The following is a 61,063-nucleotide window of genomic DNA, read 5'->3' as shown; positions in this document are numbered from 1 at the left end:
GCGCTGCGAGCTTGTAGATCTGCTATTTTTGAAAACTCAAAACATTTGTGCAATATTTCAAATCCTTCTAAGGTTTTTTGAAAAACCTATGTTTCCATGTCAGTGGTGCTCAAACTGTTTCACGTGAAGGACCCCCAAAATGATATATATTTGGCCACGGACCACCATCTCAAAATATTTAGTTCCAGGGACCCGCCAGAAGAAATTTTTGAGTTACAAATGTTCGCTTAAAAAAATACATATATTCAAAGATTGGTACACATTTTCACAACTTTTCAAAAATAGTAGATCTACAAGCTCGCAGCGCGGCACTCGGTGTTCATTTGTGACGCCCCTGACTTGCTACTTTTGAATTTGAATCCTGAACAGAAACAGTTCTGGGCAATAATAATTATGAGGTTTCCACGCGACAGAGGCGGTAGAATATCAGAGAGCTGCAAACACCTTGGGGACTGACTGGCCCTCGAGATAATGGCACGGGTCACGTGCACGGGTCACACACGCACAAACACTCTAAATGCATGCTCAATGAGTCTGTTTAGTTAGTGCAGTGTACTACTGCATGTCTGCTGCACTGTAAAAAAGGTATAAAACTATCACCTGCCAAAATTTTGTATAGAAGATTGCTGTTAATTGCATCATTAAAATGACTTTTGTTTTAAGCCATTAAGAAAGCATCTGTCATTTAAGATTTTTGTGTTGGCTATTCAAAAATAGCAGATGTACAAGCTCACAGCGCTTTGATATTTTTTTATATTTTGATGCCAATACTTTTGTCTAATTTCTGACTACCAGAATTCAACTTGCAATGGTAAAAGTGAGTATTTCTACATTGCAGTATTGATACCTTTTACTCAAAGTAAAGTTCCACCACTGGCTAAAACCACGTTAATGGCATTTTTGCTCTGGGTTAGACACTAAAACAGTGGTTCTCAACATGTGGGTCGGGACCCCCAGGGGGGTCCCCAGATGATTATGTTATTATATGATGATTATGATTATGTGCAACATTCTTTTCTCACTCAACAGTGAAGCAGTAACAGTAGTATAGAGAGTATCGGCACATTTCTAAAGTGACAATTTAAGGACTTTTATACCTCTAAAATGACAAATTAACCAACATTGGCCAAATTAGAGGCAGAAATTGTGAGTTGCGAGGCGTTGTGAGCATGTAGATCGTCTATTTTCACAATAGAAGTGTGTTATACAAAATGTAATGCCTCAAATCTTAGTGCTAGTCAGGGTGGGGGGGTCCCCAGTTAAAATATGATTATTTGGGGGGCCGCGGCCTGAAAAGGTTGAGAACCACTGCCCTAAAAGACCAAAACAACAAGAGACACCAAAAACAAAGAAACTCCCAAGTCACGTCCGTGTAAAATGGTGCAGATAGGTTTTATTGTGAACCAACACTCTTTTTGTGTGAGCAAACGTGTCCTTTTTTAACACAACCAATGCTTTTGTCTTCTTTGGACCGACAGACAAGATAATGTAACATGGCAGTAAATAAAATACAAAAAGAAAACGACAGAAAAACGTTGAACGCTCCCTCCGGGGATGGTGGAGGAAGGACACTGTGGTGGACTCAGTAGTATGTTTCTTGTTCCACCCAACCTAGAAGAAGACGAGAAGAGGAGACAGGATTAGGGGGACGGTTCGCTTCGAGACATGAATGTCCGTTTCCATTATTAGGACCAGGGACGTGCAGATAATTCTAGAGAGGCAGGGGCTGAAAGGGCCTTTGGTGGAAATATTGAACATTTTCGGTGCGTTATACCACACTGAACTAAGCATTATCAATTCAATACAAGAGATGTGGCGCAACGACATGGATTTCTACACAGAAAGGGCAATTCTTTCAACATAAACTGCTGTGTTCAAGTTCAAGAGAGTTTGGACAAGGCAATTCTCTTGAATGCTGCCTTCAGGTAGGCCTATATGGCATGTAAAGAGGGCATTTGCATTTCTTTCTTTCACCATAGTAAAAACTACATTCATGGTCTGGAGAGGGCACTTTTTACAGACGGATAAAGGGGCAGGGGCTCAAGCCCCCATTTGATGTCTATGTGAGCACGTGCCTGATTAGGACAGATTGAAAATAGCTTTCTACTTTCTACTGCATCCCTATTCTGAGGGGAAACTTTTGCCAAAAATTGCAGATCTACAACCCACTTTGAGAAACCCTGTGCTTCTGCAAATTGCAAAAATAAAAAGTAAGGCAATAAAATGCTCTATGATGCCTCTGTGAGATTACGTTTCTAGATGCAGACCATGTGGACTCAATCCTATTTTATTAATTATTTTTAGAGGTGGAGACGTTTTCTCTTGCTTTTGGCGCGCTTGACGATAATGTTAATAGTTGTGGCAGTTGTGACACGTCATGTCAACCGCCGAAAAATAGCTCTGTATAAGATCTACTGTCGACACGACGGCCTAGAAACGGGAGCAGTTGGCGGCTGAATGCCTTGCTAAGTTGCTCCAGGGCGCTTTGGCGGTGGGTAATGAGGGGACGGGCGAGTGGATCACAAACGTAAAAGGGCAGGGCTTCGACTCTCTGACCCCATCTGGCATACGGTGAGCATCGTTCGACATGAACGGACAACACGATGTTCACTGATCTGTGCTGCAAGACGCAGATGCGTCATGCACACACACACATACACACACAGAGCTGCTTCCGTGCCAACGTGCGTCCTGGTTGCGCACAGCTCAGTGGGTCATGGATGGCAACGGCCCAGCAGCCTCTGTCAGGCGTGCCAGCGATCACAGAAAGGTGAGCATACACACATACTGTACATGCACACAGTCAACCCCCACACAGACAATCTCCTATCTGCAAATGCCATGATTTTTGGATTTCACTTGAAATGAGGACAACAGGATATGCTGCACATGGTCAGTCTGTCTGGAAGATCGTTCTGCCCCTCATTTTGTAAAAAAAAAAAAAGAATCCTGTGACTAGAGCATTTGACAGGATTGCAAAAGTGGCAAAATGTTGAAGCTCAAAACCTCCTATCTGCTGATTGCTAATGATTGGTGTCAGGTGGTGAATCTTTTACCAAACCAAGAGGATGAGTTGATAAAAGATGTTAATGGTATAATACTTGTAACAGACCTGTAGAATGTCTTGATCTCAAAAGGAGCATAATTAAGTGCTGTAAAACGTGTTATTTAACAAAAAAATAGACAAAGTGTTTCTAGGTAAAAGCCTCCTATGTGTATGTTGTAGACTGCAGATAAGAGGTTTCTTTCCTAGAAATAGTAGAAATAGTAGATACAAGGTTTTGGTGTTGAACACACATTTTTCTTTTTCATTTCAAGTGAATTTATCAGATAGGAGGTTTTGCATTTTGGCCATTGATAATACTCACACCACACTCACTAGAGGCGTGCGCGGTTGACATGAATACAATAAAGTGGTCTTTCTTACCGCCTGGGTTGCGTCTGAGGATGTATCTTCTGGCTTCATCATAAAGGAAGATGAGGAGGGAGTAAGGGAAGGCGCAGAACCACCAACAGGGTCTGAGATGGAGGGATGAAGGGGTAGATGGATACATAGACAGAGAGAGAGAGAGAGAGAGAGAGACTCGGTTACAACACTATCCAATCGTGAAGATGCCATTTCCACATAAGGCACACAATCTGCCTCGTGGCGGTCAATCCGATGGTGGTTACATGCTTATTTAGCAGCTACACAGTAACCCAACACACACACACACACACTCACACACACCAATCAGTGTGTCACGCTAATCACTTCTTCCCGTGACAAAGCATTCTCCGAAAAAAATCTCATGCTAATCCCGATCATCTTTTTTTTTTAAGACAAAGGAGCGGAACGGGGCGAAAACACAACCCTGTTTTAATTAACTACCCTGGAGGGGGAGGAGGTAATTACAGAACTACAAAGCACCTTGCGTTCAGCAAGTTTGGAGCATGGCAACGAACGTGGCAGGGAAAAAGAGCATCATTACTGCTGCTTAGGGATGGGACGATAGGAGATATTATTGTTTATCGCGACAAAAAAACACTCACGATAATCGTATCGTCGAGATTTCTTATATCGTGATATCATCCTCCGTCATGCACTGGGATCAATTCACCTTTTATTTGCCGAGCTGCATATCCGGTACCACTTAAACCCTCTATAATTGGTAAAAGGTAGTTGTAATATAAGTAATTCATTCTTTTTTCCCACTCTATCAAATGTCTTTGCCAAAAAATAGCCGATCTACAAGCTCACAACGCGTCACGTTGCAACGCGTTGTGAGCTTGTAGATCTGCTATTTTTTGGCAAATGTCCCGCCCCAGGATAAAGGATTTTGATTATCGCGATATCGTAAATCGCGATTTCTTTTGTCACAATAATCGTGATATGACATATTCCCATCGTCCCATCCCCACTGCTGCTGCTGCCGGCCTGCCGCTACAGTGAAAATGAACCCAAACTTTCTGCCCGAAAACCCGAAAGCGCCCCTACTGCGGAAACCAGGACTTAAATAGACTATTCTTCTTCTAAAAGGTTCTGAGTGCAATTGCGTGTACTGCAACCGTGTGTTCAATGGAGAGGCTGTGTCATTCATGTGTGTTTCCAGCTTGCATATGAACAAACAGTCAACACGTCTCAACAGCCAGTAACAGTAAACTGCACAAGGCAGGCGTGTAAATAATGCATGCAATTTAAATAGCGCTTTGCTCTGGAGATGCTCAAAGTCGCATACGCCTCTCCAGTCCAGGTTTACACTCTAAATTCTAAATACCTTTAATCTGGGTAGTTCATCATCTGGAGATAACAATATTTGAATAGCCGGCGTAGACCAGTGGTGTGTTCTAGACCTTTTTTTGAGGGCAATCTCTGATCCGCGGTTATTCCTGTGGCCAGGGCATACGCCAGTGCATAATGCCTATCAGATATGCTACTTTGAAAGGTTCACGAGGGCATAAAAAAAAAAAAAAAGTCTTCACAGCATACTGCGTATACCCGCGTGACAGGTAGAACACAGCACTGCCGTAGACCCATTTCCAATTACCTTAAATGCTCCCTCGTTAACGTGAGGCGTTTAATCCCCAAATTCAGTTTTTTTTTGCTCTCCATTCGTGAAGCTTTCATTCACCCACAGCACGTTGCTTCCAGACAGGAATTTGTGAAATGTGTGTGCTGTACTCACTTTAGGGGGTACATTCTGAGGGCGACGTCCATGCCAGGGCAGTAGGACAGGAAAGCGGCCAGGGCTGTTTCCTCAAACAGTCCAAAGATGAGGATGCGATTCCTGGGCGAAGCAAGAAACGGTACAGTTAACAACATTGATAACGTCCAAAAGGTGGAGATTTCTATGTTTCTGTCAGCGGTGCTCAAACCTTTTCATGTGAAGGACCCCCAAAATGATATGTATTTGGCCACGGACCCCCCCCATCTCAAAATATTTAGTTCCAGGGACCCCCCCAGAAGCAAAATTTGAGTTACAAATGTTCGCTTAAAAAATACATATACATAGATTTGCACACATTTTCATGACTTTTCAAAAATAGCAGATCTACAAGCTCGCAGCGCGGCACGCTGTGAGCTTGTATATCTGCTATTTTTCAATAGCTAAAGTATAAAATAATGAAGGCCCCTCCACCTTGGGCCCTAGTAACTCAGTCCCACTTTCCCCCCCCTTGTGACGCCCCTGCCTGTGGCGGTGTGTGTGTGTGTGTGTGTGTGTGTGTGTGTGTGTGTGTGTGTGTGTGTGTGTGTGTGTGTGTGTGTGTGTGTGTGTGTGTGTGTGTGTGCGTGCGTGTACGTACTTCATTCCCTGCTGCAGGATGGAGTTCCTCCTGGTCTTGCAGATGATCAGATCGGCCCACTGCACCACCACGATGCTGGCGAAGAACGCCGTGTGACACGTGAACTCTACGATCTTTCTGCGCTCGTACGTCTGGTGGTCGGAGCAGAAAGGAGAACAAGAGTTAGAGAGCCATAGGAGTCGTGTTCGAGTCGCGAAGCGAACCGGCGATGTTCAGCTTTAGAGCGTCGCTTCGTATGCTCAAAGGGCTTCAGTGTTAGCCGAGGTTTATTCGCTATCAGAGTTATTACACAATCGCCTGATCGCAATTTTTTGAGATAATCGCAGTTATTTAGCATAGTTCTATTCATCTGTATGAATTCCACTGTTGGAAAATATCCATACATTAAAAAATAAATGGAATGGAAAATGGAAAATAGTTGATCTACAACTCATAAGCCATAATGTAATACATTATTTATTTCGATTATTGTTATCGGCCATTTATTTCTGCATTTAAGATATTTGTCACATCTGCCCTACGCAGTGTTAAGATTACGAAATCTAATTTTTATTTCCATTTCAAGTTCAATGCTAAAAACAGCAGTTATTTGCGTGGACCGTTAATCGGCGAGTAGAATGTCCTGGTCGTTACGACAGGCCTATAGCAGCACATGCTGTAGCATTGCGTTTAGACTAGTTACTGACCCACTGCTGTCCATAGCTGTCTTCCAGGTCGTTGAGGGACTTGTCGTCCCAGTACACTCTGATGCCCAGCAGGTCCATGGGCAAGAAGCCATTTTCCGCCAGGATCACAAAGTATGTGAAGAAGCCTGCTGTGGCCTGCATCATACCTGTGGGGGAGGGAGAGAGAGAGAGAGAGAGAGAGAGAGAGAGAGAGAGAGAGAGAGAGAGAGAGAGAGAGAGAGAGAGAGAGGACAGAGAGAAAGAGAGATTTGTTTTTATTGAGGTTGTTTCATGGATTGACATCTAGACCTACTGCACATACAGTATGAAACAGAGCTGCCACCTTTAAATGCATTTTGAGAAAAAATAATGCTGCTATTTGTTCCAAAAGCTTTATACCCTCCCTGTATATGTACCAGTATATATAAACAATTTCACAATGCGGCATAGCTCTGTTTACACAATGCTGTACCCAGCTCCAACTGTTTTTATTTTATTTGTGACACTTGCTTTGACAATGTAAACGTATGTTTTCTCATGCCAATAAAGCTCCTTTGAATTGAATTGAATCTACAAAATGCCTTCTAAAATCGTTAATTCTCACTTTCGAGATTTTTCAAAAAACGACATACTCTCCTAAATTAATCGATTGATCAAAAAAAGTAATAAATAGAATAATCTGCAAGAAAACAATCATCAGTTGAGGCCCTAGTGTGGACTCACTGACGCTATGTCTTACCGATCTGTCCGTAAGCTATGCTGATGAGCCTTTCATTGACCAGTTTGTCTGTTTTGGGGTTTCTGGGCTGTCTCTTCATGATGTCGCTCTCGGCTTCTTCATAAGCCAGGGAGATGGCAGGGACCTGGGCAAGGAAGGACACGGTAACAGTTAATGCAAAAAGGATTGGCAAAACACACATTTTGGCTGCGTCATATGGTAGGAAGAAAGAACTAAACGACAAATGGTTTTTGGACAGAAGACAGTCATGGAGAAGCACTCAGAACCGTGCTATATTGGGTAAACAAAACCAACATAAATGTTCTGTTCCTGTGTGAAGCCAAGCTTTTTTACAATGTGGCTCGGTAGGAGGCTAGCCGTCTATAAAGGGTCCGACCAAAACTATCCACACAATTACAGGGGTTAAAGCCAAAAAATAAATCCCAAGACTGAAATTTGTTTTCAGACCATGCCCCAATATGTGATTTTTGAAACAAGGCGCGCACAGCGCACACCAATATTTGCGGTGTTTCCCTGAAGTTCTGAACTGGCTTCACTGAATGTGTGTGTGTGCCAATCCATGCTTCATTTAATAGAAGTATCTTCTGTTGTTCAGTTGTATATCTATTGCTAGTCTGGCCAATTCAAATCGTCACTGTCGGGCAGAAACCTTGTATCTCCCAAGTTTCAAATGTGTACTTTTTTCACCAAGTAAAGCCCTGCTTCATCATACAAGGCCGTCACACAAAAGTAGTGAAAACAGCCGATCTACAAGCACACAACGCCTCGCGGTGCGAGGCGGTGTGTGCTTGTAGATCTGCTATTTTCACTAGTTTGGTTCATTTTTTTTAATGATAAATACAAAACGAACGGTCTTGGACATACAAGGTTTCCACCCGACAACGACGAAATGCTCATATCTTGAAATTATAACCGCTTTTTAGTATGAAGATCACTTGACTAGCGTTTTGACGACTTTGTCATTCACACCGCAGCCATCGCTACACCTCCTCCTTATTTCTTTCTTTCTTTCTTTCTTTCTTTTTTTGTGGATCTGCACTGATTTCAGAAATCTTCAAGACTGAAATCAGTCCCCAGGACTGAGAACTTTAAAGGACTAACATTCCTCCATCCGCCCTAAAAGTCTCACCATGTCAGTTCCCAGGTCGATACAGAGGATGGTGACGGTTCCCAGGGGCAGGGGGATGTTGGCGATGATGAAGAAGAGGAAGGGTGAGATCTCGGGGATGTTACTGGTCAGGGTGTAGGCGATGGACTTCTTCAAGTTGTCGAAGATCAGGCGACCTGGCGAAAGGGAAGGAACTTTTAGTGTCTGGAGGCTATAGTGAATAAAAAAAAAAAACACTGCTCAACTGCCAGTAGGTTCAGGTGAAGTGCTGGAGCCAAAAACGAAGCAAGATGAGGCACACTCAAAACTGTGCAAAATCAAGTACTTTATTTTCAGTTTAGGCAAAGTGCAAGCTTTCGGTCATATACCTTCTTCAGCATTACATCAAATTCCGTCACAGACCTGCCTAAAGAAGGTCTATGACCGAAAGCTTGCACTTTGCCTATATTTTGCACAGTTTTGAGTGTGCAGAGTCCCCTTTTTTCATCAGTGTCTGGAGGCTAAAACATATTGCAACATGTTCAGGGCTGTCGTTTCATTTGGCGTTCGTGACCGTCGGATCTCAGAACTCACCCTCTTCCACTCCAGTGACGATGGAAGCAAAGTTGTCGTCCAGCAGGATCATGTCGGCCGCCTGCTTGGAGACGTCAGAGCCGGCGATGCCCATGGCGATACCGATGTCAGCCTTCTTCAGGGCAGGAGAGTCGTTCACGCCGTCACCTGTCACGGCCACGATGGCTCCCTATCAAGAAGAGAGAGCTACATTTCAGACCTTACGCAACTGACCCAAGGGCGAGGGAGTGCTCTTTCTGCATTAGCTATGTAAGTTGTAAACTTGTAACCGGTTCTACATAAGTATTAGTGAAATAGAACAGTGGTTCTCAACCTGTGGGTCGGGGTCCCCAAATTATTTTGGGGGGTCCCCAGATGATGAACTTGGGTCCCCAGATGATGAACTGACTGTGCAATGTTCTTTTCTCACTCAACAGTAAACACACCAACATAAAGTTTAAGTGTATATGCACATTTCTAAAGAGACAATTTAAGGACTACCTGTATTTAATACCTCTAAAATGACAAATTAAACATTGGCCAAATTGTCAAATATTAGAGGCAGAAATTGTGCGCGAGGCGTTGTGAGCATGTAGATCGGCTATTTTCACAATAGAACCGTGTTATACAAAATGTAATGGCTCAACTCAGTGTGGGGGGGTCCCCAGTTAAAACATGATTATTTTGGGGGTCACGGCCTGAAAAGGTTGAGAACTACTGAAATAGAAAGACGTGTATAATAGTAACGGTTACCTGTCTCTGGCAGCCCTCCACGATGATGAGCTTCTGCTGAGGGGAGGTCCTGGCGAACACGATCTCCGTGTGGTACTTGAGGATGTCGTCCAGCACGTCCGGCGTCATGTCCTTCAGCTCTCCTCCGTGGACCACGCAGGCCTTGGCGTCTCTGGAGGTGGAAAACAATTAAAAACGCCGTCAGTACGTGCCGCCTCTACGCCGTCGTTCACTTTACGGAACGGAACGGCGAGCGATGCGAGGAGGGAGGAGGGGCCACGCAAAGGAAAGAACCAGGAGGTCAAGACTAGGGCTGTCGCAATTATTAAATAATCGTCTGATCGCAATTATTTGACATAATCGCGATTATTTGACATAATCGCGATTATTTGACATAATCGTCATAATCGTTTCCATGTTGAAAAAATGTCATATATATTTTTTTAAAGTAAAACATAGTGGAAATAGCAGATCTACAAGCTCACAACGTGTCGCATTGCGACCGTTGTGAGCTTATATATCGGCCATTTCCACTATCAATGTTCTTTTTTAAGTATAAAGTTGTCAAATATGTCAGTAATTTATTTGTATTCATGGGTTGCATTTGTAGTCCTACACCAGCCATTTTGAGGACCAACACAGGTGTTTTGATTAACGTAGAACATTGGTTCTATGCCAATCAGACAAATTGAACACATGTGTTGGTCCTCAATATGGCCGGTTTAGGACTACAAAATACAAGTGCAACTTCGAAGCCTATAAAGCCAAACAGAAATGTAATTGTCAACGACCAAAACACAATTAAATCGTTAATCGCAATTATTTGAGTGACAATTAATCGCCATGTAAAAAATGTCCTAATCGTGACAGTCCTAGTCGAGACATGAAACGGAAAGGGAGGACAACATATGGGCCGCGGTATCCCGTGGAGTTGGAAAACACTGTTATTGGCAACAAAAAGGCTGGGTTTGGCTGGATTTTGTTCAACGCACGACAGACAGACAAGAGACAGAGCTACGTCTGCAGTCTAAGAAACAAACAAACAAACAGACAGACGAGGAAACGGCTAGGATCAGGAAACACAGAGCAGCACAGAGTTGGATTGATGTGTGGTGCTGTGGACTTTAGATGGCAAAAGCCTCTCTGGCTCAGCAGATTGCAGTCAGACCTTACTTAGGCCCAGCCCCATGTTGCCAACGCGCCAATTCAATTTGGCATCCGTTAGGCAGTAATTAATTGGCTCCCGGACGCAACAGGCCAGTACTCTGAACAAAACAAATTTCAGAAGCAGTTTGGGAGGCATCGATTTAGGTGACCTGAAACGGGTCAATTACCGATCAAATTCCATTAAAACCGGGAAAGCGTCTGTCATTTTCGCATTTTAGCTTTGGCTATTCAAAAACAGCAGATCCATAGTAACATCTGCTATTTTTGATCATGTCTGGAAAAATATTTAAAGAGGTGGTGCCATAGTGTTGTTCTTTTTCTGGTTGTCATGTGTCTATGAGGTTGACAGTACTTCATTAGACCCCCTGGTGTGGTTGTTATGAGCAATTATGATCCCTTTGTATTTTTGGATTTCTTCCTGGAGGCTGACACCTTGTGGGTCAAAAGTGCTGATCCAAAAACAATGATTAAATGACATCATATGATCATCCCCTCTCCATTTACCATTCACCCAACACTGTGGGTGTGGCTAACTTCAGCTGGGTTACCACCCACCATGACAACCAAGCACATTTAATGAACTGGTGGGTGTGGCTACATAAAAATCTACTTTTAACTCTTTTTGTAGCCTACACTCTTTTGGAAAAAAATCCTCCTCCAAGTATAATCATAATACCTGATAATCATGTTTTAGGGGGGAAATAAATCATGGCACTGCATCTTTAAAGTGTGAGAACTACTGATTTAAAAGGCATTTGAAGTACCTGCCTCAGGTCTTAACTCTCTCCCAGCCATTTACAATAGGCTTGTGCGCCTATACTGCCAGGAATTTTATTAATTTCCAAGTTAGCTTTAATCTAACCCAACAGGGATCATATTGTTGTTGAATGTAGTACTAGTACTATCCACTAGAGTGTGCCCAACGATAATCTCCTAGAGTCTGGACTAGCGAGTGGACAGCAGTAGACCCATAATGGCGGCGCCCATTGGCGGCCATTATGTCTCCCGGTCCGCCGAACGGGAGCTATAAAACACGATCCGAACGTCGTGCACACGCCATTTACACTCGTTTTTGCTCTTGAGTGACCAATCTGTCAGTCCAGCCATTTTTTTCCGAATGAAAATCGGTCTAGATATGGTAAAGTTTGATAAGAAAAACGTCAACATTCAATGCTGTAAAAAGGCCCATTCTATGTTATGGCCGAACGACTTCCGGGTTACGTCATCGATGATGTCACTTCCTTCGAATATGTAACTTTAGACTAAAATTAAGCTAGAAAGGTCATTTATAGCTCAAAAAATGTCAAAAAAATACCAAAATGATCAGAAAATGATCCCCAAGGCGACGTTAGGCGATCTGGCTGCCTCACCCTCCTCAAAATGGCGATGGAAGGCGATTTGGCTGTGAACTAGTAATAATGGGGTTTTTAAGGCTGAAAGATTTCTGGTTTTAAATGAATGAATGAATGAATGAATGAGCTGACATACCTTGGGTTGACCTCTGACAGTGGGACGTTCAGGCGCGCGGCGATGTCCTCAACGGTCTCGTTGCCTTCAGAGATGATGCCGACGCCCTTGGCGATGGCCTTGGCTGTGATTGGATGATCACCTGTCACCATGATGACCTGAGGGGGCGGAGACACAAACAGAACAGACCTCAGCCGAGCTGCAAAGTGGAAAGTCTTAAAGGTTTCGAAGGATAACGAAACATACGTTTTTTTTCAGAAAAAAGCACCATCAACGTCTCAAGGATGAGCGTCAGAAAGTGGACAAAGCAGGTAAAAGAGGTATTGGGTTACGGTCTACGTTACCTTGATTCCGGCGCTCCTGCATTTGCCCACGGCGTCGGGCACGGCGGCACGGGGAGGGTCGATCATGGACATGAGACCCACGAAGCACAGGTTCTCGGTGGGGAAGTTCACTTCCTCGGTGTCGAACGCAAAGCCCTCTGGGAACTGGTCGTCAGGCAGCTGGAGATGGCAGAAACCTGGAAGGGGACGGAAATGAGAAAAATATTTTAAAAGATCTAAAAAGAGGAATAAAAAGGGATACGGCATTCTAAGGCTAGAGCACCACCAATCTGGGAAACCCATCATCAAAGAAAGGGACGCCCACTCGGTCTGTCTCTCTTCCTTTTGCGTAGCCATCATTGACTCTGTCCTGAGAGATTGGAGCACCACTGACATAGAAACATAAGTTTTTCAAAAAAAAAACTTAGTAGGATTTGAAATATTCACGACTTTTCAAAAATAGCAGATCTACAAGTGCCGCGCTGCGAGCTTGTATATCTGCTATTTTTCCAAAGGTTAAAGCACAAAATGTGAGTGAATCCTTGTACCCAGGGCCCAGAGTTTGGTGTGTGATCTTACCCAGCACTCTCTCTCCCAGTCCTCCCAGTTCCACGTAGGCGTTCTGGAAGGCGTCCTTCAGCTCGTCGTCCAGGGCCTGCTCCTTGCCCTGGACCAGGATGGTGGAGCATCGGTCCAGGATCCTCTCCGGGGCGCCCTTCATCACCAGCAGGTGCTTGGTCTCGCCGGGGGTGACGTTCTTGTGTACGGAGAGCTGGAGCAAACCCGAGAAAAGAAATTGAGAAACAAAACGAAGACGAACACGGGTCTGATAAGTGAGGGCGGCACTTCCCTGTGCAATAACGTCAACTGTCGGGCAGAAACATGTCCACAAAACGTTTTCAGGAAAATAGTGAAAATAGTAGATCTACAAGCTCACAATCAGTGTAATATTTTCAGCAATTTTTGATTTAGTCTTAGTCTTTGAATAACACACCATTTAGTCTTAGTCCTGTCTTAGTCTTCTGAAATTGTTTTAGTCTAGTCTAGTATTAGTCGACTAGATATCAAAACATTTTAGTCTTAGTCTTTTAGTCTTCGTCTTAGTCTTTTGGGCTAAACGCACATAACTCTGAACAAGTCATTGTCTTCGACTGCCTGTTACTTGGTCAAAATAAACCATACATAAAAGATGTATTTGGCTTTAATTTCATTGCAGTTATATACCAGACAGTGTTCATTTTCACAGCCATTAGTCTTAGACTTAGATTTAGTCTTTTGAATAACACAAATAATAGTCTTAGTCTTCTGAAATTGTTTTAGTCTGGTCTAGTCTTATCGACAAAATATCAAAATCCTGTAGTCTTTTAGTCTTAGTCGACAAAATTAACACGGCTCACAATGTGTCGTGACACAATGTGCAGGGCGTTTCCAACCATACAGAACATCGGTGGTTCCGGGTAGATGGTTGTTACCTGGTACTTGTTGGTGGAGTTGAAGGGGATCTCGGAGATCTTGTTGTACTTCTCCCTCATCTCCTTGACCGATCCGCAGCACAGCTCGATGCACTTCAGCAGGGCAGACTCCGAGGCGTCTCCGGCCACGTCCCTCTGTCGGACGAAACGTCACGTGGTCAATGAAAAATTATAACATTGACAACATAGATAGTCTTTTCATACTCTTTTCCACAAATAACCATTCCACATACATGTGCTGTACATTACCACATGTATCTAAACCTCTGTGAGTTTTAGTTGCGAACATAATCCAGAAGATGAGTATGCTACCAGCCGTCTGTTAGCCCAGTGGTTTTCAAAGTGGACTCCAGGTTCCTTTATAGGGGTCTAAATTGACCCATACAAGTCTGTAACTCTGACAGTGTCCCAATGGAACCAAATGAACCCTAACGGGTCCATTTGGTTCCATTGGTACACTGCCAGAGTTATGGGTAAACCTTGAAAATGTTAGCCCGTTTGCTAACTGGAAAGGAACCATTATGGGATTTGTTGTGACCACCAGTCACCACAAGGTGTCGCCAAACTACCACCGTTGCCCACTTGTTGCTGTACCTTGCTGGCTCACCTGCCAGCAAGGAGCCTCCACCGGGAGTTCCTACTACAGCAGCACATCCGTCCTACTCCTCGCGTTTAACAACCCGCTGACAGACTCCACCCCCAGCCCATAGGAGTACACAGAGCGACAAAAACCTCCCCGCCATTGGCTTCCCTCTCCCCAACATTGGCCAATTGTGTTTGTCTAAATGCTTGGCCAAGCCGGATGCACAACGCTAGATTCGAACCCCTAAGACTCTGTGACGGTGGGCATGTATTTACCAAATGCGCCCCCCAGGCCGAAGCATTTCTGATATGTTGCGAAACCTAATCTGGAGCCACCAGGGTGTGCCCTAGAGGAAATTAGATGAATTCATTAACTGAGTGCAAAACTATTGTAATGAGGCGTTGTCTATCATCTGTGAAGACTGTAGTTGTCCACCAGGGGACTAAAACGCAGCTCAACTATATGTACAACTACAGGTTGCATTATAGATCAGTAAATAGGCTGATTGTAGACCAGTAATAGATTGTTTGTAGACCAGTATAGCCGTGAGAAACACCTATTTTGCCATCATTCTCTCTGCTTTGCTAGCCTCGCTAATTGCCTGGCTTTTCCTTTTCTAAAGCATATGGGTCTTTAAACCCCTGGGGCTCAGGCCATATTACTTTACTAATAGACTTTTGACTTATAGAGTGCTTTTGCCAGGGCTGTCTGGAGAGTGGCGCGGACATTTTGTGTGATTCAAGTCATTTGATCGTGCCAAAAATGATGTGATCAAAACTAAATTGTATCTGCACAATGAATCAACACCGGCCTTAAATGCAGCATGCTACTTTCCCCCAAATAATAGAAGTGAATCGAATTGTGCATTAAAAAGAGCAACAGCAGGAACTTGATCCATGGCTTAGTATAGGAAGCAGAACATCGTTTGCTTACTGCATTGCTTTGACAACAGTAAATAGAATTATGATTTCATATCAGTGGGTCCTTAACGGAGTTGACGTGACCCAAAGTCAACTCTGATCAAACAGGGGGTTGGGGATGGAAAAAAACGAAACACCAATGCTTTCTCCCCCGACAGGTTTACGGTGATTGATTATCTTTTTTTTTCTTCTCCTTTTCTTTTCCGCCGTTCAATTATTCAACATCCCTTTGTTCCGCTGTCAATGGGTGAACCAGAGCAAGCCCAACGACAGCTGAGGTTGTTTTGTTGCGTTTGTAGATTAGCCTTTCTACCCCTGAATGAACGGGCGGGTCATCGCGATCGCATGTTAAGAAGACCAAGACTGCCGGCAGCGGCGAGCTCACCTTGAGGATGGGCACGTTGGACTGCTCCGCCAGGAAGACGGCGCGGTTGCACAGGCCGGCGATCCTGGCCAGGGCTCCCCAGGTGGCCGAGCTCCTGTCGAAGGAGGTGCCGCTCTGGTTCTCGGTGGTGTCGGCCTCGTGGATCTGGTTGTCGAACCACATGTGGGCCACGGTCATCCTGTTCTGGGTCAGCGTGCCCGTCTTGTCGGAGCAGATGGTGGAGGTGGAGCCCAGGGTCTCCACGGCCTCCAGGTTCTTCACCAGGCAGTTCTTCTTGGCCATGCGCTTGGCGGTCAGCGTCAGACACACCTGGAGGTGGGAACAGAACGTTGGTTATCAGTGACCTTTAGCGGCATAATGAAGCAATAAGCCACATAGACATTTCACTAATAATTCACTACAAGGTCTGCAAGAAAGTTCCCAGCTATTTTGCCAACAACAAAGGTGTTTGGTGCACTGTGGAACACTGCGGAAAGAAATAATGCACATGGGTTTGATATAAACTGATTCAAGGTGTGGATTATAGTCTCATATACCACAGCAATTAAAGTGAAACCAGCCAATCAGAATCAAGGAATGAAACTAGACGTTTTAGAATTGAGGGTTTGGTGTTATTGACGTTGCAGATCCTGAGGTTTTCGTCTATTTTTCAGACACACACAAGGCTGTTTTATTCACACAAGGCTGTGTTTTATTCCATGTTTTGGTTCTCTTGATCAACGGCTTGTGACGTTTACCTTGAGCTTATCCATGGAATATTAGTACAAGCACAGGATTTAGAATATGACTAGTACAGCTTCTAATAGGGAGTGAGTCAAACTGCATTCATAGAGAACCTTTAGAGAACTACAACTAAAGGCCAAACTGCACCAATTCTGCAACTAGTCACAACTCCTTGCAACTGCCATTGGGGATGTTGGTTGCAAGGAGCTGCATGTTGCAAGCAGTTGCATTAGTGTGGTTTGGCCTTAAGAGTTTGCAAATAGAGGCCGACTAGACATTTCGAGGCATTGCTTAACCCGGTGGTTCCCAAACCTTTTAGCCCATGCCCCAAAAGAGAAATCAGATGTTTGCCCAAGACCCAAATTAGTGAATGTTTGTAATGTTTTTGGAAAATGTTTTAAAATAATGTTGGAAAATAAAGAATTAAGGGACCCATGAAAAGGTGTCCGCAATCCACAAATGGGTCCCGCGCCAGCGTTTGGGAAACAGTGGCTTAACACATCCAACATCCAAGATTCAGACACTTCTTCCGTTAAATCTACAAGGTGTCATGAGCATGTAGATCTGCTATTTTCACAATAGAACCAACTTTTAGTGCTCGTCAGAGTGGGGGGGTCCCAAGTTAAAATATGATTATTTTGGGGGTCGCGGCCTGAAAAGGTTGAGAACCACTGCATTAGCTAAAACAAGGACATAAAGAAACAGATAAATCTTGTTCCTTGAAGGATAGCGCTGGCGAGACGCCGGACGACATATCGGTGGGCAGGGACTCACGGTGACGGTGGCCAGCAGACCCTCTGGCACGTTGGCGACGATGATTCCGATGAGGAAGATGACGGCCTCCAGCCAGCCATACCCCAGGATGAGCGACAGCACGAAGAAGGACACGCCCAGGAAGACGGCCACGCCCGTGATGATATGGATGAAGTGCTCGATCTCCTTGGCGATGGGCGTCTTGCCGCCCTCCAGGCTGGACGCCAGCGTGGCGATACGGCCCATGACCGTGCGGTCGCCGGTGCTGATGACGATGCCTCTGGCGGTACCTATTAGGGGAGCCAAAGAAGACACGTTTTAGTTCCGCCCGTAGGTCTTAAAAGTAGTGTTGATTTTGTTTGACTAAAACTATGACAAAAAATGTTTGTTTTATAGCTTTTTTTCACTGAGGAAAACTAAATAGAAACGTAATAAAAACTAAGCTATGATGACTAAAACTATGACTATATACCGTATATATTGACAATTTTGTCAACAGATAAAACTAGACTAAAATGTCATGGTAGGGACTCGTGGAGAAGAGATCCAGTAGAGCTAAAAGACAAGTCATTTTATGTTTGGTTGCAATCGCGTCGCAGCGCGACACGTTGTGAGCTTGTAGATCAGCTATTTTCAGAGCGCAACCAAGTGTAGAATCAGCCATTACGCCACCATCAAGGCCTGCCAAAATACATTTTTGTCGACAAAATCAACTGTACATTTAGTCGACTAAAACTAGACTAAAAAACTAAAACATTTCAGATGACTAAAATATGACAAAAACTAAATAGCATTTTATTCAAAAGACTATGCCTAAAACTAAATCGAAAATGTGCTGCCAAAATTAACACTACTTAAAAGTTAAAGGCTGATGAAATGGAGGCAACTAATCGGGATCAGGGATCACACTGCGGTTGAGAACAATGATTTCACAGGTGTTATGTCCTGTTTTATGACTCGCAACAAAAGTCAAAGGTGCTTAGAAATGATAAGGATAAAAAAAATCAGGAAGGAATACAAACATATAAATCCCAGGGTGAATGAATGACAGGCTATTTAAAGATATATACTGTATATTATGCGATGTCATTGTTTCCATTCGCAACACACCTATTTTAAACACAATGGCGTAAGCGACGTCTTACTCTTTCTAAAACTCTGACCTCTGACTAAGGGTCTGACTAATTCTTTTTGGGTCACCTTGGAACTGATAAACTAAAAATGTAATGAACACAAAACTTGTGTTGGGGGGGGGGGGGGGGGGGGGGGGCTGTCCCAGAAAATATTCTTAATTGAATCACATCTTATGTAATACAAACAAAACAACAATGCACTACTTGTGTGGTCATTTGCAATGTTTGGCCAACCGCTGATGTCTATCTAAGTCCTGGGTACGTTTAGCTGCGTTAAAGCAGTGGCTCTCAACCTGTGGGTCGGGACCACAAATTATTGTGGGGGGTCCCCAGATGATGAACTTAATGTGCAACATTGTTTTCCCTCTCAACAGTGAACAAACCAACATAATGTTTAAGAGTATAGAGGGTATCTGCACATTTCTAAAGTGACAATTTAAGGACTTTTTTAATATTTCTAAAATGACAAATTAAACATTGGCCAAATTGTCAAATATTGGAGGCAGAAATTGTGAAAATAGTGCCTCGCAACGCGAGGTGTTGTAAGCATATAGATCTGCTATTTTCACCATAGAACCATAGCCAAAATGGAATGCCTCAACTCGGCTTGCTTCCTGAAAAGGTTGAGAACCATGGTGTTACAGCATGGTGTTACAGCATGGTTTGGCAGCGTGACAGCATTGTAAGCTTGTGATAATAATACACGTCCCAGTCTCGCCTTTCCTCAATGACAGGGTCCTTTACCTTCAACGCAGTTAGTGGAGAAGAAGGCGATGTTCCTGGTCTCCAGAGGGTTGTCGTTGGAGAAGTCGGGGGAACGGGTCTGGGGCTCGGACTCTCCTGTCAGGGAGGAGTTGTCCACCTGAAAGAGAAGAAATTAATTAACTAAACAAGATGTTTCCTCCTTTTACTCCTGAGATGGAAACAGACAAAAATAGTATGTACGTCATAGGGCAGTGGTTCTAAAACTTTGAAATTTGATGGTCTCCCCTTAACTTTGACAGGGTATAAATGGAACCAAATGGGCCTGTTAGGGTCCATTTGGTTCCATTTGTGCACTTTCAAAGTTGCAGACTTGTAAGGGTCAATTTAGACCCCCATAAAGGAACCTAGAGAGTCCCTGAAATCCACTTTGAGAACCACTGTCATAGGGAATAAACGGCATGAAGTGGTAAATGATAAATAGAGGCATTCTCCTCAAAATTGACCAATATTGTTGAGTCAATGCGTGTTATGCATGACAAATCCGGTTGGTTGTGAAGTAATCAAACAGAAATAGAAAGAGATCTACATTTGGATAAAACAGCTTTATGACCTAACAAGGGTGTGTGCTGTATGTTTGGACTAAAGGCTTGCTTTAACAAATTATAACACTCCGCTTCAACGAAGCTCAGGAGATGTTTTAGCATTCGGGTCAATTCGTTTCTAAATAATTTGCTTCAGCGGGTGCCTATCTCCACCCCACAAAGACAAACAGTTTAACAGTCTGTATGATATGAGATGATCTATGAGGTCCGAACCTTGCAGCCGTGGGCGGAGACGATACGCAAATCAGCGGGGATTCGGTCTCCACCCTTCACCTCCACCAGATCTCCGGCCACCACTTCTTCTGCGTTGATCTGCTTCTTCTCGCCGTCGCGCACCACCAGGGCTTGCTACAAAGACCAAAGACACACATTCACATTTGAAAAAAGGGCGATTTAAGACTGTTCTCATTGTCATTTTGTACAATGACATTAACATGTCAAGAGGCCTCAGGCTCAGGGACCCTAGGTTCTTGTCTCATGCTATGTTGGCCAGTAGCAGGCTAACAGAAGGCAATGTCACTGTAATTGGTGGTCCTCTATGCTAAACTGTAGTCCCAGGTGCCCAAAGGCGGCATACATGGAACGTTTCATGTACCGGTTCATTTCCCCATATCTTTTGTTTGATTGGCTCGGCAGTAAAATTTGTTGGTTTCAAGGTTCAAATCTTCTACTGAACATGGTGAAAATTTTACCGAACAGGAAAAAGGAATGCCACGTTCTTGGAAACCTAGGACAAGAGGTAGGTTGGACTGGTGGAACGAACAAGTAATTGAAAAAGAAGACACTCCTTTTCTAATTATTCTGTCACTGCAGAAGATGGTCCTGGAATCAAAGCCCATGGAGGAACTCACCTGTGGCACCAGGTTCTTGAAGGAGTCCATGATCTTAGAGCTCTTGGCCTCTTGGTAATAGGAGAAACATCCAGTGATGATGACCACAGCAGACAGCACAACGCCCAGGTACAACTGCATGTACACGAGAGGAGGAGACTTGATCAGATTTACAGGCTATAGCAACTACTAAGTCAATGTCAAAAGTAATGAGAAGAAATACAAAAAAGAAAACGTCATGTAGAATGACCGCTTCTCCCTTACGTTATCGTTGGCCGGCTCATCTTCGGACGCCGCCTGGATTCCGTAAGCCAGGAAGCAGAGGATCGCGCCGATCCACAGGAGTGTGGAGAAACCACCAAATAGCTGTCAAGAAACAAAAAAGAGGGTCACTTAAGAACAGCGATTGACTGCATAGAATTGAATGTTATTATACTGTAGTTAATATGAACTAAATTAAAAATTAGGTGTGGGGGGAAAAAGATCAGAAAAAAAATCAGTTTTGGTCAACTTAAGGAAAAACTCAATGAATTGAAATAAAAACGAATAAAGAACAGGGGAAAAAATCAATAACTGACTAACGCGGACACAGCTGGCAGGCCCGCCTCTCGGCCTGAACGCATCACAACAGGACATTGAAATGCAAACGAGCCTCTCTAGATGAAAAACACCCCCCCACACACACACAACAGCTGACCTCAACTCTAAAAGCATCCAGTAGGCAGTGGGTGGGTGCACCTCTGCCTTCCACATTTTAGCCCCTTTTCCACTGACATGGTCCAACACCACACCACTCCACACCGCCCACTTGTGCCAGGTTTTCCACTACAAGGACCTGGGTAGAGTGGTGTGAAAGTGGTACTAAACGTGGCACTAAAACGTGTCCAATCTAGAGTAGGTCTGAGCTAGCTGAACAGGGCCAAACACGTCATAATGACTGATCACTCTCTGACTTTTCATTTAGACCACCAGGATATAGTTGTAATACATGATAATAGATTATATTGTCTTATAACCACTATTATAATCTATTATAGTGTTATTATAGTTATCATTGTAATACATTAATACTTTATAGTGTGTTATAATCACAGTTATACTCCATTATAGTGTATTATAATTTGGATAGTTGTAATACAAATGTATATTGTATTATAATCACAGTTAAAAGGGTCAATGTGTTTCTTATCAATAGGGGTACTTTTGTGTAATGGAAAATGTAGATATTTGTATGTGGTGTGGTGTAGTATTGTGTAGTGTGGTGCTAAAGCTGCAGTTGAAAAGGGTCTTTTGAATATTCAAAACATAAACAAAACACCGGGACCAAAATGAAGGGCACTCCGTCCATACATTCCCGTTCCCACCATAGTACCGTTTCGTTTTCTCAAGAGCGGTGACTTTTTTTCGTGTCATTTTTTCTTTATTACCTGCCGACAGAACTTGACCCACTCGGGAGTGGTGGGGGGAGGGGTGAGGGCGTTGGGGCCGTCGCGGGCCAGGATCTCCTTGGCTCTGGAGGACGAGAGACCCTGGAGAGAGGCAGAGAGAGAGAGAGAGAGAGGGAGAGAGAGGGAGAGGGAGAGAGAGGGAGAGAGAGTTAGGGTGTCATGCAGATAACATAACCGCGGCACAAAGTGGACAAACAAGTGGAGTGGTAGATAGCAGCAGTAGGGCTGTCAACGTTCAAAATGTTAACGGCTAATTGTCAATAATCATGTTTTTTGGCATTGAACATACGATTAAAAACGCAATTTCAGTTCGTCCTTTTTGGCTTCATAATCGTATGTACGGGTCAGATATTGCATAAATATCCTAATAAATTACTGACATAATTTTATACTTTCCATAAATTGGAAAAACAGCAGAAATAGCTTACAACGTGTCACAAAGTGACACGTTGTAAGCTATTTCTGCTATTTTTCTGCAATTTTTTAGATAGCAGATCTACAAGCTTACCACCTATAAGCTTGTAGATCTGCTATTTCAGTAGCAGCACAATGGAGTCATTCAAGAGTCATTGTAAATTAAGTATTTCCTTTCTCCCCTAATTCAAAACTGCCTCCTTGTCCCCCCCCCCCATAAAACCAGTGGAACTTGTCAGATAGGTCCGGAGAAGTAACCCCACACTCCCTGGCTAGTCTAGCCGGTGAGAAACCCGACGACAGACAAGAGTACTTTGTTCTTTGTTGTGTTATCAGGAATAGATTCCCTCGTCTCTCTCTCTCTTTTAGACAAGGACCTCTGCGGTTCATGGGATTATGGCAGTGGTGTAAAGTAACTAAGTACATTTACTTAAGGGCTGTACTTAAGTACACTTTTGAAGCATTTGTACTTTACTTGAGTATTTCCATTTTCCAATACTTTTACTTCTGCTCCACTACATCTCGGATCCAAATATTTTATAATAAATATTGTACTTTTGCTCAACTGCATTTATTTGAAAACTTTAGTTACAAGTAACTTTGCAGATATAACATTATAATATTATGAAGTAAACCATACATTAACCACTTTAGCCATATTTTATACCGTGGCTATTTGAAAATAGCCGATCTACAAGCTCACAACGCGTCGCATCGCGATGCGTTGTGAGCTTTTAGATCTGCTATTTTCAAACACTTTGCACTTTTACTTTTGGTACTTTAAGTACATTTTGATGCCAATATGTTTGTACTTTTACTCAAGTACATTTTGAATTCTGGACTTTTACTTGTAAGGGTGCCCTCAGACCAAAATACCTATGAGAGTGGAATCCGCGTTCCGCTAATGCATTTCAATGAGAAGGGAGCGTTTTTTGCAGAAATCCTCTACTGGCAAAAAAAACGCTCCATTCTCATTGAAATGCATTGGCGGATTCCACATAGGTATTTTGGTGTGAGGGCACCCTAACATCGCAGTATTGATACTTTTACTCAATGCGAGTACCGTTTCCACCACTGGATTACGGCCGGAGTGGGGAGAGAGAGAGAGCGAGACGGTAACAACAACACCTCGACTCGCAGGGGAAGGAAATTTTCACTAAGCTTTCAAATTACAGCTTCCGTAGGCTGCTCCTGTGTAATTAGAGAGTACAACAACAACGTGTAACCTATGCTTAATTACGCGCTGCCGTGCCGGTAATACGAAAACAACACACACGCTCTGTATATACTGCAAAAGCTGCTCGTTCCGCTGGGCATTCGTTAGTTTAACTTGCAGAGTCAAAATGAAAAGCAACCGTTAAAGCTTTTTCCTCTTCTACCCTGGGATTTGAACACAGTGCTGACTTTTTTACCATTGAGCCAAGAGAGCTGGCCTTGACCATCAGGTCAAAACTCGTGTCAGATCCCGTGTCTAGGTGATACTCGATCATACTTATATGGCGTCAAACAAAGCCATCAAAAGCAGCAGATCCACAAGCTCAAAGCGTGGCACAAAGCGACAAGTCTTTGAGCTTGTAGATCTGCTACTTTCACTATACTTTTCGAATTTGAATGCTGAAAAGTAACAGTTTTGGTTTTTTTTTGGGACATATGATGTTTCCGCCCAACGGAGAAGATCATAATAACAAAATGCCACACTGGATGCACCCCTGTATCTATAAACCACAGTTCTATCAGCACACAAAATCCTCTTCAACTCCCCATTCCTGGCAAGATACTGATACCCGGTGTTAACTCAACAGATACTCTTTTTACACAATAAGGGAGATACCGGTAAATGAAAATGTTTTAGTTGAATAATTCCGGAACGGTCCGTCCCTCCCACTCTCTCTTATCAATCAATCGTACTAAATGTTCCCAGTCGAGGTCACGGCAGAACCAAGATTAAAATAGCGCTCAAGAAAATGCTTTAGAGTTAATGTAACCCCCGGAATAGTGTACAGGATTGGAACCAAATTGGTTCCAATCCTGTACACTAAGAGTTAGTTACACCTTTGTGTAACATTAGCTTAAAATCTGAAGTTTTTCAGAAAACTGAGGATTTAAGAAGGTGTTTTTTAGAATCGGCCTCATCAGGTCTAAATGGGTTTTAACGTAACCCCCTGAATGGTTTGCAGTTGGGGACCAAATGGACCCATTCGTTGCACACCATTCAGGGGGTTGGCTAAATAAACGCTGTGACTTTTGCTGCGTGCGGGAGGGATTAAGGGCGTGGTGAATGTGGAGTGTAAAGCGAAACGTCTCGGTGGCTGGGAGCCAGTTTTTAGTTAGAACACAACTCTGTTGGTCAATAATAAGCACACTGTTCCTATGTGAATGGAGCCCTTGTTAACCGGGAGGGCCAAATCCAGAGCGATCCCATTTCAGTCCATCCGACACTCAGGTACAGCAAAGCGCCACTGAGGGCTACCATTGTGTAGTGTGTGTGTGTGTGTGTGTGTGTGTGTGTGTGTGTGTGTGTGTGTGTGTGTGTGTGTGTGTGTGTGTGTGCAAGGGATGGGACGATATGAACATTTCATATCACGATTATTGTGACAATCAAAATCCATTATCCTGGGGCGGAACATATGCCAAAAAATAGCAGATCTACAAGCTCACAACTCTGCGACGCGTTGTGAGCTTGTAGATCGGCTATTTTTTGGCAAAGACATTTGATAGAGAGTGAAAAAAAGACTGTATCAAGTACGTATATTATAAGTACCTTTTACCAATAGAGGGTTTAAGTGGTACTGGATATGCAGCTCGGCAAATAAAAGGTGAATTGATCCCAGGGCATGACGGAGGACGATATCACGATAAATCTCCACGATACGATTACCGTGAGTGTTTTTTTATCGCGATAGACGATAATATCGCTTATCGTCCCATCCCTGGTGTGTGCGTGCGTGTCCTTGGATCGAGGCTTTCCACCCCGCTATCTGTTGCTAATTCAACTCGCACTGGTCGCCGTTAACAATAACAGTTCCCAAGGACCGTGCGCGGGGAGATTACTTTTGCGAAATGCCAGGAATGCAGTCGAGGGGGGAATGCAATGTTCTTTGCCGCTTTGCTTTGCTAGGTTAGGGAGAAACTAACTTCCCCACCACACATTCACTAACTTACTTAGAACATTGAGCCCTTTTCCTAATCTAGCTGACCCTAACACATGCACACACACACACACGCGCACACACACACACACACACACACACACACACACACACACGTCAGTCTGACCTCCCTATCTTTATTGTCACTAGCCCATCGCTGCGTGAGGTTTTATTGACTCTTGTGAGGAAACCGACACACAAGTGGACACACACACACACACACACACACACACACACACACACTCTGAAAGCCCCTTACTCACCCTGTTGAGGTCGGTTCCAAACTTCCTGTGGAGTTCATCTAAGGTCAACTTGTGATCATCCTGTGGACAAAGAGAGAGAGCGAGGAGAGAAGAATTTTTTAAATAATTGTGATACATTTGAAAACTAACAGACAATCTAAGAAACGTCATAAATAATATGAAAAGATTATAATCATTAAGAAGTTGTGGAAATAACGGATCGACAAGCTCGCAACGTGGCGCGAAAGCGACGCGTTGCGAGCTTGTAGAGCTGCTATTTTCACTACTTTGGGGTACCGGAACCTAGAACTTCACAATTATTACACAATCGTCTAATCACAAGTATTTATTTATTGCGGAAATAGCAGATCTACAAGCTCACAACGCGTCGCATCGCGATGCGTTGTGAGCTTGTAGATCAGCCATTACCACTATCAATGTTCTTTTTTAAGTATAAAGTTGTCAAATATGTCAGCAATTTCTTTGTATATTTAGGTTATGTGTCATATCTGCCATGTGCAACTTCAAAGCCTACAAGCCAAACAGAACTGTAATTGTCAACGACAAAAACACAATTAAATTGTTAATCGCAATTATTTGAGTGACAATTAATCGTCATGTAAAATGTCATAATCGTGACAGCCCTACAAGGGACTTAAAAACACGTTGTACAGTCACTCCCTCCCTCCCTCCATAGTACGGGGGGGACGTTGTGATTTTGAGATGAGTCAAAGCAGATCTTTTTGAAAAGTCCCTGCCAAGCGATGCGTGGTGTAAACAGCCATCCCCCAGGCACTCGGCTTGCCAGTGAATATGCTACTGCTGCATTAGTGGTTTCATATTGTGTATACTTTACCTGACAAAAGAGCAAGCTGAGGAAGATGACTATAACAAAACAAAACCCAACCTCTTTTTCCCCAGTGTGCAGGCGAAGGATTGTTTCTATTTAGTTTATCGTAGTGTCACTGTAAACACTCATTTGCCAATGCTGACAAAATGTGATCATTTTTCCCGTGAAGAGAAATTATAGTTTGTAATTATTTTGATCCTTTGGTTTTTGGTTCCTCGTCTTTGTAGCGGGCAATAATGCAACAATAAATACAATAAATAATAACGAAACCATGATAATAATAATAAATTAGACGCAGCAGCAATAGTGCCGTCTATGCGTGAGCGAACCCAAGACATTAATTATCGTGTTTTGTTTTTCATTGCTCAATGACAGTGACAGTAAATATTCCGGACTCCTCTAAACTTTTTCCGTTCACTGTGCTTCGTCGCACATCACCCCAGACGGGTCTGCACTGGCTCTCAGGGCTAACACTCGCCGCTTTCCCAGCATGCTCTCTGGATTGTACGCACACACAGTTACACTGATATAAGCCACACGGCCGTCCCGGACGCTCACTGAGTTATCGTGATGTTTGGTATTTAGTTTCACGTCCGAAATAAAAAGGATAAAAGTTATGTCTCTCGGTGAACATAAACATAATCTTTTTTCCCTTTAAAGTAATGTCAAAAGCTGGAAAGGAGCCTGGCCCGTGGGGAGGAGGAGAAAGAAATAATTGCTAGTTTCCGCCTTTCTAGCCTCAAAGCAACTTAAATCCCTGGTGATAATTTATCCAGTTGTGACTCGGGGAATGTAGAAATGTAACCATATGGACCCTGCCGGGTCCATTTGGTTACATTTCTACATTCCCCGGGTCACAAACGGCGTCTATATATATATCGGCACTAACAGTTTCCTCTTAGACTTTGATCTACTTTGACGAGTCGCCGATTGTACTACCCCGCACACCTTCGCAGCGGCCGTTCTCCCTCTGGTCTTGGCTGGACTTTGACGGCGCAATAATCATTAACGCGTCAGCTAACAGAGGACTCTGTCACTCCGTTACCACTGTCTGAGAGATTAGCATTGTTCAGATATGAATGAACCCTTACATTCCATAAAAACACGTTAAAAAATGTGTTCACGTCCACCTCTCAAAATACGGAGGATGAATTTTGGACTTTGGACCATTGAAGCTAGTCAGCAGCAGTACTCAAAAAAAGGTCAATTGGGAGTTTGGAAATTGGGTTTCCTTTTTTTTTCACACGCAGATTTGAATGTAGTTGCCATGGCGCAATCATTTCCTTTGTAGGGGCCGGTTTAGACTTTGAGTTTTAGTGACGTTGTATGGGGAGCAATAATCATTAATATGTCAACGGGAGGTGAGTTTATGACTTAATAGACAAGCCACACACGAGATCACCGCCTCACTCTCCATGACTCTGTGGAGGACACTGGGGAAAAGTGAATGTCACACCTCTCGGTTTCTCTCTCAGCTTGACTTTACCTTTGGTTTGACTTTACCAATTAATAGGTGAAAATCCGTCAACATTTTTTAAATGGATCTTCAAAAGACAGCAAATGCAGCCAATCTATAAACTCACGGCATGTCACATCACAAGTACTTTGTGAGTTTGTAGATTTTTACTATTTCTGAAAGGACTGTGTGTTGAATTAGAATAAGCCATGTCAAAGATAATGCATGGTACAATGAAAAAACATATTAATGGCAAATATAATCTATCAAGTAATTTCCCAGTTGGAAAATAAAATACCTTTCTAGGGATATACAAGACACTGGCATACTACAGCCTGGCTCAATGACATTTGAAGGGCACTTTCCAGCATACATTAACACAGGGATTCTCACTCAATTTAGAAAAACTTCTTTGTCAATCCTGTAAAATCCTCAATATGATCCATTTAACTCTGTAGTGTGTGTGTATAAAATGGACCTTGCAAGGGTCCAATTGGTTGGTCCCCAGACCCCAAGGTTGAGAAACAGTGCATTATCATTCCAACATTCCATATCGTCACTGTCATACAGAAACCTTGTATCTCCAAGTTTCAAATTTGCACGTTTGTAACCTAAAGTAAAGCCCTGCTTCATCACACAAGACTGTCGCACAAAACTAGTGAAAATAGGAGATCTACAAGCACACAACGCCTCGCGGCGCGAGGCGTTGTGTGCTTGTAGAACGGCTATTTTCACTCATTCTTAAAATGCTAAAACAAATGTTTTTTGGACATACAAGGTTTCCACCCAACAACAACGATATATTACTGTGTTTATGATACATGGGGATGTCAGAGCAGAGTGCATAGGACTGGCCCTGAATGGAGAAGTCAAATATGAGACGTCCAACGACCTTGCCAAGGGCACTGGTTTTAAATCTACGGACATTCCCACGGGAGCACAATGACATGTTTAGAACTTTAACAACAGCTATAATAAAGATAGTTCAGGGTCGCTTGAAGGACAAATGATATAGAAGCCTTTCTTCCCTCATAATAAAAATATAGAAATTAGTGGTTAATGTAACTAGTAACTATAGTTTTCAAATAAATGTAGTGGAGTAAAAGTACAATATTTGGATCCGAGATCAAGTGGAGTAAAAGTATTGAATATTTTAATTAAGTATAGTACTTTTACGCCACTGCATTCGAGGCCACAGCAAAGTAAACTAATCAGAACATCAACTTGTTACATTAGACGCGGTTGATAGGCCTGTATAAACCATTGAAACAGGTTCATGTTTCAACAAGTTTCTTTTTTTCTTTTATTAGCGCCTTGACTTTTCCTGAACTTTGCATGCCTCGGAGCTTCAGTCGCACTCAACGACCTTGGCAGTGACCTTGCCTGATGACTGCCTGCATGCGGGAGAGAGACGACAGGGCGTCTGACCTTGCTCTGCTAATTAAACCGTGCGGCGGATCATTCAGCGGACTAAAGTCGTTATCAAACTTTCAGCCTGCCCCCGCACACACGCTGTGCCATGGCGTTGGAATGCTCGATCTGGATGAACGTGTACTCTAACATGGCTATTATGGCATCACGGAAAATTACGAGTTTCTTAATAACACCGTGGTTGTGAGGTCGTGCGCCGGGGCCGGCCGCACGACACTGCACTGCACTGCAAGTGGTGATCTTTTTAAGAAACACCGGCTAGACGCTATAGTATTTTTTTTTCTTCTTAATCCTAACCCCTGACAATAACATTGTAATTACCACAAGTGTGCGCTCGTGGGAAATCGCAAAACAAAATCCACAAGCAGGCAGAGGGAGGAGCATGAAAAAAAACCTTCACAGACGTATAGGCCTACATTCTAGAATAACGTTGTCAATGTCACCTAAAAATACAACTCTTGAGTGCAAAAACTGACATCTCGGGTCTATTTTTAACCTTCACAACAGGAGTACAGTTAACACTTGAAGCTTAGCCACCTTGCCGCGACAGCTGAGCAACACATTGTCAAAAGGAGAGTAAGGCTTTCAGGGGTGTCGCACCAAATTCTGGGCCCTGGGTACAAGGATTCACTCACATTTTGTGCTTTAACTATTGAAAAATAGCAGATCTACAAGCTCACAGCGTGGCACCGAGTGCCACACTGCGAGCTTGTAGATCTGTAGATTTTTTTTTAATCGTGAAAATGTTTGCGGAGTAATAATATTTCAAATCCTTCTAAGGTTTTTGAAAAATCCTATGTTTCTATGTCAGTGGTGCTCAAAAATATTTTCATGTGAAGGACCCCCAAAATGATATGTATTTGGCCATAGACCCCTATCTTAAAATATTTAGTTCCAGGGACCCAACAGAAGCAAAATTCGAGTTACAAATGTTCGCTTACAAAGTACAAAATAGCAGATCTACAACCTCGCGCACCTCGGTGCCGCGCTGTGAGCTTGTAGATCTGCTATTTTTCAATAGCTGAAGACAGGCCCCTCCACCTTGGGCCCTAGTAACTCAGTCCCACTTCCCCTCCCCCCTTGTGACACCCCTGAGTAAAGCTTTGTAGGGGCAGGCAGATCTCAACAGCTGTCCGAGACCATTCGAATCAATCAAGCGCCAGCGAGGGGAATGGACCCACCCCCTTAATTAGTTTGGCCTTTTCTTTAACCACCCCTGTGACTGAGTGACCTCTCTCTTTTAAGTGACTCGAAGTAAACGCAGTTAGCGGTCCTCACGGCTCCATTTATCTCAGGGAAAGCGCTCAGATGGAATGGGACGTTTTTTAGTTTGGTTTGCATCTGTTACACCGTTGGGGTCCGGGGACCCCCAGGGGTCCTTGAGGGAGTTCCAGAGGGGGCTCCCCAGCTAAATGATAGTTAGGAACCAAGTCGACCCTTATGGGTATGTAACTCAGAGAGTGTTAGGGTCCATTTTAACACTCTCAGAGTTAAATTAACATTGTTTTCAACAATATTAATGAGGGTTCCCAGAGATGGAAATGCCATTAAATGGGGGTCCGTATAGCCTAATGCATGTCAAACTGGGGGTCCTTGAAATTAGAGTCGTTCACAATCCCTGCTAGAGCCTTTCTCTTATGGGGGTCCCTGGTATATATTTTCAAATGGGGGGACTCCACAGACTTCAATGCATGGGTCCTTGACATGAAAAAAGTTTGAGAATGTTACATTCTCTGCGTTGTGCTGTGAAGGAGCTTGACCACGTCTCACAAGAGGCAAGCGGTAGAGCAGTGTTTCTCAAAGTGGATTCCAGGGACTCTGTGGGTTCCTTTATGGGGGTCTAAATTGACCCATACAAGTCTGTAACTTCTGACAGTGTACAAATGGACATTTGTACACTGTCAGAGTTAAGGGGGAGAACTTGAAACTAGAAAGTTTGAGAAACACTGTGGTAAGAGTTATACCGGCTCGGGGGAGGGGGAGGAGGGGCCTGGTGTGTGTGTATGTGTGTGTTTGTGTGTGTGTTCGTTCTAGGCACACGGCTAGCACTCACCAGGTCCACCTCTTTCTTCAAGTCGTCCATGTTCATCTTCTTCGCCTCCTTCTTCTGCTTCTTGGTCTGCTTCTTGCCATCCTCCGAGGTGGCCGCCAGCTTGTACTCATCTTTACCCCTCTGTGGAAGAAGAAAAAGAGACAAGGGAAAGGATAAGTAAATGTTTTGAACACTCAAACAGCTCTGTGGCTTTGCAGCAGCGGCAGCAGCACTTCCTTGTTAAATGCGGCGCGTTTGCCAGCCAGCCACACATTTTTTTTTCCTTCTCTTTTTTTTTCAAACACAGCACTTGTGTCAACTCCTGTTACGAAAGTACTTTCAGGATTATCAGGATTTTCGAGTCCTTTAGTTCGTGCCCCCCCCACCCCCTCTCCCCGGCCCCCCCTCCCTCCCCCCTCCCCCTTCCACCTCAGTCCCCGTTTCAAAATCCCCTCTCATAATATCCTGAAAACACGAAAACAGTCACACACACTCACACACGCTCTCGCACGGACAAGCGGGTCAACCGTTGTGTTTTCGTTGATAAAGAAGTTTTTCGAAATAAGGCAAACAAGGGAGATTATAGGTTTTAAGGAAAAGTTTGCCTGTGTGTGAGGGCAACCCCCACCCACACACACACACACACACACACACACACACACACACACACACACACACACACACACACACACACACACACACACACACACACACACACACACACACACACACACACACACACACACAGGAGAGAGTGTCACGCTGAACCAATAACTCATGACGCGAACCGACCGTGAACTCAACAGCTTGTTACAGGAAACACATGAAGGAAACAAGAGTGAAGGAGCATGTGAACACATTAGAACGGAACGAAAGGAAATATGAATCTAACACAGAAAAAGACCGAAACAAAAGAAAAACCCCATAATCTTGGAAACCCACAAACAGCCAGAAAAGGTTAGGGAGGAGGAAATTCCATTCCTTCCCAAGGTTATGGATGTTGTCTTTTGGGTTCAGTTTTAAAATAGAACCCAGAGAAACCAATTTGCGCCGAGTCAAGAAAACAAGGTCAACGAAAGTTAACTAAAACAAACAACTAAAGAAGGTACTTACTCCGAGCCCCATGGTTGCAGTCGCACCAACGCAGGTCTGGGGGAAGAGACGCACAAATCCAAAATATGCTTTTTATGAACCTTTCACTCCGCCTCTCTCTCTCTCTCTCTCCTCTCCTCTCACTCTCTCTCCCTCGTGTGTGTGTGTGAGAGTGTGTGTTGTTCCTTCCTTCCTCCCCAGGAGAAGAGCTTGAGCAGACGGTGGCTGTGACATTTGCATGCCTTTATACCCCGCGACGATGACACTGTACCTGGAGCCAAGGTGGGTGGAGCAAATAGGCGGCGGTGGGGGGGAGAAGTGTGGGGGAGGTGTGGGGGAGGTGTGGGAGGAATACAGGACAGGTGAGTGGTTGGGTTGGGTTGGGGGTGGGGGGGGGTATGGGGGGAGGGGTAGGGGTGGTGGGGGGGGCGGGGGAGGGGCCACGGTGGGTGGAGGAAAGGGGAGGAGTTGTGAGAGAGAGAGAGAGAGGAAACATTATTGAATAGAATTTTGAGAGAGAGAGAGACTTTCAGGGGAGGGGCAAGGCCGCCAGGATGGTCGAGCCCCCTCCCATCTCTCTCTCTCTCTCTCTCTCTGAATTCGAAGGAGCCTTATTGGCATGAGAGAATATACGTTTGCATTGCCAAAAGCGAGTGTGAAAAACGAAAAAGCGCGAAAAAAACAATTTATGAAAGAGACGGTCAAAGTATGTGATTTTGGACGTTACGGCATTGAGTTAAACCGGTGTTTCTCAAACTTTTACATGTCAAGGTCTCCCCTTAACTCTGACAGTGTACAAATGGAACCAAATGGACCCGTTAGGGTTCATTTGGTTCCATTTGTACACTGTCAGAGTTACAGACTTGTATGGGTCAAGTTAGACCCCGCTAAAGGAACCCACAGAGTCCCTGGAATCCACTTTGAGAAACACTGAGTTAAACAGAACATTGCGTCACATTGCGACATAATAAACGTTATTTATTGTACAGGAAAACTCTCTCTCTCTCACGCTCTCTTTCTCTTCCTGGCCTATTCCCTCTATCTACTCTCACAAGACAGTTATTGTCATTTTATATCTCCTTTGTGTTTCCTGTTCGTGTAAGTCTTTATCGTTCTGTAATCCGCTTTGCTTCAAATAGTCTTTTTATTGATTTGGTTTTGTTGCTGCTAAAAATCGTAGTGACCTTCCACTCCCTCTCCCTCAATTTTCAATTCAATTCAAATGAGCTTTATTGGCATGGGAAAACATACACTTACATTACCAAAGCAAAAGAAAATAATCAAAACAAAACTATTTATGTACAAATACATATAAATGGGAATCATTATGGATCCGTGTTATAACTTAGAGGGAAGACGAAACAATAACAAATGTTGCATTTCTTTCAGAGATAGTCAAGATACATCCATATAGGAAAGGTTAGCTAGGTATAAACTTATAGCAGTATTTCAATGTTTTCCATTCAAGATAGCAGCGATCTCTCCCATTCATTCGGTGTCTTTGCAGTGGACCGGTTAACCTTCACCTGCTGACAGGTAGGTCACCGTCATGCCCGCGGACACGCCCATCCCTTGTCCCACTGTGTGTGTGTGTGTGTGTGTGTCTGTGTGTGTGTGTGTGTGTGTGTGTCCGTCCGTGTGTGACCGCATGCGTAGTTTACACTCCAAACACAAGAATGGAAAATGACATGATAGTGGAATGGTGAATGGAGACTCTCTCTCTCTCTCACACACACACACACACACACACACACACACACACACACACACACACACACACACACACACACACACACACACACACACACACACACACACACACACAGAGTGAGTGAGTCAGGGAACGCATTATTACTTTTACCCTTATTTTATGCTTTAACTATAAATAAAATGCAGATCTACAAGCTCACAGCGTGGCACCGAGTGCTTGTAGATCTGCTATCTTTGAAAAATTTAGAACATTTGTGCAAAGTCTTTGAACATTCTATTAATGACCCGATTCTATTAATGTTCTTCAAAATCCTTCTTCTAAATCAGTGGTTCTCAAACTTTTACTCGCGTACCAGGTAAACATACTTAGTTACTGGAAAATGACATGATAGTGGAACGGTGAATGGACACAGAGAGAGAGAGAGAGAGAGAGAGAGAGAGAGAGAGAGAGAGAGAGAGAGAGTCAGGGAGGTGAAACTGGGCTCAGGGAGGACTACAGTGGAGTGAGAGACATTATTTTAATGAGACATTTCCATAACAAAGACAGAAGAGACAGAGAGGAGCAGCAGGCTCAACATGAAGCCAGCTGTTGCTGCTTCTGCTGCTGGAGAGAGACACACACACACACACACACACACACACACACACACACACACACACACACACACACACACACACACACACACACACACACACACACACACACACACACACACACACACACACACACACACACACACACACACACACACAGACCTAACAGATAACAGAGATATGGCAACGCTGGTGTGTTACTCACCAGGGACGTGCAGAGAATGTTAGAGAGGCAGGGTTTGACACTTCTAAAAGGGCCTTTTGATGAAAATATTGAAAATAGCATTGAGCTTGCGAGGTCTGCTATTTTCGATGCTTGATTTCTACACAGAGAGGGTAATTCTTTCAAGTTCAGGAGAGTTTGGACAAGGCAATTCTCTTGAATGCTGCCTTCACGTATGGCATGGAAAGAGGGGCATTTGCATTTCTTTCGCCATAGTAAAAACTGCATTCATGGTCTGGAGAGGGCACTTTTTTCAGATGGACAAAAGGGCAGGGGCTCAAGCCCCCTTTGATGTCTATGTGTGCACGTGCCTGTTGCTCACACTCATGTGGAATGCATCTCTCTCTCTCTCTCTCTCTCTCTCTCTCTCTCTCTCTCTCTCTCTCTCTCTCTCTTACCTTGTCAGTTGCAGTTTTGTCTACGGTTGGACCACGTGAAAGGCTGGAATGCAGTGGTGGTGGAAAAAAAGAAGTACTCAATTAATTTCTTTTACTTCGGTAAAAGTATCGATACTACGGTGTAGAAATACTCTGTTTAAAAGTCTGGGAATTCAAAATTGACTTGAGTAAAAGTACAAAAGCATCTGTATCAAAATGTACTTAAAGTACCACCAAGTAGAAAGTATTCATTGTGCGGAAGGTTTTCAACTATATAAAATGCATGTGTAAAAAAAAAAAAAAAAAATATATTTTGAAAATAGTAGATATACAAGGTCACAATGTGTCGCATTACGATGTACAACAGCTGTGTTCAACAGCTTGTAGATCGGCTATTTTCGAATGGCCGAAATGTACATGGGGGTAATAATCAAAATCTACAAAGTAACTAGTCACTAAAGTTTTCAATTAATTGTAGTGGAGTAAAATAATAGTATTTGCCTCTGAGATGGAGTGGCATTGAAGTAAACGTGTTGTAAATTGGAAATACCCCAGTATAAAGTTAAAACACCTCAAAACTGTACTTCAGTGCAGTGCTCGTGTAAATCTACTTAAGTTATGTTACACCGCTGCTGGAATGCCTTCACTCCTAACGGTTGGATGATTATGCCTGTTGTTATGAGTTATTATGTACATAGTAGTTTGGGGGCGGGTCTGTCGTGCACACTGAGCTGTAGAGGTCAAGGGGTGCAGAGAAGGGGGGGGGACGGGGACGTGCTGGGCCCCTGATTCAGCCCGGGAAAAAGAGTTGGAGAGGCCCTCATTGCGCGCTGTAGAGAGAGATCTCTCTCCATAGCGCTGCTGCTACTCAAAGATTTGCTATTTCAGATCACGACAAGTGACAAGCCAGTGGGCCAATTACATGAGTTATATTTCGTCGTTGTCGGGTGGAAACCTTGTATGTCCAAAACCATTTTTTAAATGATTTAAACTAGTGAAAACAGCCGATCTACAAGCACACAACGCCTTGCGGTGCGAGGCGTTGTGTGCTTGTAAATCTGCTGTTTTCACTACTTTTGTGCAAACAGTTTAATTTTTACTTTTGTTTTCCTAATGTTTTCCTAATGGCCGGCCTGGACCGGCCGGGAATGAACCGGCCGTTCGGGAGTCGTCCCGCTTTTCCCAATGGCCAGCACGTCCCTGGAGGGGGGGCATAGACATAGTTATGATGAGAGGCAAAGGTTAACGTTAACAATACTATGTGCTGCAAACACATGAATGAATGAATGAATGAATGAATGAATGAATGAATAAATGAATGAATGAACAGGCACGTGCACATGAGAATCGCCTTGTCCAAACTCTCCTGAACTTGAATGCAGCATCTTATGTTGAAAGAATTGCCCTCTCTTTGTAGAAATCCATGCCGTTACGCCACGTCTCCAGTCAGAATTGGTCAGAATTTGGTCAGAATTTATTGAGAGGATTGCCCCTTGAGATGCAGCATCTCATTTTAGAGGAGGTCCTAAACACATACAGTAACATTACATTCAGTACAAAAACACATGACTAGACACACAAAAACACTACATACAGTACAAAAACATATGACTAGGACATTACATACAATGCAAACACACAACACGTGCAGTACAGTTAGCTTGCTCACCATCTCCAACCCCTACCACAACCCCAACTCGTTTAAGCAAAAATGCGAGAATGAAATACTTTGGCTTAAGTAAAAGAAAATAATAATAAGGGTAATAATAATACTAATAATAGTAGTAATAACAATAATAGCAGTAGTTAATGAATTGAAAGTACAGATACAATCAATATTAGAAGCATGAACAGGTTGTTTCAAGGTGTGAGTACAAGGAAGTCCTGAAGCGGCCAAAATATGTAACAGATCTGATTGAAAGAGGGAGATTGTTCCAGTCAGATGGAGCTTTGTAGTGGAATGCCCTGCGTCCAGATACAGTGGTTATGTTTGGGGGGACAGTGAAATAGGGATGTTGTGAGTTCCTGAGTGGATATGGTGATGTGTATGGTTCCAGGGATTGTTTCAAATAAGATGGACAGTTGAAATGTACACATTTAAAAAGGAATAGGTACCAGTGAAGTTGCCTTCTTGCCTTAGGCTGCAGCCAATCAAGTGAACTATACAGATTGCAGTGGTGTGTTCTATACGGGCATCTTAGTACAAATCTACATAAGGAGTTATAGAGAACATTGAGAGGCTTGAGATTGGTGTCAGTGGCTGTTAGATAAACAATGTCAGCATAATCTACAATGGGAAGTAGTACTTGTGATGTAAGCAATTTACCCCGAGTGAGAGGACATTATGCTCTGATAATGTCCTGTGTTAGGGGGTGATCGGACGAGGCGAAGCCGAGTCCGATAACCCCCTAACACAGGACATTATCAGAGCATAATGTCCGACCCCGAGTGGTAAATAGCTTTTCTACCACTTTTTTCCGTATACATGAAAGAAAACACATAGTTGTAACTTGCAAGGATCTTAAGTTACAATCATTATTGCCTATAAAACTTCCACCATAACAACAAATAGTGCCACAAACAACATCTTCTACTCACCACCAGATGGCGCCAACTCCATGCTGAGACAGATGTCTAGCTTACGCGACCGAGTATTTCCCGGTGAATCTGTGCGCAAAGGTGGGGGCCGATGGGCAAGGAGGGTTGCGAGCTTATGAGAAACAACTAAAATAAGACCTTAAAACCTGGCGAAAACAGTTGCGTGCATTAGCGCAAATGGAAAACATTCAATTAACTTCTGAAAAGCCTACACGGCCTTTAAACAGCGTGCATACGGTGCATTAGATGAGGATAAATGAAATCATTAAATGGAAATCATTAAATTAACTTCTGAAAAGGCTTCTTCTAAGCCTACACTATATAGCCTACTAAAAACGAGTGAATCTTGCCACACGTGAATAATTGTGGTTCAGTGGTTGTAAACAATAACACAGACAATATAAAATCCTTAGTCTAGTTGTGGGAAGAAAAGGATATCATCATCATCATGGCCCCAAATAACTTTTAAATATCTTGCAATTGGAGACGAGTCTCTTACTAAATCGGCAAGAGTGCCTCTCATTTTCAATACATAAAGGCTAAGCTATAGAACCTCTCCATCATCAGCAATAGTCAGTGGTGGTGCGTGTCCCCCAGACCCCCACACTCCCAAGCCCCCACCTTTGCGCACAGATTCACCGGGAAATACTCGGTCGCCTAGCTTACAGCTAAGCTAACGTCAGTTAAAAGCACCGTTCCGGCCGTAAATAGAGGCTGTTCGCTTCCAGAAAGGCATAGGTTCAGAGAAAAGGGGCTTTAAAGTTGGCGGATTGCATTGGATCCAAATAAATCGGCGACGATAGTACGCACGTTAGTAAACAAAGGACCGCTGCGACCGTCATTTGTTGGTGGGGGGAAAGGTGTTCCGACCATAGGGTTCCGACTCCCTCCTGAAGTCCCCGGATGCGTTCATCGCGTATTGATCTCGGAAATGTGCCTCATTTGCATGTACATCCGGGCATTTCACACATTCCGGCTATTGTGGCCTCATTTACTACTGTTTTAAGCCAATCACAATCCAGTATTTGAACACGTGACTAGAAAAAGTGGTAGAAATAATTCTTTTCCTTACTTCAAAGGAGAAACAGTTAATAGATGGATAGAGTGAACATAAACTGCCATAGGTTTTTTTAACAGTGAGATCAATATGTGGTTTGAATGTGAGTTCAGGATCCAGTGTAATACCTAGGTATTTAAAAGAGTCGACTTTCTCTAATTGAGAGCCGTCTGAGAAATTAATCAGTAAGTCAGAAGAACTTGCTACATTGCGTGAGTGGCCGAACAGCATGCTACAGGACTTCCTCATATTCAGTAAGAGTTTGTTATTTTTTAGCCATTTTTGCACCTGGTTGAAGTCAGACTGTAAGTTATGTTGAATTTGGTCAATATTTTTATCCGACGCATAGATAACGGTGTCATCAGCATAGAGCTGGACTTGACTATGAGTACAAATATCCGGTAGATCATTTATAAATAGTGAGAAGAGAAGTGGCCCCAAAATGGAACCTTGGGGAACACCTTTTTCAACAATTTGGAAGTCTGACTGAGAGTCCTGTAACACAACACACTGGCGCCTGTTGTGAAGGTAAGCGTTAAACCATAGGAGGGCACTTCGTTGCATACCAATTGAATATAGTTTGTCAAGGAGAAGGTAGTGGTCAACCATGTCAAACGCTTTGGAAAGATCAATGAATATAGCACCGGTAAGTTGGCTATTGTTAAACGACAGAAGTACGTCACTGGTGAACTTTAAAGTAGCTGTGGTTGTGGAGTGGTGTGGTCGGAAACCTGATTGGAGGGGAGATAGGATATTTTCACGATTGATGTATTTTGATAATTGTTTGAAGACCAGTTTTTCAAATATTTTTGCAGTTGTGCAAATAATGGAAATGGGCCGGTAGTTATTTATATCAGTCGTGTCTCCTGTTTTAAAAATGGGGGTGACTCTTGCAGATTTCCATATTGAGGGGAGTGTGGAGGTGGACAGAGATAGGTTAAACAAATCGGAGAGAGGATACGCTAATATGTTTGCAGCAAGTTTTATATATTTAGCCTCAAGACCATCAGGACCAGGGCCACAGCTATCCTTAAGTTCACATATTGCATGAAAGACATCCATTGGAAGAACTTTCTTGAAAGAAAAGGAACCAGTATGAGCATTTACCCTTGGTGGATCAGTTGTGATGTATGAATTAGTGCTTTGGGAAACACCTATGGAGGAGAAATGATTGTTGAAAGCTTGTGAAATGAGTAGAGGGTCCGAGATAATATTATTATTGATTTGTAATTGATTTATTGATTTTTTGTCGTTTTTATTGAGAAAAGTGTTGAGTTTATTCCAGAATTGTTTGGGATTATGGAAATCAAGGCTGAAATTGTTTTTGTAGTAATTAGATTTTGCATTCCTAGTTTCAGTTTTAGATAAATTCCTCAGGTGTCTGTAGTGTTCCCAATCACCAGGGTCTTTAGTTGTGCGGTATTTAGCCCAGGCTTTGTCCCTTTCTTTAAAGAGTCTTATGAGGTGAGAGCTGATCCATGGTAAATGTCTACCTTTCACTCTGATGGTCTTGATGGGAGCGTGTGCATCAATTACTTTAGTGACCTCAGTGTGGAAAAAGTCCCAAGCATCCTCAACAGAAGGAATCAGTTGGAATCTATTCCAATTAATTCCAAGTACGTCATGGATAAAAGAGTCAACGTTCAAATTTTTACTTTGTCTCAGTGAGATGTATTTAGGGGGAGACTTTGGGATTTTAATTTTCCAAACACAGAAAATAACTGAATGGTCGCTGAAGCAATCAGACATGACACCAGACTTAATGATCCTCAAAGGATTAGTGACGAGAATCCAGTCCAGAAGGGATGAGGAACCGGTCCTCTTGTCCACTCTGGTGGGCTCCTTGATTAGCTGTGTAAGATTTACACTCCTAAATAAATTTCTGTCGTTGGTGTTAGGATGACCCGGCCAGTGTTTGTTAAAATCTCCCAAGACTATCAGTTCGTTTTGTGTGTTTAAAGAATTTATAGTAGACAAGATGAATTTAGTTGATTCAACTGGTTTAGATGGTGGCCGGTAGATGTTGCCAATAGTTAGATGTTTGTTATGAAACTTAATATTAATAAAGAGGCATTCAAAATGAATTGGCTCTACTGCAGGGGCGAGACGTTCAGAAATAAGGTTAGAGGCAACCCAGTATTGACTTGATTATGCTTACAGTAGTTCAGTGTGGTATCATGCACCGAAAATAGCCAACCTCCAAGCTCACAACGCGTCGCAGCAACATGTGGAACGCCCTTCCACAAGCCTTAAAGGAGAGCAAATCCCTAGCCTCCTTCAAAATTGGTATGAAAAGTCACCTTCAGACTGCTGCTACCCGTGACTTGTAAATAGACTAAGCCCCCATGCTCCCCCCCCCCCCCTTTTTTCTTTTTTTCTGCCTTTGTATTTGATGATATGTTTTTGAAACTGATATTATCCTAGATAAAGTACTATGTTCTATCCGTCTGTCTTTCAATGTTATATGAGATACTTAAAGTGTGGTTCCTGTGGAAATAAGCCTCGGCTTTCTAGGATCTCCTTTTAGTTGACCTTGTACCAGTGATTTGTACCGTCATGAAACTGTACTTTTTTCTATTGCAAAATTCTAATAAATTCTTCAATCAATCAAAAGCCTTGTGAGCCACTCTTAACAGAGTGTGAGACACTCTGACATCACGCTCTGGCTTGATGTCCCTTTTATGCCCATATATTTTATGCCCATATATAGTCGACAATGTGATGTCAGAACATGCCCATATGGGCATTCCCAGATCACACTTGCAAATGAATTACGTCCTTTTATGCCCATATATGGAGATGCCATCAAGGGCATATCTGGGAATGCCCATATTTGGTAATGCCCATATATGGGCATGTTCTGACATCACATTGTTGACTATCATGCAGGAATCTCCATATATGGGTAACTGGTCTGATATACGCTGATATATCACTGGCCAGATGGTCAAGAATTGGAGAATCGTCTTGAGGCGTCTTACTAGTATTAATCCAAATTTAAAAAGCAACTAGGCCTATAGTAACTAAAGTTTTCAAAATAGCGTAGTGGAGTAAAAGTGCAACATATGCCTTTGGTTTTGCAGTAGATGTAAGTTAAGGCAGTTATAATGTGTTGTTCCACTCAGATGCTGACGAAACACAATCGCACCGTGAACAGGAAGTTTGGTCTTTTTCACGTTCCGAAACGGCGACACATTTGTCGCCGACGTCAAACCACCAGGCGGCCTCGGCGGGAGTACAAACGCAGCACGTGTCCTGAGCGCCATGACGGCGTCACACGACGATGACGTAGCATAAACGGAGACTCCCTCATAAACGAGGAGAGGAGAGGAGAGGGTGTCCTTGCAGGACGACGTGTTTAGTAAACTACTGTCTGTTTGTGGTTACTAGTCTGTGGAAAGGGTGTGTGTGTGTGTGTGTGTGTGTGTGTGTGTGTGTGTGTGTGTGTGTGTGTGTGTGTGTGTGTGTGTGTGTGTGTGTGTGTATGAGAGAGAGAGAGAGAGAGAGAGTGTGGGGGGGTAGTGCAGAGAACAAGAAAGAGGAAGGGCGGATAAAGAGCAGAACGTGGGGGAGTGGGAGAAAGAAAAAGTTCAGAGAGGCTGAGAGAGAGAGAGAGAGATAGAGAGAGATAGAGAGAGCAAGAGAGAGAGAGAGAGAGAGAGAGAGAGAGAGAGAGAGAGAGAGAGAGAGAGAGAGAGAGAGAGAGAGAGAGAGGAAGGTAGCAGATGGAACAGGTACTCAATGTTTTACTTAATTAAAACTATTAGAAGTAGAGTATTAGTAAAGTATTGGCATCAAAATATAACTTTCACAAGTTTTCAAGCTTATAAAAAAAGTAAAGTACAAATACCACAACATAATACTTAAGTAAATGTACTTTTATAGTTACTTTACACCACTGACGTTCCCCCAGTGTAAGGTACAGTATGTGTGAGTACAGTAGATTCCCCTCAGCTGTTCTACAGTGGGAGCTGTCAATCATCTGTCACCTTGTCCTCTGTTATGTCAGCTACACACACACACACACACACACACACACACACACACACACACACACACACACACACACACACACACACACACACACACACACACACACACACACACACACACACACACACACACACACACACACACACACACACACAGCCATTAAAGGGCCTTACTGGAATGAGGGGGGGGGGGGTGAATAATATGAGAAAGGGAGAGGGACAGAGTGAATGGAGAGGGAGAGAGAGAGAGAGACAGAGGGAGATGGGGGGAGGGAAGGAGAAGGAAAGAGAGAGGGGAGGAGAGGAGGGGATAGAATGGGAAGGAGAGAGGGAGGAGAACAAGAAACGGGTAAAGAGAGAGAGAGAGGAGAGAGGGAGGAAGCGAGAGGGAGAGAGAGAGAGAGAGAGAGAGAGAGAGAGACAGAGAGATTGGAAGAATGTATTAGAAGTTTGCGAAAGGAAAAAGTATAGTTTAATAACAGCACAAATCACTGGTACAAAGTCAACTAAAATGAGATCCTAGTAAGCTTTACGGCTTATTTACACAAGAACCACTTTATGTATCTCATATAACATTGAAAGACAGACGGATAGAACAGAGAACTTTGCATAGCATAACAGCAATTACAAAAGCAGAACATAGGATAACATCAATTACAAAAGCCGAAAAAATAGGGGGAAAAGGGGAGGGGGAGGGGGTGGAAACACGGGGGCTTTGTCTATTTACAAGTCTCGAGTAACAACTGTATGAAGGTAACTTTTCAGAACAGTTTTAAAGGAGGCTAGGGATTTGCACTCCTTTAAGGCCTGCAGAATGGAGAGAGAGAGAGAGAGAGAGAGAGAGAGGGGAGAGGGAAGACGAGAGAAAGCGAGAGGTAGGGAGAGAGCAATGTGAGAACGTGTGAGACAGAGAGAGAGAGAGAGAGAGAAAGTTGAAGGGCAAAAAAGATGGAGAGATGTTGACAGGGTCGAGCAAGGGAGGGGCAGATTGAGAAAGAGATAGCATAACTAATTAGAAAATGAGAAACGTGGTGCTCGTGTGTGTGTATGTGTGTGTGTGTGTGTGTGTGTGTGTGTGTGTGTGTGTGTGTGTGTGTGTGTGTGTGTGTGTGTGTGTGTGTGTGTGTGTGTGTGTGTGTGTGTGTGTGTGTGTGTATTAAATAGAAACTCAACTTTTCCCCCTGTGGATCCAATACACTCAAACCAGTTTCTTAACTCACTATAACGGCTCAAGGACCACTCCTGCTATTCACACGTAAACACAGTGTGTTTACATGTGTGTGTTTAACACACACATGTCACACACACACACTCAGTTTGTTTACGTTTTACATATGTTGTGTGTGTACCCAGGAGCGCTTGTTGTGTGGTTTCAACCTGCCCGGGCCATTTGGGAGCCTTACTGTAACGGGATGTACCAACCAGGCTGCGATGACCACATCCCCCCTAACCCTGTGGTTCTCAACCTTTTCAGGCCGCGACCTGAACACTCTATTAATGTCATTAAATACTGTGTTCCAAAACTGCCTTAGCTTGGGACATGTCCAGAAGATGTGTGTATGATTTCCCACCTGTTCACCACATTGCCTCCAGCATTCACTTGTGGGCATGGTGCCTGCTCTAGCAGTCAGTAACAGGGTTTTAAAAAACCTAGTTATTATTTTCCCCTGAAATTCTCTCCAAGAATTGGAATTGGTTACTTTGTGTGTTTCATTGCAAGCACCTGCCCATTCTTCTTGTGTAATCTCTCGATAAGCAACCTTTCTGTAAAGTTGCTCGTTTTTTCTAAAGTATAGTTGCTTATTTTGGTCTTTGCTGTGTAATGTAACATTTTCATGTCAAGGGCCACCAAATGAATATGAATTTGTCTGCATTTTTTGGCCAAGAACCCCATACAAGATTTGTGTTTCAAAAAGTATTCCACATATCTTCACATTTTCTTCAAGATCATTTTGAAAATAGCAGATCTACAAGATCACAACGTGTCGCATCGCAACCAATGTACTGTATATAGGTGTAAAGAGCTCATGTAGCCTACAGTCGCTTCTTTTGGGCATGTTTTCAATAACAAGGTTGTTTGTTTCTCTCTCACAATCTAGCACAGGGATCTTCAACAGGGGGTCCAGGGGGTAACTCCAGGGGGTCCTCAGAGTTACTACAGGTGGTCCTCCAAATCCTTGTGTGATAGAAACTTTTTATCTCCTTTTTTATATTAACCACTTGAACCCTAGTGTCCATATTCGGATGACTTTAGCCAAACTTTAGGGCTGCGAGGCGTTGTGAGCTTGTAGATCGGCTATTTTCAGAAAAGAGGTTTGGTACCGAGTGAAAGGTCACTATTGACGGTTTAAGTGGTTAAATATCTGAAAACACACATTGACATGAATCCAAAATACACCGACGATAGAATCACACTGATGATTGAACGACAATGAAACTATGGAAGCTCTGAAAAGGTTGTGGGGGTCCCTGCTTCATCTCTCTCTCAACTAAGGGGTCCTTGACCTGAAAACGTTGAAGACCCCTGATCTAGCAAAACTGCCTGTTGAAATTGTCGGCTCCGTTTTGGGTCCGCCGCTCCCAGGCTCGGGGAGTAGTAAGTCTGTTAATTGCTGCTTGTAGCTGAAACTAGCCGAAGCTTCCTGTTTAGCCCCAAACAAAGAGATGCTAGACGCTAAACACTGTGGGAGAGAATACCCATGTCAAACATGGCCTTTGTGAGAAGCAGTGGTGTTGTTTGATGTCAGACCTTCCAGGGTTAAAGCTGCAAAGACATATGCATACATGCTATGGAGTTGTTTTTCTGTAAATAAACTTTTTACCGCTCCTAGTATTGATGACCTCTCACAGGGACATGCAGAGAATGTTGGAGAGGCAGGGGCTGACATGGGCCTTTTGTTGAAAAATATCGAAAATAGCAGACCTCCAAGCTCACAACGCGTTGTGAACTTTTTTCGGTACTAAAACTAGTAAGACACCTGAGGGTGACATGCGACCTCAGGGTGACCTTTCTTCTCTCTCCTTTTGGTATCTTTATCCTGCTCCTCCTTTTTTTCTTTTTTATTCTTCTCTTTTTTTTGTCTTTCTTAGTCTTGTGTATCCTTCTCTTTTTTTTTGTCTTTCTTAGTCTTGTGTAGCCGCCCCGTACTGTCCGTACAGGAAGTGATGTCACGACTCACTGACATCACACTGACATCACTTCCTGTACAGAATACGTACGTACGTACGTACATACACTCAAGCGACAAGGTTTTTCAGGGTAAATGCGACCTTCGGTCACAAATAAGCATAATCAAGTGAATACTGGAGATGTGGCATACGGCATGCGTTTCTACACAGAGAGGGCAATACTGCGATGCTGCCTTCAAGTTCAGGAGAGTTTGGATGAGGCAATTCTCTTGAACGCTGCCTACGGGTATGTCATGTAAAGGGGGTGTTTGCATTTATTTCACCATAGTAAAAACCGCATTCATGGTCTTTAGAGGGCACTTTCACGTCTATGTGTGCACGTGCCTGATAGTATTGATAGTATTGTACTGTGTGTGTGCCTTTATATGTCTTGATGAATTGAATGTACAGGACCACAATGGAAACAATTGAGCCCTCTTCAACAACAGAATACAGTTCATAATAAGCTATGCCTCGCTTCAGCAATTGTGTTTATTTGTTGTACAAACTATGTAGCATTAATTTAGCTCTATGGGAGTTGTACTAGCTGTTATCTTTGTAGTTCAGTGTTAAGACAACTAGCATGTTGATGTTTTTCTTTAAGTTATTAAGCCCTAATGTAAAAAATAACCCAAAATAGCACATTTACATGCTCACAACACATTGCGAGCTTGTAGATACAGGGCCCTATCTTGAGCGCCGCCTTATCCCTTATTCCTAAACATTTTAGGCATGTATTACTATTTAGACATAAATAAATAGTGAAAATAGATGATCTATAACTCTGTTTTTAACAGCTCTTTCTCCTCCATTCTTTCTTACTTTCTTTTGATGGTTTGGGTACATATCTGTAAATGATCACCAGTTTCAGAGTGGTTTAATGGTTATGGCAGAGTGAATAGGTTTAGTTAGGCTGGATATTGTGAGTGCTTTTTACGGTTCGCTGCCGTCCAAGCGGCAGTTACACTACTGCTCTGGAACATAACGATGTGAAATTACGTTAATTAGACACATTGAATATCGTCACTGTCGGGCAGAAACCTTGAATCTCCAAGTTTCAAATTTGTACATTTCTTCGCAAAGTAAAGCACTGCTTCATCACACAAGGCCGTCGCACAAAAGTAGTGAAAACAGCTGATCTACAAGCACACAACGCCGTGCAGTGCGATGCGTTGTGTGCTTGTAGATCGGCTGTTTTCACTAGTTTAAATCATTTTAAAATTGATAAATACAAAACGAGCGGTTGTGGACATACAAGGTTTCCACCCGACAACGACGATATATTAAGACAACCCAGAGTTGTCAACGCCTAAAAACCTCAGTGACTCATCTGGTCATCTCCACTGACGAAGTTAGCCTATATATTTTTTTAATCTTGAAGAAAATGTGAAAAATGTGGAATATGTTTTTAAATGTTTTACAACACAAATCTTGTATGGGCCCTGGGATAAAATAGTTTCAGATGGGGGGCAGGGCAGGGGTATGCAGACAAATACATTCATTTAGGTTTAAACAACATTACACAGCAAGCTCAAAAAAAGCAATTAGGATACACTTTAGAAACACCCCCCCCCCCACCTTCCACCCCCCAAAAAAGAAATTCACAACCCACAACTATCAATATTTAAAAGCAAATTTAGAGAATAAAGCTTATAATAAGCAGACATGGCGAAAATGACTACAGTCACAGCTCACAACATCACCAGTACTCATTAGATAATGATAATGATAAATAACAATTAAATACTTTAAGAGTCTCTTTAACCCGCCACACCCTTGACAGTGTATTGGTGCCAGTGTGCAGGGGCATCACAAGGGGGGGGGGGGGGGGGGGAGTGTGGGACTGAGTTACTAGGGCCCAAGGTGGAGGGCCGGGGCCTTCATTATTTTATACTTTAGCTATTTGAAAAATAGCAGATATACAAGCTCACTGCAAGCTTGTAGATCTGCTATTTTTGAAAAGTCGCGAAAATGTGTGCAAATCTTGGAATTATGTATTTTTTAAGCGAAATTTGTGACTCAAATTTTGCTTCTGGGGGTCCCTGGAACCACATATTTTGAGATGGAGGTCCGTAGCCAAATACATACCATTTTGGGGGTCCTTGACATGAAAGAGTTTGAGCACCACTGACATAGAAACATATATATTTTTTTTCTTTTTTTTTTTTTCAAAAAACGTTAGAAGCATTTGAAATATTCAAAGACGATTTTTCAAAAATAGCAGATCCACAAGCTCGCATCGCAGCACTCGGTGCCGCGCTGTGAGCTTGTAGATCTGCTATTTTTCAATAGTTAAAGCACAAAATAATGCGTTCCCAGTCTAAATGGGTTAAACCCCCTCCTCCCCCTATGAAGAACATTCATGGGGGGCCCGTAGTGAATGCTTGTACCCAGGGCCCAGAATGTGGTGCGACGCCCCTGCCAGTGTGCCCCGCTCTCTGCCTACTGGTTCTATTCCAGAGAGAGAGAGTAGAGGGACACCAATATATGGAGTTGAACTTTGAACTCTGCAGTGCAGCAGCAATATGTTGTGTGTATATCTCTGACGCTTTTAATGATCAAACCGAAAGCCGGTGTGCTTTTTTTCTTTTATAGCCGTTACTGTTTGATAGAAGCCCTGCACTGATTGACAGACAGGAGAGAGAGAGAGAGAGAGAGAGAGAGAGAGAGAGAGAGAGAGAGGTGAATGAGTACTTGAAGAAGGCAGTTCACTCTTGCACGCATAGATACAGTCTTCTACCACTTTTTGTGGTCACGTGTTCAGATACTGGATTCTGATTGGCTTAAATCAGTGGTAAATCAGTCAACAACCTTGAGTTGGCTCATGGACCCCGCCCAATGAAACAATTAATGATTGTAACTAAATAACCTTGCAAGTTACAACTGTGTTTTCTTTCATTTATATGGTAGAAGTGGTAGAAAAGCAATTTACCATTCGAGGGTCGTGGGTTGTTGGCTGAATTACCACTGTTTCAGGGTTGTTTGGCACTCGGCTTCGCCTCGTGCCACAAATGGCTTACATCTATAGCGTCAGTTTCACTTATTCGGTGTGACGGTGGTGTGCTCAGTAAATAGCAGGAGATCTACGAGCTTGTAGATCTGCTATTTATGGCTTGCAACACCGGCCAGTGTGCAACTAAGCATAAATCATCCTGCCAGTTCAGTCAAACATACATTAGCCATTACCCTGCCATTAGGCATTATCTCCCTGAGCTATCGTAGAGGAATTCCCTATCAATCAGTAATTGCTGAGGCCAAGTGGTTCTGAGACCATTAATGTTATTAGTGTTACTTATTAAATATCCACGACTTTCCAACGCCCCATAGTGCATTGCGCAGACGCTGTACCGAGCTTTCGGCACCGCAGCCGAGTGTGATTTACAAGCTCACAACGTTTGCATCTGCGACGCGACGTGAGCTTGTATGTCTGCTGTTAAACAGGAAGTGTGGTCCAAACAGGTCCAAATAATCTCCAGTAAACTCCCACGGAAACAGGTGGATAGGTTTGATATCACTGCTGTCGGGCCAAAACGTCCTAACTCCAAAATGTTCATTTTCGGGAAAATGAGCTCAAGTGGAGTTAGGAGGTTCCGAAGGGCTTTTTACTACTTTTCATTGGTTCGATATTATTTTAACCAACACACAGACGTAAAGGCTGTTCAATAGCACATAGTTATGAGAAAAAGAGAGGGCCAATCGGGTGGAGTTAGCTGGTTTGGACGAAAGTGTGGAGTTAGGAGGTTTTGTCCCAAGCACTTTTTACTACTTTCCATTGGTTTTATTTTAACCAACACTCAGATGTAAAGGGTGTTCAATAGCCCTGATTTATGCCAAAAAAAAATCTAAAACCTCAAAAATGGTGTTAAGAGGTTTTGGCCAGACCGTAACGATATACAGATGCTTGTCAGTTGTGGGAGAAGTACATGAAACCTTCAGACTGTGGAATAGTAGTTATCTGAGTTGGAGTATAGTTCACTTATTTTCTATCAATACACACCTGTGACGAGTTCATGGAGATTAATGATGAACCGGTCATCAAATGATTGGCTCAGGGATGCGACAAAAACAAATAAATATCCATGAATTAAAGGTTTCAAGCGGTGAGTAATGGATAGAAAATTAAATTACTCTTTTGGGGTGAACCGCTCCTTTAAGCAGGGAGGAATCCTATAAAAAGATAAGAGTGAAACGTGCTTGTGTCACGTGACCAAGCTAAGCTGTGCCCAAAACGAAACAATAAGATACCAGGCCTGTTCCAAGGCAACTTGACTCTTATTTCAGATGGACAGAACATATCATGAAGCCAAAGGTGAACAACACAATAACAACAAAAGGTATAATTCTACCATCAATGGTAAAAGGTGCATTTATACAGTATATAAGGTTTTGAGAACTACTGCTCTAAAGCCCCTTTTCCACTGACATGGCCCAACACCACACCACTCCACACCGCCCACTTGCGCCAGGTTTTCCACTACAAGGACCTGGGGAGAGTGGTGTGAAAGTGGTACTAAACGTGGTACTAACAAGTATCCAATCTAGAGTAGGTCTGAGCTAGGCCAAACAGGGCCAGACACTTCATAATGACTGATCACTCTCTGACTTTTCATTTAGACCACCAGGATATAGTTGTGATACATGATAATAGATTCTATTGTGTTATAACCACTATTATGATCTATTATAGTGTTATTATAGTTATCATATAGTAATACATTAATACTTTATAGTAAAAGTATACCCAATAGGGATAATTTTGTGTAACGGAAAATGTAGATACTGTATTTGTATGTGGTGCAGTGTGGTGTGGTGTAGTGTCGTGTATTGTGGTGCTAAAGCTGCAGTTGAAAAGGGGCTTAAATGTTCAACTAGCTAACCTATATGCTTTATATGTCTGATCTCTCTTTTCTTTCTTTTTGAAGGGCACAGGACCTGGAGTGACCCCTGATGACCTCTCTGGTGAGCAACGCCCTTGTCACAGTGTGTCACTGCGTGTGTAAGATAGCTCTGAATGCCACTTAAGTGGCACGTGGTGGCTTCAATACAGTCATCTGTGGCAGTGAGCTCACAGTGTGTTGTGTTGTGTTGAGTACCGGTCCTCGTCTGAACAGGACTTACTCCTCCTCCTCTTTGGCTCGGATTAGGAGATGACGGCAGCGTTCTCTGCAGGTCTAAATATCGTTGCTGTCGCAAAGGAACATCTCATCTCCATATTTTAACTTTGTGTGTTCATAAATTAACACCCTACTTCAGGGGTCTTCAACAGGGGGTCCTCAGAGTTACTACAGGGGGTCCTCAAAATCTTTGTGTGATAGAAACCTTTTTTCTTATTTTTATTTTTACATTAACCACTTGAACCTAGTGTCTTTATTGTGAGAACTCTAGACAAAAATAGCAAAAAAAATGCCTCACACTGCGAGGCGTTGTGAGCTTGTAGATCGGCTATTTTTGGCAAAAAGCTTTGGTGTAGAGGGCAAAAGAGCAGACCAAGTACCGAGTGAAAGGTCTAGTGTATTAAGTATTGAATAAGTATGAATCCAAAATACAATGATGATTGTGCTGTCTAACGATGAAACCTTCATCTCTCCCTCAACTAAGGGGTCCTTGGCCTGAAAACGTTGAAGACCCCTGCCCTACTTGATCACACTACGGTGTCACACGGAAGTATTAAAATAGCAGATCCGCAAAAACACGTTGTGAGCTTGTAGATCGTATATTTTCACTATAGTTTAGGATCGGGAGAACCGCTGATGCAAACAGTGATTTACTCGTTTTAGTTTCGTTTCAGCTTTTCTTCTTTGATGTGTGCCTGGTGTCCAAAGGTCCCAGAAGCAGTTGACCTGGATGTAGTAGTAAGTAGAGTTGTATTGGCTTAATACTGTCAGCATGCTGATGTGACTGTGTGGGAGAGGCCAGCATTTTGGGACTGACTGAGAAGCTCTTATCAAACAAAAGGCCGACAATGTGGCCGACATGAGATAAAGGAGCCTAAGAGCATGATGGTGTTACATAAAATGACCTGTCTTACCCCCCAGAGTTGTATTAATGCAGGATAATTAAAATGAGTCCATATACAAACATAAGTGTTGAATTACTGTGGAAAAAGTCATTGGTTTACGACCGGAGTCATTGGATTAACAGCCATTTTGCAAAACTTGAAGAAGAAAGGCACTGGATTAATAAAGCTTGGCTCGTTTATAGACTTTCGCATTGCTGCAAAAGGGAAAAGAGCGACGAACCTTTCCTTGACGATGGCTAGCCAGATTGGCCTGGTCTGGACTGGAGTAGGCTTAACTTCAGAGCCAGGATAGCTAATAAATTCTGGCTTCCCCAATCTAAGTTTCCTGAAGCAGGCCCCTGACAACCAAGCACTGGGTGGTCGTTTTGCAGAAACCAAAAAAGTGGAAGAACCAACTAACCAATCAACGTCTGTCAATATCAGGGCCTTTCCACTTTTTTTTAAGATTTTTTTTGGGGCTTTTTATGCCTTTATTCGATAGGACAGTAGACTGACAGGAAATGGGGAGAGAGATGGGGAATGACATGTGGCAAAGGTCGTCCGGATCGGGAATCGAACCGGCGACGCCAGCAGGCATTGTAGCCTAGTATATGGTACGCGCCTTGACCACCAGGCCAGCGGGCGCCCCCGGCCCTTCCACTTTTTGGTTTCTGCAAAACGCCCACCCAGTGCTTGCTGGCCAGACCGATCTGAAGCTGTATCAGTATCTGTATATGTATAGCAGGGGCAGATCTAAGCCATGCAGATTGAAATCTGGGCCCACCCAGATTGGCAGCGAGTGCGCCTGCTACTCCGCAAAAAAACATGCAAAAAACTATACCATACATGAAAAGCAGCCAAATAGACAATGAGAAAAGTCATTTTTGACATCTGGTATCGGTCATTAAAATATCTAAGCTAAAAAAAAAAAAGAAAAAAAAAAAAGGATCTTTCCAGGCCATTAGTAGGCCTGTCACAATTATGACATAATCGCCTAATCGCAATTATTTTTTGCATAATCATAATCGTAAAAAAAAAAAAAAAAAACATGTATTTCAAAAAGTAGTGGGAATAGCAGATCTATAAGGGTCCATTCGGTTACCAACTCTCCATTAGCTGGGGACCACCTGGAACCCCCACAAGGACCACTGGTTGAAAACCACTGTCATACACCGTTGACAGACAGAAGGAACGTGCGCTGGGCAGTACGAGTCGATTGGATTAGGAATTCCGATATCCTTATATGGTTTTCATCCTCTGGTGATCATGCTGGTCACCATGGTGATACAGAGGGGTCATTTCAGGGCAGCTCTGTGTCGGGTCACCCAACACACCGCACTGATCTGGACCCAGGATTACTGCCGTAGTTAGGAGAGAGAGAGAGAGAGAGAGAGAGAGAGAGAGAGAGAGAGAGAGAGAGAGATGAGAATTATAGTGAAAGATGTGCGAACACAACAGCAAGATTTGTGAACTAGTGCGATAAAAGAAGGCTAGAGAATGGAATACAACCACCCTAAGTAGTCCATGGGCCATGCGAGATGTCGCTCTCCGAAAGGTGGCAAAGCTCTATATCTGTAGATTGTATTTTGGCATGATAACCCTTTCTGAGACACAGCTATTGGTGTTATCAGCTGCTAAAGTCATTGTCCATTTAACGTTACTATACAGGGAAGAAATACAAAAAATTCTAAAAATGGCCCCACAAAAAAAAAAATCACACCTGTGTGAAGTGGAGCTGTGTGTGTGTGTGTGTGTGTGTGTGTGTGTGTGTGTGTGTGTGTGTGTGTGTGTGTGTGTGTGTGTGGATCATGTGTACCGATTTTTGTGACATTTGAAGAAAATATGTAGGAAAAGGAGCAAAAAGTGTGTTTTGGAGAAAATTCAAGATGGCGGAAAATCTATCCTGGCGCAAATGGGCGTGGCCTATATGGGGAGATGCGTCTTGACCCAAGGAATCCAGGGAAAAAAGAATTTTAATTTTCCGATCTACGGTTCAAGAGTTACGGGGCAAAACGTAAAGTGGGCCGTTATAGCGCCACCATGAGGCCGAGTGATGTAATTATTTTTCGATTCATTCTTAAAATCATTATGAATCTCCTCTCCGAGGTTTGAAACTGTAGCTCCTATGGTTTACGAGAGAAAAATACTTGAAAGTGATTTCTTGCATTGTCCCATTATAAGTCAATGGGGACAATTAAGCGTCGTTTTTTGCCGATTACGTCGGCATGGTAAGGCGGATCGGAACGAAAGGTAATAGAACACCATTCCCGGCCGAGCCGCACATTTTGATGTATATATTGCGCGAGTGGCGTAAATGGTGCGGCACTAGTTACGCGCCGAAGTCAGGCTACATACACACAGACACACAGACAGACACACACACAGACACACAGACCCACACAGCCACGTATAGGGAGCTGCACACAGCTCCAAAAATATGACTCATCACTTTTCACAGTTTTGTATGGCCGTTTTTAGCCCAAGGAATGTTTTTCGTGCAAAACACATGCTTGCAATGGATTAAGAATCATGAAAAAAATCACACCCGTGTGAAGTGGAGCTGTGTGTGTGTGTGTGTGTGTGTGTGTGTGTGTGTGTGTGTGTGGATCATGTGTACCGATTTTTGTGACATTTGAAGAAAATATGTAGGAAAAGGAGCAAAAACTGTGTTTTGGAGAAAATTCAAGATGGCGGAAAATCTATCATGGCGCAAATGGGCGTGGCCTATATGGGGAGATGCGTCATGACCCAAGGAATCCAGGGAAAAAATATTTTTAATTTTCCGACCTACGGTTCAAGAGTTACAGGCCAAAACGTAAAGTGGGGTGTTATGGCACCACCATGTGGCCAAATGACACAATTATTTTTTATTTAATCCTTGAAATCATTATGAACCTCCTCTCCAAGTCTTGAAACTCTAGCCCCTATGGTTTGCGAGAGACAAATAATTGAATGTGAGTTTTTGCAATTCCCATTATAAGTCAATGGGGAAAATTAATTCACTAATAAATTAATATCAATTAAACTATAGAACCTTTCTCTTAGAAAAGTAATAGCCCACGATTCCCGAGTAAGCCGGTCGATTTGACATATGGCGCGAGTGTATGGTGGCAAAACTGTGGGACTAGTGGCGTGCCGAAGTTTAGGAAGTTCAGGCTACATACAGACACACAGACAGACACACACACAGACACACACACACACACAGACCCACACAGCCACGTATAGGGAGCCTGTGCTTCACACAGCTCCAAAAACGTAGTTTGACCCCTCATATGAATGATTATTTTTGTCCTGTATAGTAAAGTTAATGGTAAGTCAAACGTTGATATAATAGCCATTTTGGTTAGAACTGACTGAAAATACGTTTGTACTTCAAGTTTAAAATGATACTAAATATTTTTTCAAGTGTCCAAATAAATTCCAAATATTATCAAATTATCTTGCGGCACCCCTGGACTGGCATCACGGCACCCCAGGGTGCCCCGGCCGTCACCCACTTTGAAAACCCCTGCTCTAGACATACTGCACATATAAACAGAGATGCTACCTTTAAAAGCATTGTTTACACAATGCTTTACCCCCTACAAGTGTAAATTGCTTGCTTTGGCAATGTAAAAGTATGTTTTCTCATGCCAATAAAGCTCCTTTGAATTGAAAATTGACAGTGGTGGCGACTTTTAATACAAGCAGCTAACTGTTCCGTCTCCATATACCGTATGACAAGAATGGAGGAGAAGTGCTTTGTTTACTGAGCGAGGGTGAGAAACGGCAACTTTTCTGTGGGTTGTGCAAGGCTGGAAAAAGCCAGTGGTTAACACCTCCGTGTGTAGTATGCACGCAGTGTGCAGCGTGGAGGTGGAGGAGTGGTTGGGGAGGATTGTAATGTTTCTCTTGGATGACACACAGTCAGAATGAGCAAGGCCACTCACTGTTCCTTCCCTTACTTTGGTACGACTCATTCTTTGTCGGTTTTGTGATGTTTTCGGACTCTCGCACGCACGCACGCACGCACACCTTTATTTTATTTCAGCTTGAGAGAGAGAGAGAGAGAGAGACAGACAGACCGAGGGGGTGACTGCTCTCTAGGGCTGTCACGATTATGACATTTTACATGACGATTAATTGTCACTCAAATAATTGCGATTAACGATTTAATTGTGTTTTTGTCATTGACAATTACATTTCTGTTTGGCTTTTAGGCTTTTGAGTTGCACATGGTAGATATGACACATAACCTAAATATACATAAGAAATTACTGACATATTTGACAACTTTATACTTAAAAAAGAACATTGATAGTGGAAATAGCGATGCGTTGTGAGCTTGTAGATCTGCTATTTCCACTATTTTTTACTTTTTAAAAAATATATGAACATTTTTCAACATGGAAATGATTATGAAAAATAATCACGGTTATGTCAAAAAATCACGATTAGACGATTATGTAATAATTGTGACAGCCCTACTGCTCTCCATTCCGACATTGACTTCTTATTGTCGGAGTGGCAACACTTCCATAGAGGTTGAGGTTAGGGTTAGGGATAGAGTTAGTGTCGGAATGGAGACATGTCGGAAAAGAGACATGTTGGAATGGAGACATGTAACAGACAGAGGGACAGAGATAGAGAGAGAGAACCTTTTTCAGAAGCCGAACGTCACATTTTTAGAAAACAAAAGAGAAACAAATGTGGGCGCTCGCATGAGGTGCGGGATTAAAAAGGCCTTCATTAAATTAGGGGGCTAATCCGTTCAAATGTTTAATGCTGTTGTTTACCAACGGATTACGGAAAAATAGCGAGGCTTTCGCTAGCTAACACCGTTACCGTCACATTTTGGAATTAAAAAGTGCAAACTGTGCTCTCCAACTGAGAGAGAGAGAGAGACGGAGAGAGAAAGCGAAAGAGAGAGAAAGAGAGACAGAGAGGGAGAGAGAGAGAGACAGACAGAGACAGAGAGAGAGAGAGACAGACAGAGACAGAGAGAGAGACAGACAGAGACAGAGAGAGAGACAAAGAGGGAGAGGGAGAGACAGACAGAGACAGAGAGACAGACAGACAGAGAGACAGAGGAGATGGACAGACAGAGGAAGGGGAGAGGAAGGGATGAATGGATGAGTGGATGAATGAGAATGGAAGACAGCCAGTAAGGGCACTGCCAGCCGGGCTGAGCCAGATTCCTGGCAACGCCAACAAAGAGCTACTGTCCACACATTCACGCACGCACGCCACACACGCGCAAACACACACACACACACACACACACACACACACACACACACACACACACACACACACACACACACACACACGCACACACGCACACACGCACACACACACGCACACACGCACGCACACAGTTTTTGTCACGTCTTAGTCGTCTGAATTGTTTCAGTTTTAGTCGACTAAATCTACAGTTGATTTTGTCGACTTGATTTTGTATTTTGGTGGGCCTTGATGGCGTCGTAATGGCTGAGTTTACACCTTAGTTGCATGCTGAAAGTAGCAGATCTACAAGCTGGCGACGCGTCACAGCGCGACACGTTGTGAGCTTGTAGATCTGCTACTTTCAGCACGCATGACACCCGGGCCGCACCCAAACATAAAACACGTTGTCTTTTAGTTCTACTGGATCTCTTCTCCAGTCAGTGAAAAAAAGGTAGGCGACAAACATTTTTCGTCAAAGTTTTAGTCAGCGAAATCAACACAACCACACACATACACGCACACACACACCCCCCCCCCCCAGCATACACATACACAGACATGAGGTACTGTATATTGTACACGGCCTGCGTGAGGTGTGATTGTGGAGAGATGGAAAGGTCATGTGGAATGACTGTTAGTTGAATGAGAACATGCCATGGAGAGAAGGAGAGCTTGTTGAATTGGATTGACGCGGGGGGGTAGGGGTGGGGGGGGGGGGGGTTGACATTTAAACCCCAGTTAGCGCTCCCTGTCCGCTTTGGAACGAAGGGCCGGCTCACAATAAGCTTCAGTTCCTGAATGACATTATCAACGCGTTCAGGAAGCCGATACTATTGAATTGTTCACTGTATAGCGCCCAAGCAGGGTCGTCGCACCAAAATCTGGGCCCTGGGTACAAGGATTCACTCCGGGGGGGCCCCCATGAATGTTCTTCATAGGGGGAGGGGGTTTAACCCATTTAGACTGGAACGCATTATGTTGTGCTTTAACTAGGCCTATTGAAAAATAGCAGATATACAAGCTCACAGCAAGCTTGTAGATTTTTTTTTAAATCGTGAAAACTTGTACAAGTCTTTGAATAATTCAAATCCTTCTGAGATTTTTGAAAAACCTGTTTCTATGTCAGTGGTGCTCAAACTTTTTCACATCAAGGATCCCCAAAATGATATTGGCCACGGACCCCCATCTCCGCGCTGTGAGCTTGTATATCTGCTATTTTTCAATAGCTAAAGTATAAAATAATGAAGGCCCCTCCACCTTGGGCCATAGTAACTCAGTCCCACTCCCCCCCCCCCCCCCCCCCTTGTGACGCACCTGCGTCCAGGGTTTGATTTAGTTAAACATAATATACTGTATCTTTGTTTTAATTTGTATTTTTTTGTATGAGCCGATTGTCTTTGAAGTGTGCGTGGACAAGTAGGAGGGAGCAGGTATGCTTTGGGATAACATAAAACAACCTCCTATTACTCTTACCAGAGAGACTTTGATGCCTGAACAAAAACAGGTGTCTGCTAACAATTCATCATTCAGTTTTTCCTTTTCTTTTTTTTCCCTTCTTTTAGAGAGACAGGCCAAACATGAACCACAGATCTTGCCTTTAAAGTGCATTTTCCCATGATTTCATCTCCATGATTCTGAGAGTATGGTCCAACAGGACACCTGGTAGTCTAGCCTAACTTTTAAGCCCTATCTTTGTCGTTAGCTTCAAAGCATATCATTGCCTAAGTCATTATTCCTGAGTCATCTGCCTTTATTTATTTAGTTCTGCCTAACTTTACTCTCCTACGCAGCCAACACTTTCTGCCCAAGTCAAGAAGTTGACTTAAAATAACTTTCTGCCTAAGTCTTTTTTTTTGGAATGTAACAATCATTCTGATTGGCTTAGGACATAGGCAATAATGATGCTGGAGTAGAGCTAGGCAAAATAAGCAATTTTGACCAAACAATTAGGGTGATGTCAGGTAATTTGGGCCGTCGGGTGAAGTGAGCCACTTAAGAATTCAGCCTCCTAGCTCCTAGCCCTCCCAGTTTTAACAGCCAATGGCTACACATGTTTCTTGCCACAGCTGTACTTGACATAAAAAAAATGATTTCATTGACCAATATTTTATGTGGTGGGAGGAGCAATGCCTCACATCCAGACTGCCAGTGGAGAACACTAGTTAAGGCCCCGTGCAAACAAATCTTACTTTTCAATGATACGGTTGATACATCAATAACAATATAATATATTTAAAAAAATATATTAATGATAGCCTACTTAGGCAATTATGCTTTGAGGCTAACGATATGACAAATACCGATAAATGCATATTGTCGTACGACAAATGATATCTACAACAATGTGTCTACAACCAAAATAAAATAAAAAGATCTGATAAAACCTATCCCCACCAGCCATACAAAAATGAATAACCTGAGCCTGGGGGATGAGACTCCCTCTTCCTTTGGTGTGTAGGCCAGGTTGGGCCTAAACCGTAACCTTTAACTTGACAAACACTATGCCTAAACCTAAGGAAAAGACAGAGTCCGGAGGGGGGGCTATCAAAGGCATCCCCACCAGGGCCCCAGTAAATCCAACCCTGATCCTGTCTTCCTAGAAAACCGATGGAAAGATCAGGTCGAGAAATCAGAAAAAAGACCTGAATAAAAGTAGGCTCTTCCCTTCATATATGAGTCAGGAAGTAAGATTAAGTGCACTCAGAGAGTCTTTATATTGCATTGGGTCGTTTCGAGGCAGTACATCCGAGTGAGTCCAAATTTTCCGTGAGATTGAATCTTTACGAGGCAATATAATATTTCAGAATGATGCATGACTTCGACCGACTACCAGCAGCAGAACCAGTATGGGTGCATACAAACAGTGGAGTAAAATGGTAAATGGTGCATTTATATAGCGCTTTTATCCAAGGCGCTTTACATAGATTGTGCATTACATTCACTCATTCTCACACACATTCATACACCGGTGGCGGAGGAAACCATGCAACCTACCAACCTACTCACCGGGAGCAATTAGGGGTTCAGAGTATTGCTCAAGGACTCTTCGACATTATCTCAGGGGAAGCCCGGATTCAAACTGGGAACCCTACGGGAACCCTTCGTGCTCTAATAACGGTTTCTCTACCCCTGAGCTATGCCGCCCCCACTCAGGAGTGAGTATATTACAGCAGTGGTTCTCAACCAAATTTTGGGATGTTACACCTGATCGATCTAAATACTGGCCACGTCTATTCATTTTTCTCTCACACACTCTCAAACACACACATTAACAATTTATTCATGTCCACACGATCACAGGACACAAAAAATGTACAGACGCAGGTTACATTCACAAACCAATGGCACATGTCTTCACGATACAACAACAATGTCATTCAG

At 43.2% G+C, this 61,063-nt stretch overlaps 1 protein-coding gene across 1 annotated transcript; it reads right to left on the bottom strand.

The window, feature by feature from the left end:
• Nucleotides 1-1,373: 1,373 nt before the first annotated feature.
• Nucleotides 1,374-33,003, bottom strand: LOC308280498 (sodium/potassium-transporting ATPase subunit alpha-1). Its single transcript, XM_080720782.1, has 23 exons — nucleotides 32,779-33,003; nucleotides 31,687-31,806; nucleotides 25,918-25,977; nucleotides 22,071-22,172; nucleotides 20,908-21,009; nucleotides 20,665-20,778; nucleotides 20,027-20,161; nucleotides 19,251-19,368; nucleotides 17,395-17,663; nucleotides 15,898-16,206; nucleotides 14,010-14,144; nucleotides 13,117-13,309; nucleotides 12,559-12,734; nucleotides 12,236-12,372; nucleotides 9,602-9,752; nucleotides 8,870-9,038; nucleotides 8,318-8,472; nucleotides 7,189-7,312; nucleotides 6,471-6,616; nucleotides 5,785-5,915; nucleotides 5,166-5,267; nucleotides 3,428-3,519; nucleotides 1,374-1,611 (listed from the first exon to the last, which is right to left on the bottom strand). The coding sequence occupies exons 1-23, from the start codon at nucleotides 32,788-32,790 to the stop codon at nucleotides 1,583-1,585; spliced, it is 3,081 nt and encodes a 1,026-aa protein (XP_080576908.1). The 5' UTR covers nucleotides 32,791-33,003; the 3' UTR covers nucleotides 1,374-1,582.
• Between the last annotated feature and the right edge of the window lie 28,060 nt (nucleotides 33,004-61,063).

This window comes from Nannobrachium achirus (genome assembly GCF_963921795.1).
Source record: "Nannobrachium achirus genome assembly, chromosome: 24".
In the NCBI taxonomy this organism is placed as follows: Eukaryota; Metazoa; Chordata; class Actinopteri; order Myctophiformes; family Myctophidae; genus Nannobrachium; species Nannobrachium achirus.
The sequence above is the reverse complement of the archived record's forward strand: the minus strand, read 5'-3'. Positions and strand labels throughout refer to the sequence as shown.

What these genes read in the sequence shown, in the direction of transcription:
- LOC308280498 (XM_080720782.1), bottom strand. An exon ending in CTCCACTAACTGCGTTGAAG is followed by an intron (nt 17,664 to 19,250) that starts GTAAAGGACCCT and finishes CTCCCCTAATAG; the next exon opens with GTACCGCCAGAGGCATCGTC. An exon ending in ACAGCTATGGACAGCAGTGG is followed by an intron (nt 5,916 to 6,470) that starts GTCAGTAACTAG and finishes TCCGACCACCAG; the next exon opens with ACGTACGAGCGCAGAAAGAT.